Source organism: Monodelphis domestica, chromosome 7, assembly GCF_027887165.1.
Source record: "Monodelphis domestica isolate mMonDom1 chromosome 7, mMonDom1.pri, whole genome shotgun sequence".
Lineage (NCBI taxonomy): Eukaryota > Metazoa > Chordata > Mammalia > Didelphimorphia > Didelphidae > Monodelphis > Monodelphis domestica.
The window spans coordinates 177,769,443-177,841,531 of NC_077233.1; the positions used below are offsets into that span (position 1 = coordinate 177,769,443).

A 72,089-nucleotide genomic window follows, 5' to 3' on the forward strand; every position below is an offset into this window, starting at 1 on the left:
ACCTAATCAAGGCATTTCATCTCTCTTGTCCTAAGGAGTTGAAGCACATAATTACAACAAAACAAAAAACACCTTTTCAAAGTGAATATTCTACAAAGTTCTCTCTTTCTTTCCTGATCTTTTCAATCTTCCTCTGTAAGCATTTTGAGCTTAACTGTATGACTATTTGGTTCCCTCCCGCTGGGGATTATCTAAACCTCTAGACTTAAGTGGAACTAATTGAAATGCTTTCAAAGGATTGGGAGTCATGTTTGATGGGATTTTATGATTAGCTGAGATTTAACCTGAAAACTTTTTGTTGGAAGCCTAGTTTTTGTTTTGCCTTACTTGACTTGATTCCATTTTTCTCCTGAAGAGTGTAATAGGTATAAGTGAATGTTTTAGATTACAAATTCCTTGGGGATAGGGAGCAGAGATCCTATGTCTTCTTTCCTGGAGCCTAGCTGAGAGTTCGGCCCACAGTAAGCAGTCCATTTGTATTTGTTGATTTCTTCGTGATTGAGCTTTTTTCTTTCAGTAATTCTTTATCATCATTCTAAACCTCAGTTCTCATTTTACAGGTCTAAAGATGCAAACAAAGAGAGTATAGAAAATTAACTTGGGAGTTTTTTGTTCATTTGTTTTTTAAGAAAGAGTCCAAGATCTCAGCTTGTTTTATTATGATTTATTTCTCTCAACAAATGATTGAAGAAAAAGAAAAAACATCTTTGCTTCACACAGTTAAGTTCTAGTTAAAATTTTTTGCTTTTTTTTTTTTGAAAATGAGCATTTACTATAGTCAGACTTATCTGTCAACCCTAACCTCATCTTGAGGTTATAGAGGCCAGTCAATTGAGTTTGTATGAATTCCCTCCTATACCAAATCTTTCTGAAGGTCATATATTCATATATGGAGGGCATCAGTGATGAGGATATTAGGGAAAAAGCAAGCTTTTGCAAATAACATTCGACAATGGATTGCATCTTTACCATTTCACAAAGAATACAATGATATCCCATTGCACTGTTTATTGATTACCAAAAAGCATTTGATTTAGTAGAACAAAAGGTCTCCATGCATAGGGCTTCCAATATAAATTATCTCTCATCCATTTTCAAGATCATGTAAGATTCCTTGGAATATGTAAGAATAGAAACAACCTTGTCCAGCAACTTTATAATAAAAATATCAATCAAATAAAAAACAAGGAAGACACAGAGGTAACTCCTGAGTTATTGGACAGCCTATTGGAATGGGATTCTCTCCTTATCAGTGGACATGAATGTCCTGTGCTGCTGGAGGGGTGGGGTACAGTTGGCAAGATATGAAAGAGCTTCAGTTCTCTGCCAGTTCCCTTTTTGGGGACTCTTCAAGCATGAGTCTCTTTTAGGGACTCTAAATGAGAGCCTTCTCAGCTTCCAGCTTTGAGAGAGAAGATGGAAATAGCCTTTCAAGTTGCTGAAGAAAACCACTCTGAAACTATAATCATAATGGAGACAGAGACTGCCTGCTCCTCTGGTGTCTTCCCAGAGTCTTCTCCTTATTTACCCAAAATATTAAATGAAATTCCTTTAGGTGATGGGATTTTACAATCCAATCTAGAAAGCGTTTTCCCCCTTCTATAAATTCCTAGAGTATATAGTCTGTGAACCATACAATCTCTGTCTCTCTTTCTCTAATGCTCTTTGTGCCTATATAATCACAAACACACAACACAGACATATACGTACACATAACACAGATACACATGTATGTAAATTGATGTCAAAGCCCTTTTCTGGTTTGGGCTCTATCTACATGTAAAAGAAATTTAGCTAGGCATGCAGAAGAGACAGTGGTCTTATTCCCTGAATTTAGCTATGTATCTACGATTCTTCTATTTCTTAACCCCTTACTTTCCATGAATGGAAATGATTTAAAAACTGGAGAACCCAAATCTATTCATGCCACTGATCCTATCACTATTTGATCATGACTCTATCATTGCTCATAAATCTTCTGTGACTCCCTAAAAACTAAGAAAAAAAACAAAACCTTATCCTGATATTTAAAGTCCTTCAAAATTTGGCTCTCATATGCCTATCCAGTATTATTTTATACTACTCCTACCATTTGCACAGGGCAACTAGGTGGCATAGAAGATGAAATGCCAGGCCTAGAGTCTGAAAGATCTGAGTTCAAATCTGGCCTCAGATACTTTTTAGCTTTTGCCCCAGCTGACTCATCTGTAAAATGAGCTGGAGAAGGAAATGACAAACCATTCTAGCATTTTTGCTAAGAAAATACCAAATGGGACCATGACAACCCCAAATGGGGCCATGGCAACTGAAATGACTGAACAATAAACCATTTGTGCAATGGTCAGGCTAGTCAAATGATCAGCTTACTGTCCCTATGCACAATATTCCTTCTCCTGCCTCAGTATCTCTACAAAAGCTGTCTGGTATGTCCTTCCCCTTCTCTTTTTCCTCATAGAATTCCTAAATTCCTTCAAAGCTCAGAATAGGTGCTAACTCCTAATAATAGATCTCTACAGATCTCCACAGTTCTCAGATCTTTCTCATATCTCTTTAGAATTTTCTGTATTACTTACCTGTGTGTAACCAATAGAATATAAACTCCCTGTGGGCAGGAAGTATTCATTGTTGTCTTTGTATCCCTGGCATCTAGCAATATTTTATTTTCCCCAGCTAGACATAGAAACAAATTTTAACATTGTTTTCTCACATTTTGAAAGCTAAATTCTCTCCTTCTCTCACTTCCCTTTTGGAACTGGTAAGCAATTTGATATAAGTAATGCCGGTGCTATCATGCAATGCATATTTGCATATTTGTCCCATGGTAGAAGAGGACACATATCACACACACACACACACACACACACACACACACACAAAAGCTCATGAAGAATACAAAATAAAAACTAGTATGCTTTGATCTGCATTCACACTCCTTTAGTCCTTTCTCAGCTGGTGAATAACACTTTTCATTATGGGTCCTTTGGAGTTTGTCTCAGACTATTGTATAGCTGGGAATGGTAAAGTCATTCATAGCCGACCATTGTACAATATTACTATTACTATGTACAATGTTTTCCTGTTCACTTCACTTTGCATGAGTTTGTGTAAATCTTTTCATGTTTCTTTCTTCAATTGTCAGTTTCATCATTTCTTATGGTACAATAGGATTCCATTATAATCATACGCCATAATGTGTTCAATTGAAGGACATCCTCTCAATTTCTAATTCTTTGCCACCACAAAAAAGAGCAGTTATAAGTATTTTTGTATAAACAGGGCCTTTTCCCTTTAAAGATATTTATTTGTGATACAGACCTAGTTAGAGATCTCTTCTTCAATCTCTGCAATGTTCCAGGATTTGATACAACCAACAGAGTCCTCTATAAACGTAGGCTTCTAGAAGACTTCCCCAATCCAGAGGGAGTCACACTTTGATTTGGACTTTGCACTGAAAATCCTCGATGACAGTGGAAAAAGCCTTTGGGGAGCATGCCTTTCTATTTGATGACTTTCCCAGGTGGTACAATGGATAGAGTGCTGGGCCAAGACTGAGGAAGACTCATCTTCCTGAGTTCAAATCTTCCTTCAGAGTTTTACTAGATGTGTGACTCTGGGCAGGTCACAACCTTGTTTGCCTCAGTTTCTCATCTGTAAAATGAGCTTGAGAAGGAAATGGCAAGGCATTTAGTATCTTTGCCAAGAAAATCCAAAATGGGGTCACAAAGTGTTGGACACAATTGAAATGACTAAACAATGAAAATTATTAAATGTTCAGAGAGCCAAAAAAAATTATGTCTATAATTGAGTATTTCAAGGAATCTTAAATAAATTTAATGTAAGTAAAATTCTGAGTGGGTGAAATAGAAGAATAGGGCACATTTTGTTGGAAGAGAGTCTTTAATATGACATTTCGCTCTATTGAATCAAATGCATTTTTATAATCGACAAGCAATTAACGCAGTAGAACTTTGTATTCTTTACATTTTCAGTCAATTGTTTAATGGAAAAAATGAGGTCTACAATGGAATATCATTCATGAAAGCCTAATACCTTCATGGAGGATGCTCTCATTTTATGTGTGGCAATGAATCTCATAAAAATTTTATCTAGCTGGGAAAGCAGACATATAGGTCACAAATTGTTGATATTTTCTTTATTATCTTTTTCTGCATTAATAAAAGTGAGGTTTTTTTTAATCTTTGGAATCTTACCCTTCTTTTGAAACCTTGTGACACTACTTCAGTGCTCTCACTGTCATCTTGCTTCTGGTATTTCTCTCTTGTACATGTAGGAATAACACTAATAATGATGATAATAGCTAGCACTCTTATAGCACTTTCAGGTTTACAAAGTGCTTCACCAAAACATTTCATTTTATCTTCTCAATGACCCTGGCAGATAAGTTAAATTATTATCCCCATTTTTCAGATGAGAGAACTGAGGAAAACAGAGAGGTTAAGTGATTTTTTCCAGGGTCACAAAGCTGAGGCCAGATTTGTACTGACCTCTTCCTGGCCCTAGGTCCAGTGCTCTACCCACTGTGCACCCTAGTTCTTTTTTTTTTTAACCTTTACTTTCCATTTTAGAATCAATGCTATGTATTGGTTCCAAGGCAGAAAAGAGGTTAGGGCTAGGTAATGGGAGTTGAGTGATTTATTCAGGGTCACATAGCCAAGAAGTGTCTGAAGTCAAATTTGAACCCAAGTCTCAGTCTCTATCCACTGAGTCACCTAGCAGCTCTGCTACTTGGTTCTATTGCTGTTCCTTTCTTTCACTTGACTAGTGTCATTTTCTATTTCCTTCCTAATCATGTATGGGATGAGATGTCATAGTCTAAATCATTCCCATTTTCTTTGGTCTGTGATCTTTCTTCCTTTTTTCATTTAAATGCTCTGAGGATGCCTTTCTTAGTATTTCCCTATACAATCTTTTTTTAAAAACTGGTTTTACTTTTCACTATTTCTCTCTATTTTATATGGTAATATTGATCATTATCTTCCATCATTCTTTATAATCATTTCTTCATAGAGAACTAAAAAAAATTTCCTATTTGCCAGGTATGGTGGTCGACACCAGAAAACAAAGACAAAAGTGAAATATTTTTTTATTTCAAGATTCTTATTTTCAATCAAGGAAAACAGCATATATAGGAGACAGCTAGGTGACACAGTAGATAGAATGCATGAATGGAATTAGGAAGATCTGGGTTCAAGTTTTACCTCAGATACTTACTAGCTGTGTGATCCTGGGAAAGTCACTAAATCTCCAATTCTCTCAATTTCTTTAACCATAGAATTAGGATAATAGAACTTAATACCTAGGGTTTTTGTGAGGATCAAATGAGATAATGATTGTAAAACATTTAGCACAGAGCCTGGCACAGAGAAGATTCTTAGCTATTCTTAGCTATTGTCATTATACATAAGTAAATTTAAAATATACACTAAGTAGGGAGCAGGTAGATTAAGGGCTAGGTGTATTGAGAGCCAGTTTAGAAATGGGAGGTCTTAAGTTCCAAATTGGCCTCAGAGACACTTCCTAGCTGTGAGATTCTGGGCAAGTCACTTAACCCCCATTGCCTATCCCTTACTACTCTTCTTCCTTGGAACCAAAACATGATAATGATTCTAAGATGGAAGATAAGGGTTTAAAGTAGACAAAACACAAAGTAAATAAAAAGAAATTTCTAGGGGGACACAACTTGGGGAAAGGAAAAATAATAAAAGGAGATGACTCTTCAGTTTTTAAATATGTTGTGAGTGAGTTGATATACTAAATGGTTATTGCCCTCAGCTACCACTTTAAAAATAAGTCAAGAGTTTCCTGACTAAGGCATTTTGGGGTCTATTTATTATAACAATTGATTTTCTTTCATTTAAACTTCTTCATTAAGTAAATGTAGTGTGCCCTTTCTTCTGTCCAAATGTTACATTTCAAGAACTTGTTTAAACAGCTCAAGATGGAGTTGTTCTGTTTGTGAGCCATACCATTTTCTCATTTTTATTTTCTTCTGGAGTTGTACTAATTGTGATCTTTATTCTAACAAGTTAGTATTCTGATTATACACAAGAAGCTGATTTGAAATGACCCCTACATTAGAAATGAATCATTTTCCAGGGTGTCAAAATAAAGACCTTTTGTTTTTGTGTGTGAGATATTTGCTGCACCTCATGCTTAGTGACTCCCTGTTTTTTAGAGATAAAAGTATTTATTATATGTAGGTGTGGATCTTCAAAGTAATAGACAAGTCTTTGGCCTTTTTTATTACTTATTTCTAGTATTTTCTAATATAGTTTTCATTATCCTCACCTATTCCAACACTGACATCATTGAATATCAAAGTATATGTTGGTTTCAGTCAGAGGTAATTATTGAGTTTTTTGTAGAATTTTTCTTCCTTTTCATTCTCTGCAATAGATAAATATTCAGAAGCTATAATTATCTTCATGGTGGTCTTTTTGCAAGTACTTGTCATGAGCACTTCAATACTAGCTGACCATCTGTCCCTGGAAATGAAGTTTCTTTGCCTAGGGTGGCATGAGAAAATCAAAATCATTAATTCCTCTATTTGCCTCTCCAAAAAGAACCTACCTCTAAGCCAAGGGTTCTTAACTTGGAGTCCACAAACCTCTCAAAATTCCATGGATAGATTTCAGGGGATCCATGATTTCAGGGGATGGGGTAAAAAAACCTTCATCTTTACTTCTGTATAATTTATTACCTTTGTGAGTCTATGTATTCTATCTTATGATTTAAAAAAAAATTATTATGAGAAAAAGTATGTAGGCTTCACCAGCCAGTGTCAATAAGACTTAGCTAACAACGCTTACTATGTGCCAAGCACTGTGCTAAGTGTTGTTGGACAAGCTAATAGAAAGGCCATCTTTGTTCTGAAGAAGCTTACATTCTAATGGGGAAAACAACACATAGAAGACAGTTGAAAAGTAGAGAGGGAATGAGTGGAGAAGATCTGATGGAGAAGGTTGGAGGTATGCAGACTGCTGGGAAATGAAGAGATGGCTGGCTTGTGCACCTCCTTAAGTGGATACATGAGAAAAAGCTGGCTGATCAGAAGGACAGGTCTCATAGGCAGACAGTAAGTCTGAGATGTACCAGACTTAAGTGATTACAGGATGAAGAGATTATTGGGGCATGGTGAAGAATTCTTCTAGCATGTGTCCTAGTGAGAAATTCACCAAACTCCCATAAGGGCCTATCACACAAAAAAGGTTAAGAATCCTTGATCTAAGGTACCTTTCCATTTATCTATAACTTACTTCTTCTGGTTTTAGTTATATTTTTAAAGGATCTGACCCTGGGGAGATTTTCCTCCACCCCATTTCTGGTGACCACATGGAAACTTAGAGACACAGGGTAGACTTTTGATGATGTATGACTCATTGTTGGGATGAGTTCCCAATTGACTGCTAAATCATAACTCTGTGTATATATTGAAAGGACAGTAACTATCCCCTCTGTCAGTCCTTTCTCTGAAACAAAGCTGTCCATGGCCAATCCTACCCTCAACCCCTTCTACTCTTTCAGTGTCCTCTGGAAGGCATGTCTAGCACAGCACTGGGCACTTAAGAAGTATATTTCCTAGAATGCTGAAGAGAACAGGGAGTCCTTCAGTTTGTCAATGCCTTGTTGAAAAGGCCTGGAATGTGTGTGCTGTATCCACACAAGAGACTAGATGAGCTTGGCTGGAAAATAAATTCCCCAAATACTAGACTTCCTTCTAGACTTTTCCTCCAGTGAATTCAGAATTGGTTATCTTGAAAGTTGGGTAAAATGGGCCAATATCCTATGGTTTTAAATGAGACTTTCCAAATAAAGTCCTGAGGGTAGGAGAGAAGAATAGAAAAGAAAAAAAAAACAGAGTCGGAGAAGAGAAGGGGATGAAAGGAAAGACAAGAGAAGTCAGCTAGACTTACCTGTCTTTCCTTAAGTAGCATCCCTCAATTTTCAGAACCATAGCTTATTTTAATACGATACAATGCCAGGTGTATTGAATTCTATAAAACAATCACCTACAGCTGATGGAGTGGAATATGGCACATTTTCAAGAATAAATGAGACAAAATATTCCAATTACAGACTCATCTTACTTCTCTCTGTTCTGAGCCAAATGTTTGTCTCAATCATTCAGCTAAAAATTACCCCAGTGACTGTGAACTACCACAGAGGCTATAGTAGAGTTACTTGTGTTAGGAAGAGTTGTAGATCTTTTTTTCATATGTAGAGCTTGCAAGAGAAGATGAACCTTGGATATCCATTCTCTTGACAGTAGATCTGCATTACCAATTGGTGAATAATAGGGTATCTCTTCAAAGGGTATTTTGTGCTGTTAGCATTGTGCATTACAGACTATGGCTTTATCTGTCACAAAGCAAAGCTAACTTTTATAGCACACTTTCCTTCATATAGCACGGTGATACTCCCTCTCTGGAGGTTACAAAATTAGAATGAATTTTCAGTTCCAGGCACAGGATTTTTGTCATTGTCTTTGTTGTTGAACTATTTAGTTTGTTTGGCTTCATTTCCCTAGTGATGAACAACAGACACTTGTAAAGTGGCTAATTGGGGGACTCAAGGTATAGTCTACCACCCTAGTACACACTGAAAGTATCTAGTGCCTATGGGATTTGAACCTTGACTTTGTTATCATTAATCCCATGCTCTAACTAATTAAATTTGTCATAAGTTCCTTTACTGTAATTTCTTCAAGAACAACATACATATTACTTTTGCATTGTTCCTTATCAGGCATTTTGACTAAGGGCTACATTCAGATTATAAAGATAAAATGATGATAATAATAACAAAAAAAATAATAATATCTATAAAAATAACTAGCATTTTCAAGACACTCAAAAATTTTTCAAGTACTCTACATGTATTATCTTCACAACAATCTAGTGAGGTGAGTGCTATTACTACCTACATTTGGAGATATTACTATGTACAACTTACAGAAAAGGAAATTGATAATAAGAAGTTAGAGGTCATAAAGCTGACAAATATCTGGGGAAAAATTTGAATTCAGGTCTTCCTGAATCCTAACCCATCATTCTATTCATTTCACTTCTTAGGTGACTTGAGGAGATATGGATTTAAAAGTTGGGAGTTGGGAAACATGAGTTCTAGACCAATCTTGATTCTTATCAGATTGATAACCTTAGACAAGTCATTTGTTCCTCAGCTTCCTTGTCTCTAGAAAAGGAAATTCAGTGATATATCCATCAATTTTGTATAATCTATAGTAGTGAGGACCCAGAAGTAGTTATTGGAAACCCTCAAAAAAAAAACAATTGGCAAAGAGGGGTTTGGAAGAGCTTCATCTGTAGGCAGAATATTCTGATATAGGACAATAGGCCTGAGTTATGGTCCATATTTTCTTGTAGAAACAAACAAAACAAAACAAAACAAAACCCATTGTACACAATTAAAAGTTAATACCATATGTAGGCTCCTCTTGAACAAGTATCCCTTCATGACCTTAGAAACTATGTAGTCTATTGCAAAGTAATTTTGAGGTTAAGATATTTTCCTCTTTCCTGTTCTTTGTCCTTTTGTTCATTTTTTTCCTGTGTGGGTTGTTGTTCGTTCTTTCCTTCCTTATTTTCTTTCTTGTTCTTTCTTTCTTCCTTTCTTCTTTTCTCTCTGAACAAATTGTTCTCGTTCATCCATTCTGCTGGAGGAAATCTTTACAAGCTTGGGGTAGACATTCCCCCTATCTCAAAAGGGTTTGAGACCTGTAGGTTACCTTTAACTCCATTTAGCCAGTCTGCTGAAACAGTTTAGCAGGACAATAAATGCTTATTCCTTAATTCAACAAGTAGTTATTTGAAAGTTTCTAGCTTCAAAGGCCAGGCAGGTTAAATGGTTTGCCTAAGGTCACATAGTAAATATCAGAGGGAGGATTTCAATCCAGGGATACTGAGACTTTCAACTATATTTTGCTGTCTCTATTATTCAGATCTGTTCTGGTTACAGTAGAAAGGCAGAGAAAAAGATAAAACATGGTTCCCAACCATTATTGGACTGAAAGTTGGAGAAGAAAGACCAAAAACAAACAAACCAACAAACAAAAAAAAGAATTATGAACCATATAAAGATCTTGGCATACATGAGGCATTCCCTCATGTAGATTACTATCCCTTTTATATCTGATTATCCTATGTACTATTTGTTCGTGTTTTACCATATTAAATTCAGTGGAGGTTTTTTAGTTACACACTTGAATAGTATAACAATGCACAGACATTAGTGATTAAGTAGTCAAATGAATGTTACAGTACCCTGAGTTCAGAGGAGTCCTCTGAATTCTTTGTAGATTTGAAGTTAGAGGTTCAAATCTTTTTTGATTTGGCTATTTGTAACATGTGTGAACTTGGATTAATCATTTAACCTTTTTGGGCCTCAGTTGCCTCATCTTTATATTAGGATAATGGATCCTGAAGTCCCTTCTAGTTCTAAATCTATGATGGTAGTAGTTGTTTTTTGTTCATCATTTTTAAGAGGTCCAATGACATTAAAGAGTGGTATCTTGTGCATGAACTGAATCTTAGTGAGGCAGAGTTGCACAAAGTTGTCAGCTTCATTCTCTCTACCAGAGTCATCAAAGTTCAGCAGCAAACTAAAATCAGGATGCAGTGGATGACCTTGGCATCTGATGTCTGAACAAACATTAAGAATGCCATAGCTTTTTGGAGTCACAGGTGAGGGTACCAAGTGGATGCCAAAGGTGGATGAACAGCCCTGCAACGGGCTCAGCCAACCCTAACACCAGAGGTGCTGATCCTACTTGAACATCCATATACCTTTGGAGCTTTCCACAGTGCTGATAGGAATGATATTGATAAGGAAGATGATGGGTTGCTATGACCAAAGATTACATCACTAAGAGGCCAGTTGACTGATGATGGAGGTTTCCATGCTTTGTCTTCCTAGGTGATTTGTGCCAATGTCTTTCCATAACTTTTTCAGTGTGTTGAATATTTTTTTAAACCCTTACCTTCTGTCTTAGAATCAATACTCTATATTGGTTCTATAGCAGAAGAGTCTTAAGAGCTAGGCAGTGTTAAGTGACTTGCCCAGATTTACACAGCTAAGAAGTGTCTGAGGCCAAATTTTATCCCATTACCTATCATCTTCAGGCCTGACTCTCAATTTGCTAAGCTAACTACCTGCCCTTCATACTCTATATCTTGCTCTGGTTTTTCTAATATTTCCTAGTTACCACTATAATACTTAAGCTGAACTATTATTCCTTACTCTTACTATATTACCAAATCACTTCCTCTTCTAGTTTTCATGTCCTTCATGATTTTTTATTGGTCTTTCTCTTGCATGAATTATTATGAGTGCCATGCTATAATATGATATGATATATCATGCTATGATATATTTGAAACTTTCATATAGTTTTCCATTTGTCACTTGGCTGACTTAAAATTTTAATTCTCTGAGATAGTTATCCCATGACTTTATAGATATTTGCCTCAGTAAATGACTTCAGTGTAGAAAGGGAGAGGAAGAAAAGATGAGGATACAAGAAAATGAATCCATAGGACTGAAATTATTAAAAATAAAGAAGTGGGAGGCAGGTAGGTGGCTCAGTAGATAGAGAGCCAGGCCCAGAGAGAGACAGAAGGTCCTGGGTTCAAATGTGGCCTCAGACACTTCTTATCTTTGTGCCCTGAGCAAGTCACCTAATCCCCATTGCCTAGCCCTTACCACTCTTCTGCCTTGAAACCAATACATGGTATTGATTCTAAGACAGAAGGTAAGGGCTTAATCAAAAGAAATAAAAAGGGGGAGGTGAGATAGATTTCCAAGTGGAATGGAAATTCTGCTTACCAGGACCTGCTTGCCCCTTCTCCTCAATAGGCCAATTTTGGCAGAAATCAGTTGGAACTCCACATTAGAGATAGGACATTGATGGGAAAAACCACAGCTTTCAGGAATTTTAGATCTCTTCTAATCCTGAGTCCCACAGTCAAGGGACATGGATGAGTATTCCTCAGACTTTCATGTAACCACTGACCCTAATCAATGTATAAGTTTGATCATTTGGGAACTGTGTTGTTGGCTTACACTCTCTCTTGCCCGATAACAGGCAGGATGGTGGCAGGGAACTAAACAAACTCAAACTGGGTCTTTCCTAGAAGCATATTAAAAGGTTTTTGTGCTATCTAGAAACTGTTTAGAGAGGCACAACCAAGCAGTTATTCTTTTATTATGCATTATATTAAAAAAAATCAATTCCATGCCAAGTAAAAACACTATTTGAGTTACATGTCATTGTCTCCTTCTTAGGGAAGTTGCTGTTATGTGAAGCACACACACATAATTTAAGCTCATTAAAATGTAACAAAAAATTAGATACTGTACAGCATTAAAGTACTATAGGATCATAGATTTAGAGCTGGATGGGATCTTAAGAGTCTTCTAGTCCATTGATGTTGAACTCAAATAGAAACAAGGGCCACTAAACCATACATAAGGATCCCTGCAGGCCCCATATTGACTTCATTTTAAAATGTAATATGATCAATGTTTTATTGTATTTTTATTTATTTTGTTAAATAATTCCTAATTACATTTTAATCTGATTTGAGTTGCACTTGCGGGCTGCCTGTGGATCTTGTATTTGATACTTCTGATCTAGTCAAAATTCTCATTTCACAATTTAGGAAATATAGCTCCATCAAGTGACTTTCCTGATCAATTCTTTGCCAAGTAAACATTGTCCCAAGATAGTGCCATGTCTCCTAGGCAATATGTCAGTTGCAGGATCTGAACCCAAATATGTTGACTGTCAACCCAGAGTACTTTTCATAATACTTTGTTAGAGGTCTTAAAATATTCTAAGGGCTCTTACAAAGAAGGGCAGCTAGATGGTGCAGTAAATAGAGAACAGGATCTTGACTCAGGTAGACCCAGACCCCTCTTCCTGAGTTCAAATCTGGCCTTAGATACTTATTAGCTAGGGGGCCCTGCACAAATTACTTAACCCTGTTTGCCTCAGTTTCCTTGTCTGTAAATTGAGTTGGAGAAGGAAATGGCAAACCACTGTATTATTTCTGCCAAGAAAATCCCAAATGGGGTCACAAAGAGTCAGATACAACTGAAAAATGACTGTACAACAACATATGGTAGGGGGATTAGACTTGTTCTTCTTGACTCCTGAGGGAAGAACTAAAAGTGAAGGGTTGAAAAGTTGACTGAGACAGATTCTTCCTCCCTTAAGATTCTCAAGTAGATTCTAGAGAATTTGGCTACTTGGGAACCTAGTAGAAGAGATTCTCGTTCAAGAGGAAAAAAAGATCTTAGAGAACAGGGATAGTTTCCTATTTGTTGTTACATGGAAAAGAGCACTGAGGGGGCAGCTGGGTAGCTCAGTTGATTGAGAGCCAGGCCTAGAGACAGGAGGTCCTGGAATAAAATCTGGCCTCAGACCCTTCCCAGCTGTGTGACCCTGGGCAAGTCATTTAACCCCCATTGCCTAGCCCTTACCACTCTTCTGCCTTGGAACTAATATACAGCATTGATTCCAAGATGGAAGGTAAGGGTTTAAAAAGGAGGGGCACTAAATAGGAGTCATAGGTCCTTATTTCAAATCTTGATTCTGCTACTCCTTATGCACACTTGTGGAAGTCCTGGCTCTATGGTTCTCTCTCTCTTTTTAATAAAAACCCTTACCTTCCATCTTAGAATCATTAAGGGCTAGGCAATGAGGGTTAAGTGACTTGCCCAGGGTCACACAACTAGGAAGTGTATGAGGTAAGATTTGAACCTAGGACCTCCCATTTCTAAGCCTGGCTCTCTATCCACTGAGTCACCCATCTCCCCTCTCCCCCCCTTTAAAAGATGTTATCTTCCCCAATGGCCAAGCATGAGACTCAATCCCAAGACAATTTTGTCAAGGAAGCTTTAATCAGCTCCATTTTTTCAACCTGGTATAATTTACTCCTCTATATACAGTCTGATGCCCCTCTGCTTTTAGGGGTCCTCACTAGTTTGGACACCCCATGAATTTTAATGCTGCTGTAGCTCAGAACTCCCAAACTCAAGCCATCCAGCCTCAGCTTCTCAAAACAAGATCTATATATGTATACCACCTTACCTGGAATTCATTTTCCTCACTAATAAGACAATGTATTTGAAGCAAATGACCTATTTGCATGCTTGAGGTATTTCTAGTCATTTCTAGATCTTTTGGGGGTAGTGATTACTTTTCATTGGTTAAACTTCTCTAAAAATCTGAATAATATGGAAATATGTTTTGCTCGGTAATACATGTATAGCCCAGATTGAATTGCTTGTCAAGTCTGAGAAGAGGGAGGGATGAAGGGAGGGAGGCAAAATGGATCATATAACTTTGGGAAACTTATGTGGAAATTTGTTATCAAAATAAAAAATTCAAACAAAAATAAACTTATCTAAAAATAGCATAGAGTAAGTATTCATTTCCCATTATTCAAAGGCAACAAATAATTTAAATAGGTTGGTTAGATTTGTTATAATTACTCACAATGTTTTCTCAACTTTATTCTTCTAATTTGGTGCTAATTATAACTTTTGCTCTAATTGATGATTTGACTAGACCTAGATGATGCTGAAATAATTGCTTTGTCAGGAACCAGTCATTTGCTATCTCTTAAAGTATAGCAAATTTGTATATTTTTAAAATGTTTTTTAATGTTCACCAGGAGGCTTATGAGTAGCTTATTAGCTTTTGGTATCCTTCATTTCTGGATCTTGAATTGTGTTTTCCAATCATTTTCTCCATCCTCTAGTCTGCTCACCTTCGCTTTGAAGTCACTGAGTGTAAAGATATATATGGTAACTTGGCTTGGATGATCTTTTCAGGTTTTTCATCAGATATCTCTATTTCATTTGCAATAAATGTTAGAGCAGAGGATGCAATTTTCTTCATGGTTGGTCCTGTCTAGAAACAAACTATTGTTACTATTGATGTGTAATCTGTATCCAATAAACAATGAATTTAGACTCTTTGGGGGGAACTAAACTATAGGCATTCTCACTGTAAGTGAAATAATGTGTAGTTGAATTGAAAGATGGATCACAGGTTCTTCATGGAGTTAGTGGAGTTGATTTCATGGTGTTCTCCAAGGCAGCAAGAAACATTATTTTCAAGGACCCTTGGTCATTTATCTCACCTTACAGTGATCAAAGAAGCATAGATTTAGATATAGAAAAGAGCTTAGGGGTCATTGAATCCAGCCCCACATTTTAGAGATGAAGAAACTAAGGACTAGAGAGGCTGAATGACTTGCCCAAGGTCATGTGATTTTAAAGCTTTTGAGGTAGATTTTAACTCAGGGTTCTTTGAATCCAAGTTCAGGACTGGATTCCTGCACCACACTACCTCTAATTGAGAAACAGCATAAAGACAACTATAGTTTATGTGCTATCAATTAGCACAGTGAATAGAAGGACATTGCAGAAAACTCACATTAAAATCTTTGAGTGTAGCAGGATCAGGAAACCTCAGTTCTAGTGTCAGCTCTTTTATTAACTATTTCTTTGCCCCTGGAAAAATAATAGGATTTATAGTTCTAGAGCTGGAAGAGATCTCAGAGGACAGCGACTCCAAATCACTTATTTTATAGAACACTTTCACATCCTGGTCCTTTGTTTCCTTGTCTATTAAATGATAAGGATATAGTAGGCGGCATCTTAGATCTTCCTGAACACTAAACATTCTAGTATTCTCTTTTCTACAACTGCTTGCTCATCATCATTTTCTACTTGTCCTTCTAAAGTTATATAAAATCTCCTTCCATCTGAGACAAATCAAATGGAGAAGCAAAATCTCACTTTGTGTAGATATTGGTATATAGTTCTAGGTCCCAACAAATGTATGGTATAGAAGAAGGCATTCTTTTATTGGGCTGTTCTTTAAAATGAGCACTAGGGGGCCAGCTGGGTGGCTCATTGGATTGAGAGCCAGACCTGGAGACTGGAGGTCCTAGGTTCAAATGGTTCAAATCTGGCCTCAGACACTTCCCAGCTGTGTGACTCTGGGCAAGTCACTTGACCCCCATTGCCTAGTCTTTACAACTCTTCTGCCTTGGAGCCAATACACAGTATTGATTCCAAGACTGAAGGTAATGGTAAATAAAAAATAAAATAAAATAAAATGAGCACTAAATCTAAATGGCTAGAGGAAAAAATATTGATTGCTTATAGGGATACTCTAATTCCCCAAGGGCAGAAAGACATCTCTCTAAGGCACATGCCACATATTTTAGGAAAGATCAGAGGAAGATCAGGAGGGAGAGAGACCCCAGTTAATATCTTGATGCAGTTCCATTTACTTTCCAATACTAGTAGATGGTGAATAAGGGATTCCAGGTGGTGGCTGTGTTCTTTTTAAGTGCTCAGAATCAGAAAGAACACTCAAGCTCCCCAAACTGGCTCCAGCAGGAAAAGGGGAGAGAACTGTTATAGCGTACACATGCAGCTTACCCTTTCCTGCCATGCCATGAATCAGTTTATAGTAGACACTACCAAATATTTGTAATGTTCATACTACACATATATTCGGGATGTATGAAGTCAATCAATTGCTTTGCTCTAGTCTAGGCCATATCATCTGAAAAACTGACAGGTACTTGGGTTCTTTCTCTTGGAAATCTTGCTTTCCTTCCACATTTCTTCTTGAAGTAGAATGGACATTATGAAGTTTAACTGCTGAGAGAACAATTTTAAAATGACAGTTGTAGGTAGTAGAGCATAAAACTAAACCCCTACAAGGCCACTGATTTCATTCTCACAAGAATGAAGATCATCTCGCTGTCTAATATCCCAAACATTTGACATTATTACAGTCTGTTTATACTTCCTCAATTAAAGTCCTACACGGATACCTGATGTTGGCCATGCCCATAGGTTCTCAAAGCAATGACACTGAAACCCAAGTTCTGGTAGGTCCTTACAAACTAGAATGTACTCAGTGGCTTCTCTGATCTTCTCCAGATAATATATTTATCTCACAAGGCCTAGACTGGCCAGAAGTTTGGCCAACAGATGATTAATAATTCAAGAAGCCATGCTTTCATTAGTGTGAGTATACCCACCACCAATGTAGATTGCCATCCCTTCATACCTCAGATGATAGTCATCATGAGTTGCTGTGGCTGAAAAAATGAAAGCGTATAGTCTGTGCATATTATGGATCCAATGAATGAATGAAAGGATATTTATTAAGAATTTACTATTGCTAGGCACTGGGCTGAGCTCTGGGAACATAAATACAAAAGGAAAATCCTAATTCTTTAATCATATTGCTGGAATGTGCTCAAGATGATTTCATCAATAAAGATAAAACCTCTCCTTGGGATTGTAATAGCCTCTTAACTAGTCTCCTTGCCTTCAGCCTCCCACTTCTCCAATCCATCTTTCCACACAACTTGCAAAATAAGCATCCTAAGGATAATATGATTATATTGACTCCTTTCCCCCCACCAATACCAAAAAAATCCCAAAACAAAGAAAAAACTTGAGTGGTTCCTCATTCCTTTGAGGATAAAATACAGACGTGTAGGACCTTCTTTCTGATTATCATCTATCCTTCCAGAATTATTTTACATAATGTTCTAGGTAGGACAGTGTATATGTTGCCAATAGTCCTTGGGTTCAAATAATAACTAAGAAGTTTATTAATTGTGTTCTTGGGTAAGTAACTTAATCCTTGGGTACCAAATTCCTCATATACAAAATAGAAGTAAGGTAGCTAGTCTTGATAGCCTTTAAGGACATTGCCAGTTCTAAATCTATGATCTAGCTAAATCAAAGAAGCTGCTAGATGATGATGAAGTTTACAGAAGTACTGATCTCGAAGTCGAGAAGACCTGAGTTTGAATCCTATTTCAGATACTTACTAGTCATGTGACCCTGGACAAGTCACTTAACCTTTGCCTACTACCTTACTCTCATCTATAGAATGGAGTAATAAAAGCACCTACTTCCCAGGGTTGTTGTAAGGACCAAATACATATGGAGAGTACTTTGCAAACCTTAAAGCTCTATAAGTACTAGCTGTCATCAGCATTATTATTACCCTTTTATCCTATTAGCTTTCAAATGTTCTCTGTCCCAGTCAAACTGGATTAGGAATTTACCAAACCATCTCTTACCTTCTAGCATTCATTCATATCTGGAAGATATCCTTCAGAGTCTGCCTTCCAAAAGCTATTTCTTCCTTCCAAGTTCATCTCTAGTGCCATTAGTCACATTGTCTTTGAAGAATACCGTAATCGCCCTAGTAGGAAGCATTTTCTTCATCTTCCAATTTCTCTAGAGATCTTGGTTCAGGCCTCTCTTTTGCTCATATTAGCCCTACATTATACAGATCTGTGTACCTGTGACATTTTTTTGTTTTATATCCCCAGGGTCTGGCACCGCAACTTGAATGTAGAGAGTGTTTAATATTCATTGAATTGCATTGAACACAATAAGTGTACAGACGTACTCCATCTGATTTCTTTTTTTTTTTTTTTGAAATAGATCATTTTTATATAGAGAAGAAACATACTTTAAGCAACACAATTGTAATTTAAGTAACACAAATGTAACTGTACCAAAGAATTGATTCAGAAATTATCTGAAGGTGAGGAAGATACCAAAAGCAAGGGAAAAACTCAGACTATATTAATGCTGAAAAAAGACAACCAAGAAATGATCAACAATGATTGACCTCTTTAGTTAATCCATAAGATTACCTCCTTATGCATTGGGGGCATCCTTGTTGAGGGAATTAGCATAAAACCAGCAAGCTTTCTCAAGTGATGTTCCACATTAGTCTACATCTTTACTATTAGTTGATTGTAGAAAGGAGGCAGAAAATATAAATGATTCAAAAGAGAGAAATGCTATCTTAAAGGTTCTCTTTCAATAAGTTACCTCCATCTATCCATCCACCCAGCCATCAAAAGTATTAAAGATTCCTTGAAGATATGATGATCAATCAACAAGAATTTGTGGATTATTATGTGTGCACGTTCAGGGAAGACTAGCACTTCTGGTATGGGGACTTGCCAAGTCCTTTCTTTTTACGGTTGCTCATCCATTTACCTTCCACTTAACTCATCTGTATCTCTTTTTTTTTTTTTTAAATATATTTTATTTGGTCATTTCCAAGCATTATTCGTTAAAGACATAGATCATTTTCTTTTCCTCCCCCCCCCAACCCCCCATAGCCGACGCGTAAGTCCACTGGGCATTAGATGTTTTCTTGATTTGAACCCATTGCTTTGTTGATAGTATTTGCATTAGAGTGTTCATTTAGAGTCTATCCTCTGTCATGTCCCCTCAATCTTTGTATTCAGGCAGTTGCTTTTTCTCGGTGTTTCCACTCCCATAGTTTATCCTTTGCTTATGAATGGTGTTTTTTTCTCCTGGATCCCTGCAAGTTGTTCAGGGACATTACACCACCACTAATGGAGAAGTCCATTACGTTCGATGATACCACAGTGTGTTTGTCTCTGTGTACAATGTTCTCCTGGTTCTGCTCCTCTCGCTCTGCATCACTTCCTGGAGGTTGTTCCAGTCTCCATGGAACTTCTCCACTTTATTATTCCTTTTAGCGCAATAGTACTCCATCACCAACATATACCACAGTTTGTTCAGCCATTCCCCAATTGATGGGCATCCCCTCATTTTCCAGTTTTGGGCCACCACAAAGAGCGCAGCTATGAATATTTTTGTACAAGTCTTTGTGTCCATTATCTCTTTGGGGTACAGACCCAGCAGTGCTATGGCTGGGTCAAAGGGTAGATATTCTTTTGTCGCCCTTTGGGCATAGTTCCAAATTGCCCTCCAGAATGGTTGGATCAGTTCACAGCTCCACCAGCAATGAATTAATGTCCCTACTTTGCCACATCCCCTCCAGCATTCATTACTTTCCTTTGCTGTTATGTTAGCCAATCTGCTAGGTGTGAGGTGATACCTCAGAGTTGTTTTGATTTGCATCTCTCTGATTATAAGAGATGTAGAACACTTCTTCATGTGCTTGTTAATAGTTTTGATTTCTTTATCTGAGAACTGCCTATCCATTTCCCTTGCCCATTTATCAATTGGAGAATGGCTTGATTTTGTGTACAATTGATTTAGCTCTTTATAAATATGAGTAATTAAACCTTTGTCAGAGGTTTCTATGAAGATTTTTTCCCAATTTGTTGTTTCCCTTCTGATTTTAGTTATATTGGTTTTGTTTGTACAAAAGCTTTTTAGTTTGATGTAGTCAAAATTATTTATTTACATTTTGTGATTCTTTCTATATCTTGCTTGGTTTTAAAGCCTTTCCCCTCCCAAAGGTCTGACATGTATACTATTCTGTGTTTACCCAATTTACTTATGGTTTCCTTCTTTATGTTTAAGTCACTCACCCATTTTGAATTTATCTTGGTGTAGGGTGTGAGGTGTTGATCTATTCCTAGTCTCTCCCACACTGTCTTCCAATTTTCCCAGCAGTTTTTATGAAATAGTGGATTTTTGTCCCAAAAGCTGGGATCTTTGGGTTTATCGTATACTGTCTTGCTGAGGTCGCTTTCCCCCAGTCTATTCCACTGATCTTCCTTTCTATTTCTTAGCCAGTACCAAATTGTTTTGATGACTGCTGCTTTGTAATATAGTTTTAGGTCAGGGACTGCAAGGCCCCCATCATATGTGTTTTTTTTCATTATTTCCCTGGATATCCTTGATCTTTTGTTCTTCCAAATGAACTTTGTTATGGTTTTTTCTAAATCAGTGAAGAAGTATTTTGGTAGTTCAATGGGTATGGCACTAAATAGATAAATAAGTTTGGGTAGGATGGTCATTTTTATTATATTGGCTCGTCCTATCCATGAGCAGTTAATGTTTTTCCATTTGTTCAAGTCTAGTTTTAGTTGTGTGGCGAGTGTTTTGTAGTTGTGTTCATATAGTTCCTGTGTTTGTCTTGGGAGGTAGATTCCTAGGTATTTTATTTTGTCTAAGGTGATTTTGAATGGGATTTCTCTTTCTAGTTCTTGCTGCTGAGCTGTGTTGGAGATATATAGAAAAGCTGATGATTTATGTGGGTTTATTTTGTATCCTGCAACTTTGCTAAAGTTGTTGATTATTTCAATTAGCTTTTTGGTTGAATCTCTAGGATTCTTTAAGTAGACCATCATGTCATCCGCAAAGAGTGATAACTTGGTCTCCTCCTTGCCTATTTTGATGCCTTCAATTCCTTTATCTTCTCTAATTGTTACTGCTAGTGTTTCTAGTACAATGTCAAATAGTAGAGGTGATAATGGGCATCCTTGTTTCACTCCTGATCTTATTGGGAATGCATCTAGTTTATCCCCATTGCAGATGATATTAGCTGTTGGTTTTAGATATATACTGTTTATTATTTTTAGGAATGACCCTTCTATTCCTATGCTTTCTAGTGTTTTTAATAGGAATGGGTGTTGTATTTTATCAAAGGCTTTTTCTGCATCTATTGAAATAATCATGTGATTCTTGCTAGTTTGCTTGTTGATGTGGTCAATTATGTGGATGGTTTTCCTAATGTTGAACCAGCCCTGCATCCCTGGTATGAATCCTACTTGATCATGGTGAATGATCCTTCTGATCACTTGCTGGAGTCTTTTTGCTAGTATCCTATTTAAGATTTTTGCATCTATATTCATTAGGGAGATTGGCCTATAGTTTTCTTTCTCTGTTTTTGACCTGCCTGGTTTTGGAATCAGTACCATGTTTGTGTCGTAAAAGGAGTTTGGTAGAACTCCCTCTTTGCTTATTATGTCAAATAGTTTGTATAGTATTGGGATTAACTGTTCTCTGAATGTTTGATAGAATTCACAGGTGAATCCATCAGGCCCTGGGGACTTTTTCTTTGGAAGTTCTTTGATGGCTTGTTGGATTTCAATTTCTGATATGGGATTATTTAGGAATTCTATTTCCTCTTCTGTTAGTCTAGGCAGTTTGTATTTTTGTATATATTCATCCATTTCTCCTAAATTGGTGTATTTATTGCCATATAATTGGGCAAAGTAATTTCTAATGATTGCCTTAATTTCCTCCTCATTGGAGGTGCTGTCCCCCTTTTCATCTTTAATGCTGTGAATTTGCTTTTCTTCCTTCCTTTTTTTAACTAGATTGACCAGTACCTTGTCTATTTTGTTTGTTTTTTCAAAGTACCAGCTTCTTGTCTCATTTATTAAATCAATAGTTCTATCACTTTCGATTTTATTAATTTCTCCCTTAATTTTTAGGATTTCTAATTTGGTTTTCTGCTGGGGGTTTTTAATTTGATCGCTTTCCAGTTTTTTCATTTGCATTTCCAATTGATTGATCTCTGCTCTCCCTTGTTTGTTAATATAAGCATTCAGGGATATGAATTTACCTCTGATTACCGCTTTGGCTGCATCCCAAAAGGTTTGGAAGGATGTTTCGCCATTGTCATTTTCCTTGATGAAATTATTAATTGTTTCTATGATTTCTTCTTTAACTAAACGGTTTTGGAGTATCATATTGTTTAATTTCCAATTGGTTTTAGATTTGGTTTTCCATGTACCATTACTAATCATTATTTTTATTGCCTTGTGATCTGAGAAGGCTGCATTCATTATTTCTGCTTTTCTGCATTTGTGTGCTATGTTTCTGTGACCTAATGTATGGTCAATTTTTGTGAATGTGCCATGTGGTGCTGAGAAGAAGGTGTATTCCTTTTTATCCCTATTTATTTTTCTCCATATGTCTATTAATTCTAATTTTTCTAAGATTTCATTCACTTCTTTTACCTCTTTCTTATTTATTTTTTGATTTGATTTATCTAAATTTGATAATGGTTGGTTTAAGTCTCCCACTAGTATGGTTTTATTGTCTATTTCTTCCTTCAATTCTCCTAGTTTCTCCATTAGAAATTTGGGTGCTATATTATTTGGTGCATACATATTGATTAATGATATTTCCTCATTGTCTATAGTCCCTTTTAACAAAATATAATTACCTTCCCTATCCCTTTTGATCAGGTCTATTTTTGCATTGGCTTTATCAGATATCATGATTACCACTCCTGCCTTCTTTCTATCAGTTGAAGCCCAGAAGGTCTTACTCCATCCTTTAATTCTGACCTTGTGGGTGTCAACCCGCCTCATGTGTGTTTCTTGAAGACAACATATGGTAGGGTTTTGGATTCTAATCCATTCTGCTATTCGTCTACGTTTTATGGGTGAGTTCATCCCATTCACGTTCAAAGTTATGATTGTCATTTGTGGACTCCCTGGCATTTTGATTGCCTTCCCTAATTCTAACCTTTTCTTCTTCGGCTCTACCTTTTAGTCCAGTGATTTACTTTGAAACAGTCCCCCTTGTCCCCTCCCTTGATGTTTCCCTTTTTAGTCCCTCCCTTTTTGTTCCCTCCCCCTCCCCCCTCTCTTACCCTCCCTTTTTGTTCTCCCTCTCCCCCTCCCCCCCTTGGTTTTCCCTTCTCCTTACCCTTGTTGGGTAAGATAGAATTCAAGATCCCAATGGATCTGGAGGTTTTTCCCTCTCAGAGCTGATTTCCCTGAGATTGAGGTTTAAGTAACCCCCCCCCCCTCTTCCTCTCCTTCTTATAGGAGTTTTCTTCCCCTCCCCTTCCCATGTGAATCTTTGTGTGAGAATGATTATTCTATTTGGTCTTTCTTTACCCCCTATTTATACATTACATTTTCCCCACATGTTAGTATACATAGGTTGATATAAATGTAGTCCTTATAGAAGAGAGTTTGAGTAAAAGAAGAAGATAACATTTTCCCCTTTCCTTAATATTTACCTTTTCAGGTATTCCTTGCTCTTTGATTTTCGGTATCAAACTTTCCACAGAGCTCTGGTCTTTTCTTTGCAAAAAGTTGGAAGTCTTCTATTTTGTTGAATGCCCATACTTTCCCTTGGAAGTATATAGTCAGTTTTGCTGGGTAGCTGATTCTTGGTTGGAGACCCAGCTCTCTTGCCTTTCTGAAGATCATGTTCCATGCCTTACGATCATTCAGAGTAGAACTTGCAAGGTCTTGGGTGACCCTGATTGGCATTCCTTTATATCTAAATTGTCTTTTTCTGGCTTCCTGTAGGATTTTTTCTTTTGTTTGATAGCTTTGGAATTTGGCAATTACATTCCTGGGAGTTGTCTTTTGGGGGTTTAGTGTAGAAGGTGTTCTGTGAGCTCTGTCAGTGGCTGTATTGCCCCCTTGTTCTAGAATCTCTGGGCAATTTTCTTTGATTATATCTTGTATCACCATGTCCAGTTTGGTGTTTATTTCTGGCTTATCTGGGAGTCCAATTATTCTTAAATTATCCCTTCTCCCCCTATTTTCCAGATCTATCACCTTGTCGGTGAGATATTTTATGTTCTCTTCTAATTTCTTGGTATTTTGGCTTTGCTTTATTGATTCTTGCTCTTTTACACGATCGTTGTCTTCCAGCTGCCTGATTCTGGCCTTTAAAGCCTGGTTTTCTTTTACAGTTTGGTCAAACTGGTTTTGTAGATGCGTGAATTTCTTTTGCATTATTTCCAACTTTTCCTCCCAGAAGGCTTCCATCTTTTTGGTCATTTCTGATTCAAATTCTTCATAGGTTTGTGGAGAGTTTCCATTTCCTTTGGAAGGTTTTGGAGCATTTTCTTTTATATTATCTTCTGTCTGCTCTGTATTTTGTATTTTGGCTCCATAGAATGTGTCCAAAGTCGCCCCTTTCTTCTTATTTTTCTTGGTATTTTGGGGCTTCTGTGGTTCTGTGGAGTTTGTCATCTCTGAATGTGGAGGATTAGTTTTTCTTGTCTCTTTCTGGTGTTCGGAGGCAGTCCTGGGCAGATAGTTCTATGGGCTTTCCCTGGGTTAAACTGAATATGCCTCACTGGAACTGGAATGGAAGGGTCGGACCACGAGGCCACACTCTCCCCCCGGCTCGCTTTCCGGAAGTTGCCTTCAGAATCGCTGGCCGTGAGGCTGTTTCGTCGGCCTGCGGGGGGATGGGCTGCCGCTTCCCCAAGCTCTGAGAGCACAGACTTTCACTGAGACTTGGATAGCAGGATCCAGCCCGTGAGGCTGTCTTGCCCGCCCTGAGGGTTGCTGTTGTTTTGACCAGCTCTCTGCAGCGGAAGCCCCAGGCAGTAACTTTCACCGGGACTGTAGAAGGCCCTGAGGGTTGTTGTTTCCGAGGACCCTGCTCTCTGAGCCGGCCGGGCTGCGGCTTCCGGAAGCCTTGGACTCTGCGCTCCTACCCCTGAGGTCCGAGTGATCTCGGGTTCTGGCTTTTAAGGGGAGCCGTACCTTTTGAACCGGGTCCAGGTCCAGGAGGAGGGTTCCCAGGGTCTGTGCTGTTGATCGTTTTGAATTTCGGCGCCTTAGGAGCTTATCGTTTGAGATTGGTCGGGAAGGTTTTTCCGGAGATCTGAGCTTTAGCTTTCTCTAAGCCGCCATCTTAACCGGAAGTTCCATCTGATTTCTTTAATTGATTCTGTGAAAAGACAGTATTAGGTAAAACAACAAAACAAGAAGCAATTAATTCTGTAGAACAATATAATAAATAGGAGATAAATTCCCAGCCTTTCAAAATTTAAATTTCTATAAAAACTTAATTTCGGACTTAGCTAAGATCTGAGACCACAAATGATGCTTATACTACCAACACTCCTTTCCCTATAATTAGACCCTTCCCCTAACTTAGAGATCCAAGGGGGTTAACATCTGGTAGTTGACTTGGAGACAAGCTCTCCAAGGATAGTGCCCATGCGTCTGTAGCAGGCCACATGGTGAGGTCTATCTTGGCTCTCCCACATTTTTCTTACATGCACATCATTTTGCTTTTTCCTTGTTGCATATTCATAAACCCATCCTAGGTGTGATTTTTCACATAGATTACAAAGTCCTGTCACTATAGCTACTCTCTACTTAGGAAATCAAGGCAAGGACCAACTACCCACTTACCAGTTTCCACAAATACATCAATATAGAAAATATCCTAGGAACTTCCGGGTAAGCATGGCGGCCAGCTAAACATGGCTTACTTACTCTCCCCGACATACACCGACATATACCGATAAGGATCACCCCAAAAGACCATAAGAATCTTTATCAGAGGAGCGGAGGAGCTGTAGAGTGGGGAGCAGCAGTGAAGGTGTGTGGGATCGGGGTTATACCAGCCTATAAGAGAGGGAAAGGGCTTCCATCCAAAGGTGGAAGGCAGCTAGGTAGAAAAACTCAAGATGTGAAAGAGTGCAGACTTCAGGTGCCCAGAGTGAGCTCATCAGCCGCAACCAGGAAGTGAGACATGAGTGCCTGGGGAATGAACAGGGAGCCATTTTGGGGGTCCTTGGGAATTGCCTAGGCCTTCAGGGGACCCACCCCCAAAAGTAGCTAAACAGGAAAACCAGGCGGGAGAGAGAGCGCAGACACTGAGAGCCCCCTGGAGGAAGGTACAGAGAAAAGCCACAAAGGACTGATGAAAATCTAGAACCTGCTCATTAACACCATACACAAAAAACCTGCTCAGCAGACTCTGATTCTGACTAAAGAGGGAACTGAAAACATCCAGAAAAAAATGGCTAACTGTGTATAGGATCCTCGAAATCCCACCAGGAGATTAAAAAAAAAAAAATCTGTCATCCTTGAAAATTTTTATGGAGGAAAACCCCAGACTACAGAGAAAATACTGGATGAAACTCAAACAAAGGCAAAACTGAAAAAAAAAAAAAACACAACTGAAAATTGCTCACAAGCCCTGGAAGAGCCTCAAATGGAGATTATCACCAGAAAGATGGAAGCCCTCTGGAAAAAGAAGTGAGAAATGGTTCAAAAAGAAAACCAACAAATTATATTAGAGAACCAAAAAATTACAGCTGAATGCCAAAAGATTAAAGCAGAAAACCAGGCCTTAAGGACCAGAATTGAGCAACTGGAAACCAATGATCTTGCAAATCAGTAAGAATTAATAAATCAAAGTCAAAAAATAAGAATTAGAAGAAAACATAAAATATCTCACTGACAAGGTGGCAGAGCAGGAAAACAGAGGAAGGAGAGACAATTTGAGAATCATTTGGTCTACCTGAAAAACCAGAGATTAACAAAAATCTCAATGCCATACTACAAGAAATCATCGAAGAGAATTGCCCTGATGTTCTCAAGCACACATGACCTAGCGCCAGCCATGCCTGGACCACAAAGCCTGGAACATAATATTCAGAAAGGCAAGAGAACTGGGTCTTCAACCAAGAATCAGCTACCCATCAAAACTGACTATATACTTCCTGGGGAAAGTAAGGACATTGGACAAAATAGAAGATTTCCAAGTATTTGGAAAGAAAAGAACCAAACACAGTAGAAAGCTTGACATCCAAACACAAAGAGCAAGAGAAACATGAAAAGGGAAATATGAAAGAAAAAGAAAAAGAGAAAAGTGTTTTTTTTTCTTTTATTCAAACTTTCTTCTATAAGGGCTACAATTAGATCAAATTATATAGACTAACATATGGGGGAAAGGTTATGTGTAACTTTCAAAAATTTTATGCAATAATAGAGTAATCAGAAGAATCACTCATAGGGAAAAATCAGGGCATTAACATGATATGGAAGGGGAAAAAAACAAAAAGAAAGAAAAAGGGAGGGGGGAATCAATGATGGTACTAAGATATACTTGAAGAAATAGAAATAAATTAAATAGAATAATCTTTGTCACACAAAGATACACACGGGAAGGGGAGGAGAAGAATTCTCTTATAAGAAGGAGAGGAAAAGAGTGCTAATTGGTATTACTTAAACCTTACTCTCAGTGAAATCAACTCTGAGAGGGGAGAGCATCTAGATACATTGGGATCTTGAATTATATCTTATCCAACAGGGTAAGGGAGAGGGAAAAATAAGGGGGGTGGAGGGGAAGGAATACAAAAAGGGAAGGAAGGAGAGGGGGGAGGGGAAGGAAACAAAAAGGGAGGGGTCAGAAAGGGAAGAATAACAAGGGAGGGGGCTAGGGAGATTGATTTAAAGTAAATCACTGGTTTAAAAAGTTATAGCAAAAGAAGAAAGGTCAGAATTAGGGGAAGATATCAAAATGCTAGGGAATTCACAAATGACAATTGTAACATTGAGCATGAATGGGATGAACTCACCCATAAAATGTAGACAAATAGCAGAATGGATTAGAATCCAAAACCCTACAATATGTTGTCTTCAAGAAACACACATGAGAGGGGCAGCTGGGTAGCTCAGTGGATTGAGAGCCAGGCCTAGAGATTGGAGGTCCTAGGTTCAAATCTGGCCTCAGACACTTCTCAGCTGTGTGATCCTGGGCAAGTCACTTGACCCCCATTGCCTAGCCCTTACCACTCTTCTGCCTTGGAGCCAATACACAGTATTAACTCCAAGATGGAAGGTAAGGGTTTAAAAAAAGAAAGAAAGAAAGATAGAAACACACATGAGGAGGGTAGATACTCACAAGGTTAGAATTAAAGATTGGAGTAAGACCTATTAGGCCTCAACTGACAGAAAGAAGGCAGGACTAGCAATCATGATATCTGACAAAGCCAAATCAAAAATAGACCTGATTAAAAGGGATAGGGAAGGTAAATACATCCTTATAAAAGAGAGTATAGACAATGGGGAAATTTCACTAATCAACATGTCTGCACCAAATGGTATAGCACCCAAATTTCTAATGGAGAAATTAGGAGAATTGAAGGAGGAAATAGATAATAAAACTATACTAGTGGGAGATCTGAGAGATCTGGGAGGTCTGAGAGAGTGGGAGAACCAACCTAACCACTATCAAACTTAGATAAATCAGATAAAAAAATAAATAAAAAAGAGGTAAAAGAGGTGAATGAAATCTTAGAAAAAATAGAGTTAATAGATACACGGAGAAAAATAAATAGGGATAAAAAGAGAATACACCTTCTTTTCAGCAGCACATGGCACATTCACAAAGATTCACCATACACTAGGTCATAAAAAAAATGGCATACAAATGCAGAAAAGCAGAATTAATTAATGCAAACTTTTCAGATCATAAGGCAATAAAAATAATGATCAGTAAGGGTACATGGAGAGCAAAAACAAAAATCAATTGGAAATTAAATAATATGATGCTCCAAAATTGGTTAGTTAGAGAACAAATCATAGAAACAATTAATAATTTCATTGAAGAAAATGACAATGGTGAGATAACCTTTCAAACCTTATGGGATGCAGCCAAAGCAGTACTCAGAGAAAAATTCATATCCTTGAGTGCATATATTAACAAATTAGGGAAAGCAGAGATCAATGAATTAGACATACAAATCAAAAAACTTGAAAGCAAACAAATTAAAAACCCCCATAAGAAAACCAAATTAGAAATTCTAAAAATTAAGGGAGAAATTAATAAAATCGAAAGTGATAGAACTATTGAACTAATAAATAAGACAAGAAGCTGGTACTTTGAAAAAACAAACAAAATAGACAAAGTACTGGTCAATCTAATTTAAAAAAATGGAGAGAAGTAAAGCAAATTAACAGTATCATAGATGAAAAGGGAGACCTCACCTCCAATGAAGAGGAAATTAAGGCAATTATTAAAAACTTCTTTGCCCAATTATATGGCAGTAAATATGCCAATCTAGGTGATATGGACCAATATTTACAAAAATATAAATTGCCTAGACTAACAGAAGAAGAAATAGAATTCTTAAATAATTCCATATCAGAAAAAGAAATCCAATAGGCCATCAAAGAACTCCCTAAGAAAAAATCATCAGGGCCTGATGGATTCACAAGTGAATTCTATCAAACATTCAAAGAACAGCTAATCCCTATACTATACAAACTATTTGACATAATAAGCAAAGAGGGAGTTCTACCAAATTCCTTTTATGACACAAACATCATACTGATTCAAAAGTCAGGCAGGTCAAAAATGGAGAAAGAAAACTACAGACTAATCTCCCTAATGAACATAGATGCAAAAATCAAGTGATCAGGAGGGTCATTCACTATGATCAAGTAGGATTTATACCAGGAATGCAGGGCTGGTTCAATATTAGGAAAACCATCCACATAATTGACCACATTAACAAGCAAACCAACAAAAATTACAGTTATCTCAATAGATGGAGAAAAAGCCTTTGATAAAATACAACACCCATTCCTATTAAAAAAAAAACACTAGAAAGCATAGGAATAGAAGGGTCGTTCCTAAAAATAATAAACAGTATATATCTAAAACCATCAGCAAACATCATCTGCAATGGGGATAAACTAAATCCATTCCCATTAAGATCAGGAGTGAAACAAGGATGCCCATTATTACCTCTATTATTTGACATTGTATTAGAAACACTAGCAGGAGCAATTAGAGAAGAAAAAGAAATTGAAGGCATTAAAATAGGCAATGAGGAGACCAAATCATCACTCTTTGCAGATGACATGATGGTCTACTTAAAGAATCCTAGAGATTCAACCAAAAAGCTAATCGAAATAATCAACAACTTTAGCAAAGTTGTAGGATACAAAATAAACCCACATAAGTCATCAGCATTTCTGTATAATTCCAACACAGCTCATCAGCAAGAACTAGAAAGAGAAATCCCATTCAAAAGTACCTTAGACAAAATAAAATACTTAGGAATCTATCTCCTGAGACAAAGACAGGAACTATATGAACACAACTACAGAACACTTTCCACACAACTAAAACTAGACTTGAACAATTGGAAGAACATTAACTGCTCATGGGAAGGACGAGCCAATATAATAAAAATGACCATCCTACCCAAACTCATCTATCTATTTAGTGCCATACCCATGGAACCTCCAAAATTTTTTTTTACTGATTTAGAAAAAACCATAACAAAGGTCATTTGGAAGAATAAAAGATCAAGGATATCCAGGGAAATAATGAAAAAAAAAATACAAAGGAAGGGGGCCTTGCAGTCCCAGATCTCAGACTGTATTATAAAGCAGTGGTCATCAAAACAATTTGGTACTGGCTAAGAGACAGAAAGGAGGATCAGTGGAATAGACTGGGGGCAAGTGACCTCAGCAAGACAGTATATGACAAACCCAAAGATCCCAGCTTTTGGGACAAAAATCCACTATTTCATAAAAACTGCTGGGGAAAATTGGAGGACAGTGTGGGAAAGATTAGGTTTAGATCAACACCTCACACCCTACACCAAGATAAATTCAAAATGGGTGAATGACTTGAACATAAAGAAGGAAACTATAAGAAAATTAGGCGAACACAGAATAGCATACATGTCAGACCTTTAGGAAGGGAAAGACTTCAAAACCAAGCAAGACTTAGAAAGAGTTACAAAATGCAAAATAAATAATCTGGAATACATCAAATTAAAAAGGTTTTGTACAAACAAAACCAATGTAACCAAAATCAGAAGGGTAGCAACAAATTGGGAAACAATCTTCATAAAAACCTCTGACAAAGTTTAATTACTCAAATTTACAAAGAACTAAATCAATTGTACAAAAAAATCAAGCCATTCTCCAATTGATAAATGGGCAAGGGACATGAACAGGCAGTTCTCAGCCAAAGAAATCAAAACTATTAATAAGCACATGAAAAAGTGCTCTACATCTCTTATAATCAGAGAGATGCAAAGCAAAACAACTCTGAGGTATCACCTCATACCTAGCAGATTGGCTAACATGACAGCTATGGAAAGTAATGAATGCTGGAGGGGATGTGGCAAAGTGGGGACACTGATTCATTGCTGGTGGAGTTGTGAATTGATCCAGCCATTCTGGAGGGCAATTTGGAACTATGCCCAAAGGGTGATAAAAGACTGTCTGCCCTTTGATACAGCTATAGCACTGCTGGGTTTGTACCCCAAAGAGATAATAAGGAAAAAGACTTGTACAAGAATATTCATAGCTGCACTCTTTGTGGTGGTCAAAAATTGGAAAACGAGGGGATGCCCATCAATTGGGGAATGGCTGAACAAATTGTGGTATATGTTGGTGATGGAATACTATTGTGCTCAAAGGAATAATAAAGTAGAGGAATTCCATGGAGACTGGAACAACCTCCAGGAAGTGATACAGAGTGAAAGGAACAGAACCAGGAAAACATTGTAAACAGAGACTGATACATTGTGGTACAATTGAAGGTGATGGACTTCTCCATTAGTGGCAATGCAATGTCCCTGAACAATCTGCAGGGATCTAAAAAATACTATCCACAAGCAGAGGATAAACTGTGGGAGTAAAAACACTGATGAAAAGCAACTGCTTGACTACAGGGGTGGAGGGGATATGACTGAGGAGAGACTCTAAATGAACACTCTAATGCAAATACCAACAACAGGGAAATGGGTTCGAGGCAAGATCACATGTGATAACCAGTGGAATCGTGCGTCGGCTATGGGAGAGGGAAAGGTGGTGGGAGGGGGGACAGGGAGGAAAAGAAAATGATCTTTATTTCCAGTGAATAATGTTTGGAAATGACCAAATAAAATAATGTTTAAAATTTAAAAAAACACTAGAAAGCATAGAAATAGAAGGGTCTTTCCTAAAATTAATAAACAGTATATATCTAAAACCATCAGCAAACATCATCTGCAATGGGGATAAACTAGATGCATTCCCAATAAGATCAGGAGTGAAACAAAGATACCCATTATCACCTCTATTATTTAACATTGTACTAGAAACACTAGCAGTAGCAATTAGAGAAGAAAAAGAAATTGAAGGCATTAAAATAGGCAATGAGGAGACCAAGTTATTACTCTTTGTGGATGATATGATGGTCTACTTGAAGAGTCCTAGAGAATCAACCAAAAAGCTAGTTGAAATAATCAACAACTTTAGCAAAGTTGCAGAATATAAAATAAACCCGCATAAGTCGTCAGCATTTCTATATATTTCCAACACATCTCAGCAGCAAGAATTAGACAGAGAAATCCCATTCAAAATCACCTTAGACAAAATAAAATACTTAGGAATCTACCTCCTGAGACAAACACAGGAACTATATGAACACAACTACAAAATACTCTCCATACAACTAAAACTAGACCTGAGCAATTGGAAAAACATTAACTGCTCATGGGTAGGATGAGCCAATATAATAAAAATGACCATCCTACCCAAACTTATTTATCTATTTAGTGCCATACCCATTGAACTTCCAAAAACTATTTTACTGAATTAGAAAAAACCGTAACAAAGTTCATTTGGAAGAACAAATGATCAAGTTTATCCAGGGAAGTAATGAAAAAAAAATACAAAGGAGGCCTTGAAGTCCCAGATCTCAAACTATATTATAAAGCAGTGATCATCAAAACAATTTGATACTGTAATGATTAAAATAGTTGAGGCCAGAAAATGTAGTGATTAAAATAGTGGAAGACTTAAATTGTAGTAGATAAAAGAGTGGATGAGTAAATTTGACCACAGGAAATGTGTTTTCACTACAGTGTCTTGTCTTTAAATCAAATATAAGGTGGTCGCCAGGGAAATCTTCCCAATTATTCAATATACCCAAGTCAACTGGGTTTTATAGAGATTTAATTAATGCAAATGAGGAATTAAGAAAAGAGAGAGAGAGAGAGAGATAAAGGAAATAATGAGAAAAGGGCTATACCAGCCTAGGCCGGCATGAGCCAGTCTAGGAAGAGAGTCAGTCTTTTATCACTCACCACAAGATCTGTCCAAGCAAGGATTCAGAGGGACAGAGTCTCCTCAGAGGGAGTTCCAGCCAGAGTCAGCCTCCGTCAGACTGTCTTCAAGAGACTGTCCCAAGAGACTGTCCCAAGAGACTGTTCTTTATAGGTACTTAGCACCCTTTTGTATTAGTCCTAAAAATAGGCACAGCTTAAGAACTTTTTGCCTTATTATAAGTATGGGTTTAAGTACTTTTCATTGTTCAGCAAAGAGTTTACAACTTTATCTTCCCCTAAGGCATGCTTAAGTATGGTGAAGTAGAGTTCTCACATTTCTGATCAAGTACCTTCACTGCCCAAATGGGAAATGGTCCCAATGGGGAATGGTCTTAATCCAACCTTATGAAGTAGGGTCTGAGAATTTTTAAGGTTCACAATACTGTCTTAGAGACAGAAAGGAGGATCAGTGGAATAGATTTGGGGAAAGTGACCTCAGCAAGACAGTCTATGACAAACCCAAAGATCCTAGCTTTGGGGACAAATATCCACTATTTGACAAAAAATGCTGGGAAAACTGGAAGACAGTGTGGAAGAGATTAGGTTTGGATCAACATCTCACACCCTACACCAAGATAAACTCAGAATGGGTGAATAACTTGAACATAAAGAAAGAAACTATAAGCAAATTAGGTGAACACAGAATAGTATACATGTCAGACCTTTGGGAAGGGAAAGACTTTAAAACCAAGCAAGACATAGAAAGAGTCACAAAATGCAAAATAAATAATTTTGATTATATCAAATTAAAAAGTTTTTGTACAAACAAAACCAATGTAACCAAAATTAGAAGGGAAGCAACAAATTGGGAAACAATCTTCATAACATAAACCTCTGACAAAGGTCTAATTACTCAAATTTATAAGGAACTAAATCAATTGTACAAAAAAATCAAGCCATTCTCCAATTGATAAATGGGCAAGGGACATGAATAGGCAGTTTTCAGCCAAAGAAATCAAAACTATTAATAAGCACATGAAAAAGTGTTCTAAATCTCTCATAATCAGAGAGATGCAAATCAAAACAACTCTGAGGTATCACCTCACACCTAGCAGATTGGCTAACATGACAGCAAAGGAAAGTAATGAATGCTGGAGGGGATGTGGCAAAGTAGGGACATTAATTCATTGCTGGTGGAGTTGTGAACTGATCCAACCATTCTGGAGGGCAATTTGGAACTATGCCCAAAGGGTGATAAAAGTCTATCTGCCCTTTGATCCAGCCATAGCACTGCTGGGTTTGTACCCCAAAGAGATAATAAGGAAAAAAGACATGTACAAGAATATTCATAGCTGCACCCTTTGTGGTGGCAAAAAACTGGAAAATGAAGGGATGCCCTTCAATTGGGGAATGGCTGAACAAACTATGGTATATGTTGGTGATACAAAAACCAATAACATGGAAATGAGTTCGAATTGAGGACACATGTTATACCCAGAGGAATCATGCATCGCCAAGGGGAATGGTGGTTCGGGGTGGGGGAAGAAAATTAGCTTTGTTTCTATTGAATAATGTTTGAAAATGACCAAATAAAATAATGTTAAAAAAAAAGAAAAAGAAAATATCCTAGAATAGGCCCAAAAAGGTGGTGCTGAGTGACAAGGAACTGTTTTCTCATTGATCAGAACCCATGTTCTCGACCAATGGGGCAGGGGAGGATAGGTTACCATGGAAATAGGCAGGAAAGAAATCATTGGAAAGGCAACTTGGTATGCTAGAAAAAGCACTGGATCTGAAGGAGAGCCTTGGTTTCAAAACTTCCCTTGACACTTGTGAACTAAGTAATTGCCAAGTTCCTTAGCTCTTTCAGGTCCCAGTTTCCTTATCTTTAAAATGGAGGTAGTAGTACTTTTTTTTTTAAACCCTTACCTTCTGTCTTGGAGTCAATACTGTGTATTGGCTCCAAGGCAGAAGAGTGGTAAGGGCTAGGCAATGGGGGTCAAGTGACTTGCCCAGGGTCACACAGCTGGGAAGTGGTAGTAGTACTTTTAAGTAATAAAAGGCACTTAATAAATATTTATTGTCTGACTACTACCTTTACAGGTTTTATCTGAGAATGAAATGAGAAAAATATGTAAAGGAAAGCATCGTGTAGATGTCAGCTGCTATCATTGTGCCTGATTGTTACAAAACAATTTAAGGTACCATTTGTGATATTTAGCCTTTTTTGACCATAGCAACTCCAAGAGAATGAGAAACTATTCAGAATGATAGATCCTCAAATTTGGTGAAGTATGGCTGGTTTATAGCAATGAAATTATTGAGAAACAATGCAAAAGTCTGATGTTTCTCTCCTACTGAAAAAGCTTCAGTGAATCCCTATTGCCTCTAGGATAAAAAGTAAATGGTTCCATTTAATATTTAAGACCCTTTGCAAATCTGTTTCGAACTCATTTTTCTGGACTGATTTCACATTAATGCTCTCATATAATCTTTGCTTTGGCTAAAAGCCTACTTGATGTTCACTACCCAAAACCTTCCATGCGTTAGTATCAGCTGTTTTTGCCTATGCTCAGACTGTTCTCCCTCTTTACCTTCTTTTAGAAACTTTAGCCCTGGGGGCAACGGGGTAGTTAGTGGATAGAGAGCCATGCTTGGAGTAAGGAAGTTCTGGGTTCAAAAAATCTGTATGATCCTGGGCAAGTCACTGAATTGCAATTGCCTAGCCCATATCTACCATTTTTCTGCCTAGGAACTAATACTTAGTATTGATTCCAAGACAGAAGATAAAAGTTAAAAAAAAACAACAAAGAAACCTTATTCCCCATCAAGCCTTGGTTCAGTTGGTACTTCTTACACAAGGCCTTTCCTGATTTCTCCAGTTGTTAATACTTCCTTCTGCCTGAATTAAATCACAGCAAGAAATAATATAATGCTTTAAGGTTTGCAAAACACTTTGCTCATATGATCACATTTGAGCCTCACAAATAACCTGTAAAGAAAGCATCTTTTACTATCCCTATTTTAGAGATGAAGAAACTGAGCCTGGGGAGATAAATTGGCTTGCCCAGGGTGACAGTCTAAAACAGGATTCAGGTTCAGGTCTTCTTGAGTTTTTAACTTGTGGTTTTTTTGCGTGTTTATTGTGAATTTACTAATTGGTATAAGTATTGTTTTCCCCTAGGACAACAAATTGCTTTGGAAGAAGCAATGCTTAATTTGACCTAGTATCTCCAAAACAATGAAAATCTAGGACATAATAGATAATGAATAAGTTCTTATTAAATTGAATTGGATTGGGGCATGATAAGGTGACAAAAGGCACAATGGTAGGCAGTATTGCTTTTAGACTGGAAGGCAAGTAGGACCTCTTTTCTCTACATCTTTTGGAGGGTCCTAGCTCTTTGGAGGATAGCATTAGCAGCAGAATCCCAATGATCCTTGATTATAGTCAGTCTGAGACCTACTCATCCTGAGACAAAGAAATCACCAATCCCTGATTTTAGAATTGGCTGAGCCTTTAAACTTAGCCTGGAACATGATGTCCCTGGTGATTATGGAATGGCTGAGAAAAGGAAGAACCTAGATATTTGGCTAGGTCCCTGGCTTATGGCCTTAGGGCTGTCTCTAAGTCCTGGGGTGACTTCTATTTCTTTTCTAGGGCACTAGCTTGCCAGCTGCACCAGCAAGATTCCAGTGGTGGTGGGAAGGGATGCTTAGGTCCATCCCTACACTGGACCTCAACCCTTCCTAGACCTACCTAATGGTTGACATCATTCCTGGGGTTTGGACCCTGCAGCTGGGAGCTCTGAATACCCAGTAAGCCCAAAAGACTAACCCGGAACCCCTTTGAAGCAGCTTGAAGCTCCATCCCTCCTTGTTGGATACTAAAAATGATGCAATGATTGGAAAATAAGCAAATACAGAAATAATACCTTTTCTTTACTCATTATTTGAAATGCAGATAAATTAATATATCTCACATGAGCCCATGGATTTTGTAACACATTTTAATCAAATTATTTATAAACACCCCCTGCCCAATTCTCTTCCCTCACACACATGCCCAAAGGGTGGCTCTGGTTATATGAATGTGAGAGCTGATCGAGTCTCTTTTCCCTAAGCTTTGCAGTAATCAGGACTATATCTATATCTGTATCTGGAGAAGGAAATGGCAAACCACTCTACTGTCTTTGTCAAGAAAATTCCAAATAGTCATGAAGAATCAGACACAACGGAAATGACTAAAAAAAAATCTATCTTTATCTCTATCTAGCTCTCTGTCATCTACTTAACTATCAGTGTATTTTTTTTGCATTCAAACTTACTTTCAGAGAGATGAGAAAATGTTGAGGGCCAGAAAGTGTTTTTCTTTTCTTTTTTTTTCCAGGTCAGAAGCAGACAGTAATCCCTAGCTTGATACAGAAAAGAAGGGACAGTCTCCGAAATTCAGTTAAAAGGAAGGCAATTAAAAAACCATTCCCTGAACTTCCCCACATCCTGACTACAATGGAAAAGTAAGTTCTACATACAGATCATTTCAGTGACAGTAGTAAGATTGTTACTTCATCTGTCAAGGGAAACTTGTACTTCTTTAAAAATGAGGGCTCATAAGCCCATGTTATAAAGAATCTAGCAAAATGCCATTCTTAGTATCCAAGGATGGCTTTTTGTTTTTTGTTTGTTCCAGAAAAAGATCACTCACCTCAGTTAGGCTAGTTGATTCTTTCACAAGAGATCCTGTATACGCTCAACAAAGTTGTGGCTTAAAACCCTTGCATTAATGAAAGTTTTAAGAAGCACTGCTTAAAAATACATGCTGCCTTTATGTAATGTGGAAGGCAACATGATCCAGTGGCAAGATTACTGGAACTGGAGCCAGAGAGCCAGGGTTAAAATTCCACCTGTGCCACTTACTAACTGTGGGAATTTCAGGGGGATTATTTAACCTCTGTGGGGCTCAGTTTCCTGATCTGTAAAATAAGGGGATTGGATTTTAGGGACACAGAGGTATGTGAACTTCCTAATATTTAGATAACTATTTCAATATAATTAGTCTCTTTTGTAAGCCTGTGTATTAATTTTTTTTTGCATTTAGAAACATTATTCCAAGTAGTTTGTGGGCCACAGGTCAATCTGACACATGGAAATTGCTAAGAATCCTTGGACTAGATGGCTTTTTTAGGTTCCTTCCAGCTGGAAATCTTTGATCCTATGATTTACCAATGAAGGTCTCATATGGATAAATAAGCTTGTTCTGTATTTTAGTACCTTTCCCTCTACCAAAATACAAGGGACTTTTATTTGAGCCTGGTCAGAGAGTGCCCGTTACTGCTGTTATCCACATTCCCTCCCAAATCTCTGGGCAGAATACACCCTCATTTTCTAAACTAAGCTCTGGCAACCGTTATGTGCCCTTCCATCAGCTAGACCACCTCTGCCTCTGGAAGTCTGAGGGAAAAATTGCTTCAGCCAGCAAGATGAATTGCTACACAGGTGTGAGCAATGGTATCAACAAGGCAATTAGGAACAGCTGATGAGCTGAATGGCTGGGGCTCTCAAGAGGGGAAACTCTGTGTTTGAAGTACTGCAGGGGAGAAAAAAATCCTTGCTTTAAGAATCCAGTGGCCATTTCGATTTGGGGGAAACAGAACCTTCAGCTCTGTCCTGAACAAGAAAAGGTGGAAGGGAACCTATTTACACATCCCAGAGGTCTAGGGTTCAAGGCCCTCCTTTCCTCTTTTGGGAGCGAAAGGGGAAGAACTGCTATAGTTTGAACTAACCTACTCTCCCAAAGATGGTGGCTTGTCTTTTTCCCCCCTTTATAACTTGCCTAACATGCATTATTTAGCAGCAGAGTTTCAAAAACATTGAAATGACCCTTGTAAACACTGTTAAAATGTTTTCCTTTCAAAGGAACTGTTCTCTTCTCTGTAGCTCTGGGATGCCAACATTCAGAAGCAGTTTTCTTTTTTCCTTTGGTGCCAAATAAATCTTAATTTTGTTTGGCACATAGTAAATATTTAGTTTTACTCTCCTGGTGATAAAAGGCTTCTAGGCCAGCTTTTGGGTTACTTGGAAATTGTATTTGCCTTGATAATTGCCTATGTTATCTTCAGATCCAAAGCAGTTAGCATTTTCTCTTCAATTGAGTTTAGGCTTTCAGTTAATTTAAAAAACAAAAAACAAAAAGAAAACCACTCAGAGGAGAATGATAAATTTTTTAACCTGAATATTTTGGATGCTTAAAGCAAAGCAAAAATTTCATTTGGAAAAAGAGAACAAGGGATTTTAGACTGAGAATCTCTGATCTAGGATTGCTAGACTCTTGTCCCTTTGTTCAGAAAAATATGTAATCATATTAACCTGCTTTATGCATAAAACATTGATTAAATAGTACAAATACTATAAATGAGTGATATGAACTTAAAACAACATGTTACTTCAATTTCAGGCCACTGTTTTGGATTGTAATTTTTTAAAAGTCATATATTCCCAGCTTTTAGCACAGTGACTGGCACTTAATAGGTAATTATAAATGTTAATTTCTCCCTGAACCTGCCCTCATAAGAAAGCAAAAGAACCATCAGAGTGACCTTATTTGACAATGTATAACAACACCACTTTCCTGTAATAGTTTCCCACTTCTCTCTATCTGGAGAAGAGGAGAGAGTTATCTGTTGTCAAGAGCCATTATTGTAGGAAGACCTTAAATTTTAAAAAAGGTTATAGTGGTCCTTTCTTACATTCTAATTATAGTCAAAAAAGGAAAGAAAGGATCTGTCTCAAAAATGAATGCAGCAGTGGAATGAGAAGCCCATCTTTTCTTCTACAAACCATCATTCACAGGGCAAATATTCTTCCTAAGAATAGATATGATTGCCATCACTGTGTTCAAAACTGCACAAACTCTCCATCTCTTCCCAAGGAAATATTGACTCATTTGTCAGTATTTTAGACACGCACTACAATAGAATAGCCTTACCTTTCTAGTCTTCTCTCATTCTCAACCATATTCCCTATGTTCCAAACAAGACTCCTTTTCATCTTCTGCTCATAATGTATAGTTTCTGGACAATTTGTGCCTTTGCTTATGGCTTCTGCCTTCATTCTCCACCTGGTGAATTTCTACCCATTCTTTAAAACCCAAATCAAAGACTACCAGCCCAGGAGCCTTCCTTCATCTTTCCGTTAGAAAATAACCATTGTTCCCTGCCCCAAATCTGATACAGTATATTGTTTACATCTTTCTCCTGTATGTACCCTATCCATGAGAACAGGAACCACACTTTAACTAAATTTTTATGTGCCTCATACATCATCACTTTATATACAGTAGGTCCCTAATGTATGTTTAGTGAATTAATTCTTCAGAGGTTTTCAGTGTGTATTAATACTGAGATCTGTTTTCTATCAAGCTCAGAAACCAGTACAAAGTGAAAATTAGGAAAATAAACAAACAAACAAAAAAGACTTTAATTAAGGGGGAACATTATAGGAGGAAAACAAGAACCTAGTTCTTAGATGGATACTACAGGAAAAGGCAATTCTGAGTATACCTTAAAGACTGGGCCCTCCTTCTCTCATTCACTACCATCCTTCATCTCCTATTAGAGAAGGAAAAAAAAAAGATAGAATTGAATGAAAATGCTTTAGGAAAGAAAGCTCTTAATAGTGAATATAGTTATTTTTCAAAATCTTTAAGTGTGACTCAGTCATCAACCTTGCTTTTTTTTTAATCAATTGCAGTGTACGTAGGAATTTAGAAAAGGGATTATGAGAAAAACACGAGTGAAATTGGGAGTGGGAAAAGTTACAGATATTTTACATTCATTTAAAGAAGTTACTGAAATAGGCAGTTTAGAAATTGTGCTTCTATGTTAGAATATGATATTTTAGAGTTCAAAGAAAGGAGAGAAGGAAACAAGAACTTAAGTATCCAATATGTGCCAGACACATTCCCCAGTTGATAAATAGCCAAAGGATATGAACAGGCAAACTTCAGAAAAAATTAAAGCTAGCAATTAACCATATGAAAAAATGCTCTAAATCTTTATTGATTGGGAAAAAAAATGAAAATTAAAACAACTGAGGTACCATCTCACATCTAACAGATTACTTAATATGATAGAAACGGATTTGTCTTCCTTCATTCATCCTCTCTATCATGGTATTCCTTAATAAATAAAGGCCACACATTGGCAAAAAAGATGATTGTGTTGTGGGGTTGAAGAAGTGCACCCCTTGGGTTCTAAGGATACCTTTCTGTAAGAATGCAAGACTCCAAAATTTAGCTTAAAAATAAAAAGAGAAATTAATTAATTTAGAAAGTAATGTTGAAAATGGCCTGGAGGATAGTACAAGTGAAACAGTAAGATAGAAGGTTGCTCCTTGTGAAGGCAGCATGGATGAAAAAGCTGTTCCCCTGGGAGGACAGGATGGATGGAAAAGCTGTCCCCCAGGTGACATCAATTCTAATTTTATACTCTACAACAGATGCTGTGTCATAGTGAGGATGTGACTCTAGAGTGGTAAACCCTCAGGGGGTTGGTCATCTGACTGGGGTCTGCCTGGAGATATAGGGAATGACCCTCATAAAAGATTATTTAGTTTTAGGGAACAGGTGGATGTCTAAGATGCAAATGCAGTTCAATAGTATTGAGGTGTAGCCTAGAGGTGCATCTCTCTGTCCATCTTAAATCTAAAGGAGGATCACCCTCTCACGGTTTTATAGGGGTTATTGGACTTTTGGGGGGTTAGAAGTCATGAGGATGTAAGGGAGCAAAGGAATTTCCATGATAATAGTTTGCCTGAGTTTCTAGGGTTACAATGCCCATGTTAACTGGAGTTTCTGAAAATGTTTATGATCATGGATCAGGGCCAAGACACTTGTCCCATAGAATGTTTGAATCCCAATTCTGTCCTCAGTTGTATAGTCTTCTAATTAATGTTGACACTATCTGTGCAATTTTCCCATTCAAAGTTAAAGGAACCATGCTTTGATTTATTCATGACCTTCTAATAGCTGACAGAGAAGAAAAAAATTATATGGTCAAAGGATAAGGTGTCTATCATAACCAATCCATACATACCTGAACAAGAATTCTTTTCTCAACATGTCCAACAAGTCCTATAGGCTTTGCTTGAAGGCTTGTTATGAAGAAAACCCATTGGCATGGCTTACACTTCTATTTGTGGAGAATCCCCATTAGGAAGGATTTCCTTCTGCCAAACTGGCGACCCTTATCAATAATGGCCACATCACCTCTTTCTTTTAGATAAATATTGTTAACATCTTTTTTTTTTGAACCTTACTTTCCATCTTAGAATCAATATTGTTTATTGCTTCCAAGGCAGAAGAGTGGTAAAGGCTAGGCAATTGGGATTAAGTGACTTGCCTAGGGTTACATAGCTGGGAAGTGCCTGAGGCCATTGTTAACATCTTCTAACTCTATTTTGTCCAACCCTGTAGTCAGATAGAACCTTAAAATGCTTTGGTTGAATTTCTAGAGAAGGAATTCTAAATTCCCAATTCTATAGAATTACACTGATTTTTAGTCCAATGGTCTGTGTGTGTGTATGTGTGTGTAAGTATGAAGAAACATTATTATTCCAAACCCTTATTTACTACAGAAGAATGGATGATTGCTTGGGCCTCCATCTTATGCATCTCTGTGCCAGAGCATGACAAATCCTATGACAATGTTACCATTTTGCTAATGGTTCATGCCCTAGTGGATACCCTCCATTGCCCTAAAATATGCAATCATTTAATTGCCATCGCAATCCTATTATATTGCCATTACAGAACGTCTGGTGGGGAAAGCTCTGAACATGTTATTAGTGCTGAAAGGGACAATTTACTGAATTTCACTAAATGCCATCGCTTCCCTAAAATGAATCAAAATTACTTGATTATGCATGTCTTGCTTTAATATCCTACTCAGAGAATGATGGGAAGCCGTTGCTCATCCTGTGAGTTTCTTTATGCAATATTGGGTTTGTGGCAACAGTGGGAATGCTAAAGCTTGTCTATTAGTGCTTAACTGACATACAATATCCTACCTACATCCCCAATGGCGAATTTGGGAGATGTAGAAGAGTTTTCCTGAAAGCTGGATGTGGGGTGTTGAACACACTCTGCTCAAAGAAGATTACTCAAGTTAATCAACCTGTGTTGGACAGGGTTTTAATCACTGTGCTCGAAAGAGAAGTATAGTCTTAGCTGTACTTTGCTGTATAGATGATTTGCATACCAATCAGGCCTTGAATGAAAAGTTAGAGCCAGGAAAATAATTCAAGTTCTAAAGAAAAACTCTGCTATCTAGCCATAGTTTATTTCACATTACTGTCTGTTTAGCCTTCTCACTTTATCTGGGTTATAATTATGGAGAATTGAATGTAAATTTTTTTATTGAATCCTGCTAGTTCCATTTTTTGGATATTCAAGGATGTGTTCTGACGATTATTTATTCTTTCAAAATTTGTTGACATCAGAACTTGTGAAATCTTTGCCCTCACCTTGGGTACTGATACTACATAACAAGCAGCCCTCTGGGACAAGCACGCAGCTTAGTGAGTTGTGCCCACCTTCATAGTGCCATCATCACTTGGCTTTTATCGTTGACATAAACTTCTCACATAGCTAATAGTACTCTTCTGAGCCTTGTCTATATTATATAACTTTTCATCTCACAACATGGACTTGGAATGGGTTCTACTCATAGCTAGATATTGTCAACAGAAGAATGGGCTAGATATAGGACCTCATTTTGCTGAGGTTTTCTAGCATATTGGCATTGAGTTGAAAATTTATTCACAGAATGATTGCCTGATATGACTAAAGGATCTGATGTATACTCTTCTAACTGCCATTCTCTTGAAAGAAGTAGGTAACTTATCTCTCTTCCTCTTATAATATTATTTCTGTGTGCTTTATCCAGGGCACTCGGATTTTGGATGCTGGTTCAGAACAGTTATCCCACCTCTCTCTCCTGGAGAATGGGGCACCAATTATCATATATGCCATCCAGAACCACTTGAATGCTGTTAGACTTGGCATGGGGCATGGCTCACAGACTTGTCTGAGGCACAACAATGTGAAAGTCTACCTTTACTTGCAAGAGTATCAGGTAAGGATCAACTAACTGGCACATTTGGCCATTCTCAAAAGAGGTACATGTATATTGGCAGGGATGCCATTCAATATATTATGGGGCTGTCCTCATAATCTTCTCTGTAAAATTGTTAGCTCCCCAAGAGCAGGGTAGTATATAGCATAACACTAGGAATCTCTTATCATCTGCAATAGTATTTTACATAGATTCCACTGCTGATCTTCAGGTTAGTTATAGAAATAATGGATTTGTACTTGTATCCCCAGGACTTAGAACAGTAGCTGCCACAAAGTAGGTGCTTAATAAATTTTTACTGACTGATCAGAGACTAGGTACTTGATCCGTGAGGCAGGAAGGAAGTAGCTGTGGCCAATGACCCTAATAAGGACACTAGTTTCTCCCTTAATCTCTGAGATTATCTAGATATATTTAAAAAAATAGAGAAACTCTAACTCCTTGGGCTAGTGGTTAGAGTAGCCTTTTAACCTGCATTTGCATAGCTTTGCATGTTAGGAGGAAAGTGAGCCATGGTCCATCAGTTTGGCTCTTGTAGTTTTCTGTTTCCAGTTTTACTTCCTCTATACCCATGGATTCCCTTGTGGTATATGTGTTCCTAGAGAAGTCTTGTGCCATATATGGTGTTCCTAATTTCCTGAGGATTTGGGCACAGATAATATTTAACTGATTGTGTGATGATGACTTTGTGCCTCAAGCAAGATCAATAATAGCTTAGTCCATGGGAACCCTTGGTTATTCTTTCAGTCATTCCTATGTTTTAATAGAAGGCAGGACCTTTTTGGTCTAGACCTTTCAAATTATTCCATTTTCATCCTTACTTAGATTATGTTTCACTAAATTTGCCATGAGAAGCAACATGCCATGATGCATAAAGTATTGGATTCATAATCCAGAAGATTTAGATTTGAATCCTGACTTTGGCACATCAGGAACTTAATAAATGTTTGTTGATTGATCAATTGATTATAAACTATAACTGCTAATCTGATTTGGGGGAAAAGGAACTTCTATACTGGGAGTTTCCCCACCTTGTTGAAAACTTTCAAGTCTAAATAACAAAGCTAGCTACCTTGCAATTACATGTGCTTAGTTACAAAATATGATTTTCCAGGTAACATCACAAAATTCATTGTATTGGTGGGCCAGGAGCATTGACTTTCTATGAAAGATGGCATATTCTTTTTTTGCATACGATTGCGTTTTCAATAAATGACTGTCAGTATTGCCACTTATCACCCCCATCTGTTTCCCCATACCTTTCTCAACTCAGACCATGGGAAATAGTCATAAGAAAGAAGTACTTCTGAAGGATTTCAGCACAAAAAAAATACACTCTCACCCAAGACACACATACACTGCTGTGCTCAGTGTATCATTTCTGTTTTGGTGGGCTGCTCCGTCTTTCAGAGCCCTGAAACATCGCTAAAAGCTATTCAGGCAAATTGCAATTAACAACTTGTGCTCACAATCGTGTAAGAAATTTCAGATAAATGAGAATTGTGTAAAGCCTCAGAGTGCTGATGTCCTTTCACTGAAGTTTCCAAACAGAGTGAGGGGGGGGAAATGTGTTCAGGGCTTTGATTTTCTCTGATTTTTTTGAAAGCACCGGGCGTCTTCATATTTAATTTATGGCGTTATGTAAGCTGCTGTGTGAACTTTACCATGGTAGTTTGGATCTGGAATTGTGAAGGAGACAAATGGACCTGATTCAGAGGGCTCAATCTACACAGCTTCGTGCAGGAGAGTGAGAGAGCAGGAGCAACAATTTTTGCAATGCTCGTGGCATTTCCCTTTTATATAAAACCAATTTTAACTGCATAAAAATCTACCACATTGCATTGGGAAACTGCAGTGGGTGTGCATTAAACTGTTATGAAGAACTGCAGTTAAGATAGAATAAAGCTGAAACAAATCTGCATTTTATTCGCTCTTTTTCTGCAACATAATACCATTCAAACTGCAGTTACATTTTATTCAGAACAGCCTAACTGCTAGGGGTTTGTTTTGCTGTGAAGTATTAGCATACCTTTATTTTAGCAGGGCAGTCATTTGAAACTACAGCTGTTCTTTAATGGAAACTCTGGTCAGTGAGCATTCTGATATAGATGGGTTGTTCCTGTGGCAAAAATATAATCCAAGTCAAGTCTAATTTGACTCAGAAACATATTAAACTACCACCTTCTAATTCAGAGGCAATGAACCTAAGGAGAGGGCTGACAGGTCTGCATGGGGGGGGGGGGGACTGTGAGGATTTACTTGACTGAGATGGCAGAAGATAGGGGTCAGCTGATTGACACAGTACAGAGATAGCCTTATCCAGCAAGACTCCTAAATTGGACATAGGTGCTTCCATCCTATATATCGTCAACATGGAATCTAGGAACCCCAAACCTGTGGCCTAGTAAGAGCTCATAAACCCCAGGTTTCAGGACTAGCTTGTAAGTTGGAAACCCCAAAGTTTGTGATTGTTCCCTGTTCCCGTGAGAATCCACTCTGAAGGGAATCCCAGGCTGGCAGTTTCAGACTGAGTGGGGGACCCTCAGGAGAAGGACAATCTTAGTAGGATGGGGCTCTTGTTTCAGGGAGTCTCCCCTATAGTATCTGACCCTTTCCCAAGAACCACACAGGGGCAGGAACCATCCTTTAGTATCCATTGTTAGCAGCCCCTTCCCTTACACCCTAGCCTCTGGCTATGATTCCTTTCCCAAGCTTGATTGTATCCTGTCAGTGTATTGAACACTCCCATTTTCTTTGTAGCTATAGTGATGTCAATCATCTTTCCCTGCCCCTGGGTTCCCTAAATGGTATAGAGGTTCCCCAAATTCTTTTGTTCCCTGGAGTCATCATTTAGTGCTGTGGCACTCCCAGGGATAACATCCCCAGAGTCCAGGGTTTATACCCTGTAAAAGTTATGGCACCAGACTGAGTAAAGAATCATACTGGACTTATCCCTATCCTTATTAAAGACTTGGTTTTTCTGACTATTTGATAGTTCTGTATTATTTCCAAGTTAACAATATGATGCTGCTGGAAAAGGTGTGATTCAATTCAAAGTACATGAAGTGAATACCTACTATGTGCCAGCACTTACTAGGAGCTGAGGATTGAAAGAAGAAGGATGATATAAGGATGACCAGATGTAAGGGGAAACAGTATGTATGTAGATAAATATATAAAATATGAAGAAGTAAGCACAAAATAGTGTTTTTGGTCAGGGGCATAAGAAACTAGGGAGTATATGGAAAGGTCCTCCATGGGAGGTGGCAACTGGGCTATGCTTTAAAGGAAGCTAGGGGTTCTATGAAAGGTGAGAGCTTAGAACTTTTTTTTTTTAAATCTTCCTTCTTTCTTAGAATTGTTTACTTGGGAAAAATACAGAACTACTAAAGTAGTCAGAAAAACCAGGTCTTTAATCAGGAAAGAGATAGTGTTCAATATTCACCTGCTACATATAGTCAAGCACCTAAAACCACACAGAGCTGAAGGCTCTGGCACTCTGGCAACAGTATCTCTGAGAGGATAACCCTGCTAGATCATGCTCCAAAGAACAATAGAACTTGGGGGATTTATATACCTTTTGTGGAACTAGGGACAGGGAAGTATGATTGATTAACATTCCCATGGTTACAAGGAAAGGAGACCCAAACTGAGAGGCTGATGCTTTACAATGGATACAAAAGAGAAGGGTCCAGCCAAGGGCTGGGCTTCCAGGGAGAGAAAGACCTTCCAGGTCTTTGATACTATGGGAGAAACTACTAAGACAAAAGGGTACTCAACATGTGATCTACTAGTCCACCCAACTAGGATCATTAAGTACCTTAAGGTCTATTACTCAATCTGAAATAGCTAAATCTGAAATTTCCATCAGGGTGAATTCTCATGGGACAAGGGCAAACTTAGGGTTTCCAGATTTCAAGCTGACAAAATTAATACTATGCTTTTACAACGTGATGAACATAGAAATATATATTATATGTTAATATATGTGCAACCTATATCATACTATCTGCCTTCTTGGGGAGAGGGAGAAGGTGGGAAGAAAGAACATGGATTGTGAAATATAAGAAAGTAAATATTTTAAAATTTTATTGATGTAATCTGGGGGGGGGGGTGGAATTACTATTAAAACAAAGATTTGAAGGGAAACCACATTAACAACAAAGAATCAATGCTATATATTGGTTACCAGGTAGAAGAACATTAAGGGCTAGACAATGGGTGCTCAATGACTTGCCCAGTTACATAGAGAGGAAGTGTCAGAGGCTGAATTTGAACCTAGGACTCCTTGTCCTGGCTCTCAAGCCACCGAACCATCTAGCTGCCCCCCAAATTCTCTTCTTTAAGGAGACTCTGGTACTCCTTTGTTGGCACAACTTATTTTGACTCATCATCCATCTGAGGCAAAATGGGGACATATTCTCTCTATGTTTTAGATGCTTCTCCTTTGTCACGGACCTGCCCTTCTTAACTCAACCTTCTCATCCTCATCTTCATTATTAACAAATACTGAATGAAATGGGAAAAGCATGGGACTAGGCAGTAGAAAACTCAGAATCGTCACAAGTTCCCCATTTGACAGCTGTATGACCTTGGGCCTTAGTTCCTTCATGTGTTTCCAGCTGGTAGAGGTTTGGCAACAGTCCTTATTTCTCTCTAGGTTCTCTCTCTTCCTGGGCTGAGAATGATTTGCTCACCAGACTTGTACTCATTCTAGTTGGTTAGGATAGAAGCCTAGAGGTTAGGGGCAATCACATCACTGATACTCCCTCTCATTCTCCTTGAGATAACTGTGATATGGGCAAAATATACATTTATACATGCAACAATAGCTTCTGAACCTCCACTGGATTAAATGGGATGATTTCCATCTCCATAATTCTAAATAAACCTTGGCAACTAAATGAGATGAGCCAAATAGAATATAAACTATTTTAGGACAAAGATTCGTTTTCCATCTTTGTAGCCTCAATGCCTAGCACAGAGTTGGTGCCCAATGAATACTTATTGATTAATTAGAAGACTTAGAGGTCATCAGTTTCTAAAAACTAAAACAATGTCTACATAGTCAAGTAATTAAAATCAGTCAAAAAGTCAATTAGTTCATTGGGAAAAAAATCCAACTACCAGTTTACTATCATTTTAACTAGTCACTCAGTTGATTAATTGAATTTTTCACCTCTCATCCTTCTGTTTGGGTACCATTAAGAGATAGCCTAAAAGTCCCATCCAGAGCATTCACAAGGTCCATTGAGAATCAAGCAATTAAAATGGAAAGGACAGAAGGGCCTTGAAGAGCAGTAAATTTTGACAACTGTTTGGGCTGCCATTTCACCAGAATAGTAAATTATATATAATGCACATTAAACAAAGTTTTAAAAAATATTTTAAAATGCTGGATTTCTGAATTCTTAGTAATAATGCTGAAATGAAAATAAATCAGAGAATTGTCAGCTGCATTTAAAAAACATCATCCTAAAAAATGTTTTCTATCCTATATTAGACCTGGCATCTAATATATTTTTCTTTATAGAATAAGAACTCTTAAATTTATTAGATTGTAACATCCTTGAAAGTTGGGATTGTATTTTTTTTTATCTTTTCACAAAGTAGGTGCTCATTGGTTGGATTAAACTGAATTTATTGGCTCTTGGTGTATTGCCAGTGAGAAAAGAAAATTAGTTTCCCCTGTTCACCTACTGACCTTTAATATGGAGATCACCCATCAGGTCATTGATTCAGAGTTTTAAGTTGGAAGAGATTTTAGAGAATATATAGTTAGAAGTCCTTCATTTTACAAGAGAGAAAACAATCCAGAAAGATAGAACAACTTGCCCAAAGTTACAATGGTAGTAATAAGCAGAGGCAAGATTTGAATCTAGGTCCATTGATGATAATTCCCATTTTGTTTTGTTTTTATTTCACTCTCCTGCCTCATGTTATCGATCTATCTTATAATCTGTTTTATTATAAACATGAAAAACCATGTGTAGTAAAAAAAAAAAACCAACTGGTTCTTTTATGGGTCTATCAAGACAAAGTAAAGCAATAATTACAATTCTTTGGATGATTTCATATTGTATAAAAATAGGACCAACTTGCAATAGTTAGCACATATATAGTACTTTCAAATAAAAAAAAAGATGCCTCACATATATACATATATATATGTATATATATTATATATAATCTTACTTGATTCCAACAATAAGCCTATAAGAGGATAGTACAAGTATTTCATCCATTTTACAAATAAGGAAACTGAGGCCAAAGGAGGCAAATGACTTGTCTAGAGAGCTGAGATGCTAACCTAGGTCTTTTATTTGAAGACTCTACATGGTGCCAACTCTTTAGAAATAGTTTTCTGGTTATATATATGCCCAATTGTGTTTCTTAGTTTTTCTCCTGACCTATCACTCAGTCATTCTTCTCACTATACCGAACCACCTTCCATAGTTGCAATACCTTGAATGTACTTGGGTTGTTGCTCCTGTTCCAAAAGATCTGCCTGGCCTCTTCCTCTGCCATTGCTGTCTGCTCAGTTTGCTGGTATTTGTATGGATCACATGAGACTTTGATCTCAGTTGGGTGACACACTTTAATAATCTCAGATTTCTTTTCCTGAGAGCTCTGAAGAAATTTTGGCTATGATTTGACTCTAGAACCTCACATCATTGGAACAGCTTTGAGGACATGAAGATAGATGATTTTGTTTGCCCTTTGTAACTTCTAGAATGTAGACTGTAGGCAAAGTACAAGTTCTCATAGGAGATCACTAACTTTAGATGAATTGAGAATCTACTCCAGAGAAATTCTGCCTGAATGATGCATGAACTCTCATGGATATGTTTCCTTGGGATTTTTCTTGATAATGCGACTTGATTATACATATTTACCTGGAGAAGTTATTAACTTGGACTTTAATAAAAGGGAAATAGTTTTAACCAAAGCAAAAAATAACATTCTATTAAGAAAGAATGAATATGAAGAATAGAGAGAAGCTTAGGAAGAGTTATATAAATTGATGCAAAGTAAAGTAAACAGAACATGAAAAAACAATATACATAATATAACAGTATAAATGGAAAGAACAAGGCAAGGAAGCTGAATGCTATATAATTATTGGAATCAAACTTAGCTCTCAAGAAGAGAGAAAAAGATTGTACCAACCTCCTTTTACTAAAGTGGGGAACTATGGGTTTAGAAAATTGTATATACTTTCTCACTCAATTGATGTGGTACTCAGTTTTACTCAACAACTTTTTCATTTTCTTTTTAAATGTTCTTTGTTTAAAAAGATGATTCCTCTGGGGAAGAAGGTAGATTAATATATTTGGAAATGAGGTGATATAAAAACAATTAAAAATAAATTATCTTTCTATCATTTGTTCAAATTAGGCATCCTGGCCTTCACAGTAAACCTAGATTTTTCTACATAATTTTCTTTTGGATTTATAGTTTCTTTAAAGAAGACAAAATTGTTGGCAATGGTTTAGGGGAACTCAAATCATATACTACCCCAAAGTTTCTTCTAGTTTGCTTCTTTTGCATTAGTTCCTCAAATTACTTTTGGGTAGCTTGACACATCTTTCATTTAAGCCCTAATTATTGTGCATAATGTAGCTTACACCTGTGGTGATAATGCTTTTATTAGCATTAAAACTGAGGACATCAAAGCATCATATCAGAATAAAATGTCTATTTCTAATTTAATAGAATTGCAATTAAAGCAAATTTGATCTGAATGAAATCACATCATAACTGGAATTTTTCTGCATGGTAAATGAAAATTATTCTATCCTAAATTGAAGATTAATAACATGCTTTTAATGTTAAATGTAGCAACTCAAGCATTAGGTTGCAATTCAAGTTCAACATCACTGAACATTTTATAAACTTAACATTTTAACACCTCCCGGTAGTGCTCCAAGGTAAATGCATTAACATTAAATGCATTAACATTATTTTTACTTTATAAATGAGCTTATAACAGTGTTGGTTCCTTAATTTGAATATTTTTAATGAAGGGATAATATAAGGGAAAATGTTCCACTTTTTCTAGGTAATTGTGTGTGTATGTATTCTGAGTGGATAAACTTGGCCTCAAAGTGAATTTATTGTGCTGAAATTCTATTTTAACTCTATTCCTATTGTTTGTTGTCAAGCATCTCTCATTACCTCGTAACTGGGCCTTTTGGTAATGCTATTCTCTCTGGGAGAGTTCAGTCTTCTGCCATCCTACAGTGAAACCCTATCTTTTGGCAATTCACAGCAGCATTTCATAGGTACCTTGTTCCAGGAATATGCTAGTTCAGCTCTTGTAAAGGCAGCCAGATGGAATATTTCAGTTTAGACTCATTTAAGTGCCTGGTGAATGTGTTGCTGCTATATGCACCAAAAAGACTGTAGGACCCAGAAAGAGCTTTCCAAATCTCAGGCCTCTCTCTTCTGACTAAAGTAGGAGAATGCCCCACCCATCCGTTCACCTTCTGTTTCCAAGGCAGTGGCTAGTTGTCTGTGCCTCTGGGGCTAGTAATCTTTTGGGGATTAGTTATTAACGTTTTAAATATCCAGATTTCACATATCAATTACAGATAAAGGGGCATGCTTGTGATCAAGTCAGAGGCCGAATTAGTGTGGCATGGTGGACAGATTGTTGTGTTGTGGGGTGCAGGTGTACCCCAGGGGTTCGAGAATGCAAGACTCCGAAACAACTTAAAAGTAAAGAGAGAGATTTATTAGTAATGTTGAATTTTTGGTCAGCAAGACAGCATGAATGGAGCAACCTGAGAGGCTGCACCCTGAATGCCTCCATTCTGGGGTTTTTATATAATTCCATAGCAGTGGGGAAGTAACTCTGGAGCTAGGGGTTGAGTGGAGGAGGTTAGCTTGAGGGCATGGGGGTGGTTCTCCTGATTTGGAGGATGAATAAATGAGGTGGGTCTCTTAGTCCTTCTCAATTCAGTGGGGCAATCATAGGAGGGTAAACTTTAAAGTCTGGTGTTTTCCGTTGGGAGTCACGAGGGCCTAATGGAGCAGAGGAATTTCCCTGATAATAGTTTGCCTGAGTTTCTGGGGATACAATGCCCATGTCTGTTGCACTTGATAAGCCAGGAAGACCTTCATTTAGTTCTCATTTCTGAACCTTACTAGCTGGGTGACCCAGGGAAAGTCACTTCACCTCTTTCTGTTTCCTTATCTACAAAATAAGGGAGTTGGACTGATTGATCCCTGAGATCCCTTAAGCCTATAAAGGAAAGGGTACTCTCTGAATATACACTGAAATAATTCATAATCCCTAAAGAACAGATTGTCTTACAACCAGGCATAAAAACTGGATTGGTTCAGTCCTCTTGAGATAGCAGTAAATAGATATACTATATTTATTTGTGTCATGACTTTAACTGATGTAAAGCACCTTAAGAATTATGATTTTATTGGTGTAAGGATCCCAGACAACTACAAATTAATTCATGCTAATTGATGCCTCAATTCAACAACAAATAAATCCACTATATTATGTATTGTATGTCCACTATATTATAGTTGCCTGGTATTGTTTCTCCCTTTAGTTTTGAAAAAGATCAATGATATTACATTGAAAAGAATCAATGACATCAAGGTTACTAGCCCCAGAGGCACTGACAATTAGCCAAAGATTTAGAAACGGAAGGTGAATGGAAGGGTGGAGCATTTCTCCTATTTTAGTCAGAAGAGAGAGATCTGAGAGTTAGAAGGTACTTTCAGTGTCCCAGAGTCTGTTTGGTGCATTTAACAGCAATATATTCACCTGTGATGTCTTGGCTCTTGTTTGAACTGGATTTAAGTGAGGCTGAGTTGCCCAGAGTCATCAGCCTCATTCGATTTCAGAGTTATTCAAGTCCCAAGTCAAGATGAGGAGACATTGCTGTCTTCAATGTCTGCTCAAGCTCTGAGTTTTTCAGTGTCTGCTTCAGTCACCTTCATGAACATTGGAACAAGTTCTCATTGTAGGTTCCACTGTGGGAAGTCTTCTGCTTGGGGTAGACACCCTTCTAGATCACCAATGACTTTGAGGCTGGTGGTTACCCTCAGCCTGGTTACCTCATTTGTCCAGTTTTACCTAGTTGTGTTCTCTGATCCTCTGGGCATGCTACAACTTATTGAAAGCCATAGGTGAGAGTTGGTGCACAACTGAGAAAGCCATAAGTGAGAGTTGGTGGGGAGCACAAGGAGGATTAGCACCTCTGGGGTGAGGCTGTTTATCACTTTTTGGCATTTGTCTGGCACCCAAATCCCAACCCTCTCACCCCCTTTGTACTCTGTTGCCACAGGTGGCCAACACCTTTACAACATTTCCCAAATACATCCTCTTTTCCCTGATACTACTGAGAACTTGGAATCTAGAAACCCCAAGTTTATAGCAACATGAGATCTGAGGATCCTCAAGTGTCATGGGCACTCTCACTCATGACTCCAGGGGTCAAACAATCAGTCAAAAAAAAAATAACAAACAGAAAACAGCTTAATCAGTATGGCCATGGGACTGCTTTGCATCTGATAGCTGCTCCACCATCCTCAGGCTTGGTGTTTATTTTTATACTCATTTTCTTGGCACACAGATACATTACCTAACACACATGTCTAAATAGAAATAATTGGAAAAGCGATACATTAACTTTTAACAAATCACTTGATTAACATTCTATTTTCCTGTATTATGATTACTGATTCTTGACAGAACAAAGGTTTCACACAAGATAAATGATTTCGTCACAGGTGGCTTAATTTTCTCATTACCCTGTGAGAAGTTTTGAGCTTACAAACAATCAAGGAAAATTACTTATTGCTTTTAATAAAATGGAATAATTAATCAGAAGTTCATAAAAGACAATTAAACAATCATATCATTGAGGTTGAGAGGTACTGGGAACACAATTCAAATTTAATATTAGACTGGTTATTTCTCAGATTTCCTAGGGAGTTTCTGAGTTACTGGTTTGTGAATTCGAGTCACTGAGGCATATTGAAGCTTGATGTACTTGTACATTTTGTATGGGCCTTTATGATTGATATGTGTGTTGGCTTATTGAGAATAAGTTTCTATGAGTGGGAAAGTTCTGGGCTTGGCTTGTAGCTACTGTTTTGCTGGGATTTATGTATCTAAGTAAAAGTTAACCCATGGTAGTCTTTTGGGATTGGGTTTGAGGGTCTGATCTTTTGGTGATATTTTGGGGAATTAGGGTATAGGTATTTTGCTCTTGCATTATTCATTCTGAGAGTAGGGGGAATAATAATCATGTCAATTCTGTAAGTAAGGGACATTGATGAGAGAGGTTACGCAAGGGGGATTGAGTGGACAATCACATCTTGCCAAGGGCTACTCTGTGGCCTCCTTAGCTACCACTCATGACTCTGTCAAGGTGTTATGGCCTAATGGCTCCCAGCACCAATGTTCAATCACCTTGAAAGCTGGAGACCCCAAGTTTGTCGCTGTTCCCAGGAGAGTTTGCCAGAGGGAGGTTTCAGATTTAGCTATTTCAGATTGAATAACAGACTTTAAAATATTCTCCTATTATATCAGAGTCCTTTTCCCAGGTGGCCCAGCCCTTGTCTGTATTTTACCCTTCAGTATCCATGGTAAGGTAGGTGCCCTCACCTCTGGCTATGGTTCCTTTCCCAAGCCTGTCAGTGTGGTTTTAACACTCCCATTTCTTTGTAGCCATGGTAATGTCAGTCAATCATATTTTCCTGTCCCTCAGTTCCCCCGAAGGGTATATAAGTTCCCCAAATTCTTTTGTTCCTCAGAGCTATCATCTAGCATGGTGGCACTCCCAGGGATCAGTAGCCAGAGTAGCCAGAGCCTTGGACTCTCTGTGGTTTTTGAGCATGTCACTCTGTGTGGAGTCCTAAGGACTGTACCGCATCTATCTCCTGATGAAAGACTTGGTTTTTCTGACTATTTAATAGTTCCGTGTTTTTTCCAGTTTAATACTACCTACCACCACTCTTTGTGCAAACTCTCATTACTTCATGCCTGGATCATTGCAAAAGCTTGTTGATATGTCTGCCAGCCTTAGGTCTCTCCCTCCTCTAATCCATCCTCCATTCAGCCAGTTTGGTGACTTTTTTAAAAAGCTGATCCTATCATGTCACCCTGCTCAAACGTCATTGACTCCCTATTGCTTCTAGTACTAAATACAAAATACGCTGTTAGGCATTCATAAGTTCTTCATAACATAGCCCTCTCCTACCTTTCCAGTCTTCACACACTTCACATATTCTTTAATACAGTGACACTGGCCAGCAGAATATTCCATAAACAAAACATTCCATCCCCCATCTCTTGGCTCCAGGCTCTTCTCTAACTGGGCATTTTCTCTGACTGACCCTCCTGCCTGGAACACCCTCCCTCCTACTCTGATTATTGACATTATTGGCTTCCTTTAAGTCCTAACTAAAATTCCACCTTCTATAGGAAGCCTTCCCTAATCCTACTTAATTTTAATGCTTTCACTCTTAATAATTTTCTATCATCTTGTATATATATATATTGCTTTGTATATTCTGTTTGCCTATTATCTCCCCCCCTTAGACGGTAAGCTCTTTGAGGGCAGAGCCTGTAAGAGTTAAAATTTAGGGAAACTGAGGCAGGGTAGAAATTAGTTTTTCTCTATAAGGAATATTATATTTTTAGAAGTTTATTAAAGGTTAAGGATTAAAGAAAATACAGAATAAGAAAACATGTGTCTAGCCCTCTGCCCTAGACAACCTCACCTACATTTTGAAAAGAGCCGAGTCTGCTTGCAAGCGGAAACAGGAAAGAAAAGAGAGGCCCAGAAGCCTTTCCAATCAGGTTAAATACCCTATCTTGATCTCGGCCCAGGTGAGAATTCAGTGATATTACAAAGCATTCTGGGGAAGTGGAGCAAGGACTTCTGGGGATTGAAGTCCTGGATTCAAGTCTCCATTTTTACAAGCCTCTTTTTGTATCCAAAATGCTTAGCACAGTAGGTGCTTAATTAATGTTTATTGAATTAAAAACTGTTGTTGTTTGGTCCTGTCAGTTATCTCCAACTCTTAATGATCCCATTTAGTTGTTTTGTTTTGTTTTTTTGCAAAAGTACTAGAGTGATCTGCCATTTCCTTCTCCAGTTCCTTTTATAGATAAGGAAACTGAGGCAAATGGAATTAAGTGGTTTTCCCAAGGTCACACAGCTAGTGTAAAACCAGATTTAAACCCAGAAAGATGAGTCTTCCTGACTCCAAGCCTGGCACCCTATCAACTGCTCTTTCCTAGTTGCCCAAAATAATGGCACATAATTTTTTAAATTCCTAATTTTAACTTTGAATCAAAATAATTTATCTGTTAGAATGAGAATCAAGTTATTATAGCACTTAAGTATAAGTCCCAGCAGACTGGTGCAAAGTAAGAAAAGTTAATGAATAATAATAGGTATAATAATAGTTTTTTTTAAAAAGGCTGATATTTGCATAGAATTTTCCAGTCTGCATTACATGTTTTTTTTTCTTATTTCTTATTTGCTCCTCACAATAAGGCTTAGAAATAAATACTCCATGGATTCCCACTTTACGGATGAGAAAGCTGAGGCTCATGATTACATAACAAGTCAAAGATGGGATTAAAACCCTAATCTCTCTTTGACTGCCTAGTCTAATTGTCTTTCACCAAACCAAAATGCCAAAAGGTGAGTAGAAAAATAATTTAAGGAATTTATCTAAAATCATATTATTTCTCTTAAAATAATGGAATTGAAAGGGAAAAAAAAGATACTGAATTGAATTTAAAACCCAGCTTTACTATAGGTGAGTTGTGACATCAGACAAAATCCAATTGCTGGCAAACTAGATCTATTACTGCTGAGTTTGTTGCTGTGTCAATTGTGGTATTTGGACCATAACAGTAATTCTCTCAATCGTCCTGAGACCCTTTCAAGCCATCTTTGAGGTCTAAATTATTTTCACATATAACATTAATATGTTTCAATTTCGAATGCAGTAAATATTAACAGATATAATCCATGCAAAACAAAAGCCCTTTGATAGTTTTAAAGAATGTTAGTGGGTTCTGAGACCAAAGCTTAAGAACTGTGGACTAAATAACCTTTAAAATTTCTTTTAACTCCACAGTTTTAAGACCTGATCTGTCTTTGCTACTTAGCATAATCTAGAATAATAGCCAAACACGACTGCTATCTAATAGTATTTATCTAAATCACGATATCACTTATAGATACTCCAAGACCTACGTGCAACTTTTAGCTGCTTAGATTTTTTCCAGGTTGGTTATCATAGTTTGAACATAGCTCTTATTAAGTGCTGGGGAAAGAGGACCAAGCATAAGTTATATTTCTTTGCAACCCCAGCACTCAGCACAATGCCTAGTATTAGTAGATAATAAATGCTTATTGACCATTGAGGATTGAATAGATAATTATTAAAAACCCTTACCTTCTGTCTTAGAATCAATACTATGTAAGGGCTAGTCAATGGGGGTTTAGTGACTTTTCCAGGACCACACAGCTCATTAGTATCTGAAGCCAGATTTGAAATTAGGTCTTTCTTCTGACCCCAGCCTCCATGCTTTTTTCATTAATCACCTAACTTCCTCTTAGTGCAATATAAATGACAGTATGAATGAATATTTATTAAGGATTTACTCTGTGCCAATTACTAGAGATACAAATATAAAATAGAGATGGTCCCTTACCATAAGGAGATTACATGCTAAACATACATGTATGTGTGCTCGTGTGTATAGGGTGGGAGACATAGGAGCTTGGTGGTAGTCTTGGTAGGGAGTCCTGGTCTGGTTAATAAATTGACGCTGGGAATGGAGCCATGGGAGAGTAGACTTCTAGTAGCAATGGCCTTACTGATTTGATTACGGTAGTAAACTGGAAGGTATTGGTGGGGAGGGATAAATGGCACAGGGGTCTGAAGTAGAATGGGAAGAGATAAGCTGGCAACAGGAATAAGGCAAGTGATGAGAATTGGGAGTAGGGAAAAAAATTCAACATGGCCAGGACCTGCCTGAAATAGTAGGCATGGTGAGACACTCACCAATTAGGACCATTTCAGTAGCATGAAGGGAAGCCAGATTGCTAGCTATTGAAGGGAAAGTGAGTGGGTGGTAAGGCTAGGAAGGCAGAGAATGTAGCCTACTCCTTCTGGAAGCTAATTATCCTATTAACACCTTCACTCTGAGCATCTCCTCTTCTAATGGTCTCTCCTGTCACACGAAGGGAAATTTATACATGAAGACATTTCTTTTTTTTCCCCCAGCAACACAGCTGTCTCCTTCGTGCTTCACCCCCCAAATTCTTAAAATGATGATACATCCTTCCATCTGCAGCATGACTTCCCTAAGATAGCCTGGCTGCGGTCTGGAATTATGTTTCTGTTTTATAGTCTCCCCCCCAGAAATCCTCTCCAGTTCCTAAAAGGGGTCAAACATTTCTTTTTCATTAGAGTATTTTAGCACCTGCCTGAAAACAACAGAAAGATTTTAAACCAAATTAAGTGGCTTCTTCACAATGTTCTTCATGTAGAAAAACTAATGGGTTTTTGTTAGTGGGAATTGTGCAGTGTCCCCTTGCTTGACACTGATTTCTGAAAGTTATTGCTTCAGGAAGGAGCTGTCAACATGGAATCTAGGAACCCCAAACTTGTGGCCTAGTTGGATCTGGTGAACCCCAGGCTTCAGGACTAGCTTCTGGGTTGGAGACCCCCAAGTTTGTCCTTGTTCCCTGTTCCCCTGGGAATCCACCCAGGCTAACAGTTTTAGACTGAGTGGGGGACCCTCTGGGGAATGACAATCCTAATTGGGTGGGACTAAGCATATGCCTTTAAGGACCCCCTTTGTCTTAGGGAGTCTCCCCTATTGTATCAGAGACCCTGTCCCAAGAAGATGGGGGGGGGAACATTTTGCATGTTTCTTCATGCAAAATGAAGAAACCAAGAAGATAAAAGCTTGGTCAAAAAGTGATCACTTGTGTATATATACATGTGTGTCTACACACACACACACACACACACACACACACACACACACACATATATATATATTCCTAGTTTTTGAGAGAACTTCCCTTGAATACCAAGAAGATACTCTCTGCATCCTGCCCCCAGATACATAGATATGAACACTGACACACTCAGCCCAGTGGATAACTTCCAAAATTTGTACTTCTTTTGCCATAAGCTTTAACTTTACTCTTACAAACTTGAAGCCTGCCCCCATTTCCCTCCTTGTCCCAACCCCAAAGTAATTGGATTGGATATCAGTCTTTCAGGCAATCTGGACTTGAATTATGGTCCCAAAGAGCCATAGTTCCTTCAATATTGGGAATCTTTTCCAATTAAGAATTTTACAGTTTTCATTCCATTTCCTCTAGGTCACGGTAGGCTCTTGAAAAGTTTGTAAACAACACATGCTCCATGTGAAAATGTCCACCCTCACTCTAAATGTTCCTTGTTTAAAGTATAAAAGAAAGATTCTTCATTGGGTTTAATAGCGATTTTATGTTTTTAGTAGTTTATGGAGAAGGAGAGTTTGAAAGCTATTATATCCTGTTGTCTTTCATAGACCATGTCCTACCTGAATCAACATGATTGTTTATGAAAAAAAACAACTTTAATAAAGCTGAGTACAGTTTGAAAAAATATGTATGTGTGATGTGTTTAGTTTCCTTGAAAAGAGGGTCGGGAAGCACTAGACAGGATTAAAATTAATTAAATTAATTAATTAAAGAGCAGTGGCATAATTAAAAATAAAATTGATTAAATCTCAACAAATTGGAAATTACTGATTACTTTTGGATGATTCATTTCCATATGAACTGTCTGAGTTCAATTTGACCACTGACTTACTAGAATAAATTCAACATTAATTTCTAACTAGAAGAAAGAATAAAATGAAAAGAGATAGTGTACATAAGATAACTAAGACATATACTATTTAAGGAAGCTATAGGGTCTGAAAAAAGAGAGAAATAAGTAAAACAATGGTCATTAAAACAGCAACCCTGGGGCAGCTGGGTAGCTCAGTGGATTGAGAGCCAGGCCTAGAGATGGGAGGTCCTAGGTTCAAATGTGGCCTCAGACACTTCCCAGCTGTGTGACCCTGGGCAAGTCACTTAACCCCCATTGCCTAAAAAACCACAAACAACAAAACAGCAACACTATTGCTATTCCGGAGGATGTTTAAATAGCAGAAATCAGTCAACACTGGGAGACTAAAAGAAGCTATGAACTACCCCAATTAGCAAACACTTGATTGCCTCACCAAGTAAAGGGAGCAACTAACTTGAGGCTAATAACAACTTGAGAGTTGAAGTTTGTTGGAAAGAGGAGGATGTTAAATTATAAATAACACAGAACTATCAAATAGTCAGAAAAACCAAGTCTTTAATCAGGATAGGGATAAGTCCAGTATTTGATTCTTTACTCAGTCTGGTGCCATAACTTTTACAGGGTATAAACCCTGGACTCTGGGGATGTTATCCCTGGGAGTGCCACAGCACTAAATGATGACTCCAGGGAACAAAAGAATTTGGAGAACCTCTATACCATTTAGGGAACCCAGGGGCAGGGAAAGATGATTGACATCACTATAGCTACAAAGAAAATGGGAGTGTTCAGTACACTGACAGGATACAATCAAGCTTGGGAAAGGAATCATAGCCAGAGGCTAAGGTGTAAGAGAAGGGGCTGCTTCCAATGGATACTAAAGGATGGTTCCTGCCCATGTGTGGTTCTTGGGAAAGGGTCAGATACTATAGGGAAGACTCCCTGAAACAAGAGGGTCTTTAGCATATGCTTAGTCCCATCCAATTAAGATTATCATTCACCTGAGGGTCCATTATTCAGTCTGAAACTGCTAGTTTGAGATCCCCTTGGGGTGGATTCCTACAGGAACGGGGAACAAGTACAAACTTTCTGGTTTCCAATTTACAAGCTGGTTCTGAAACCTGGAGTTCATGAGATCTTACTAGGCTACAAGTTTGGGGTTTTTAGATTCCATGTTGACAAGGGAAATTATGAAGAAGGAAGAAGAAGGTGGAAGATTATGAGCAATAATGATGATTCATAAAACAACAAAAGGCAATGGAGAGAAAAGAAATTTCTGCAAAGCTTGGCAAAAGACTTAATTGGTATGGTGGAAATAGCACTGGCTTTGGAGTTAGAAGGTAAAGATTCAGGCCATGCTTTTGACATTTTGTGTATGACTTTAGGAATATTATTTAACTGCTCCAATCCTTAGTTTGCTCCTTTCTAAAAGAAGGGATTTAGATTCCTTTGGTTACTATGCAAAAATATCTCACAATGATAGTGAGTTTCTATTTACAAAGATATTTAGGAAAGAGTTTCCATTTTTATTGAGGTGTCAGAGTGAAACTGGTGTACACATTATCAGATGTGGTCCATGTTTTGGTTGCTTTGGCTTACTTGATGTTTTCTTACAGGGCTTGGGGATAGAGAATCCACCTTGGTCATAATACCTTGTCATCCAGCCAGTCAACCTCCCAACCTCCAGAACTTGCCATGTTTGCCAATATTGAATCCTTTATTGGGCCATGCTGGAATCATCTCATTTAGGCATAGATTGTTGTGGTTGTTCGGTCATTCAGATATGTCTGAGTCTACATGGCTCCATAGACTTCAGGCTATGGAGTTTTCATGGCAAAGTTAGTGGAGTGGTTTGCCATTTCTTTTTTGAACTTATTTTTCAGGTGAGAAAACTGAGGCAGTGGGGGTTAAGTGAATCTACCAGGGTTCCATAGCTAGTAAGTATCTGAGACTGAATTTGAACTTAGATCTTCTTGACTATAAACCTGGTGCTCTATCCCATTGTACCTAGTAAGCTGCATAGGCAGGGAGCAGATTGTTAAATTTTTAACATGAACATTTATACATTGGAAATAAGCAACTGCTACAAATCAGTGCTTGGTTTACTGTCTTATTGATTGTTTAAATTTAAGAAATTTAGTTGTTTAAATTTAAATTTAAGAAATGATGTAGAAAATGTTAGTAATGCAGATTAAACTTAAGTGTTTTATACACACTTCCCTTCCCTTCCAGATCTAGCTGTTAAACCTTTTATCACCACACCCTTGCTGCTAAGGGGGTTCTAGCCATGCTTTACATTATTTCTCAGTCACCTTTTTGGTCTCTACATACTCCCAGAGATTTCCAGCTCTGAAGTGGCAATCAAATCAATACCTCTGCTTTTACAAATGATAGAACAATAAGTTTTCTATAATTCTATTTATCATTCCTGAGACTTCCCAAATTAAATTCCAGTCCTTTACCACCAGTCCCTCCCTCAAATTTATTCCCTATTACAATATAAACTTCTGGAAGGCAGGGACTACCTCACTTTTGTATTTTTATCCCAAAGCTTAGTATGATGATTAACACTTAATAAGGGGTTATTTTTTTTCTCTCCTATTCATTTATTCATGCCATTAATTGGTTAATGGACAAAGAAATTATAGTTATTAAAGTAATGGAATATTACTGAAATGTAAGAAATGATTATAATAAAGGATTCAAAGAATTCTGGGTAGATTTCTGTTAATTGATGCGTAGGGATATAAGGAGAACCAGCAATATGCATAATGACTTTAGTCATGTCCTGAGTCTTCATGTCCCCATTAGGGGTTTTCATGGATGCTGAAATGGTTTGCTATTTCCTTCTCCAACTCATTTTGCAAATGAGGAAACTGAGGCAAAGAGGGTTAAGAGATTTGCTTAGCTAGTAAATAGACTAGCTTTTAATTCAGGTCTTTCTGACTGTAAGCCCAGTGCTCTATCCACTGTGCTACCTAGCTGCCCGCAAAGTAGATAAAAAAACGACAACCACGGATCATTGAGTAATTATAAAGGCCAAGCTTACCCCTGGGGAAGAGAAAAGAAAATACTCCTTTTTCTCTTTGTCACAAGCATGATGGACTATTTGTATACAATATTTCATATAATGTCACAATTGGTTGATGAGCAAATTAGTTTTATTGAATTGTTGTTCTCCCTTTTAAAAATTCTTTGTTACAAGGGATGAATCACTGGGTAGGAAAGAGGTAACAATAACAATAAAATGATGATGATAGCTAGGAACTAGTGACTGGAACTGTGAAACCTTTTCATATATCACCTTATTTTATCTTTATAGTAGCTTTGTGCAGAAGGTACTATTTTTACCATTTTACAAGTGTAGAAACTGAGCCTCAGAGAGGGGTTAAGTGACTTGGCTAGGGTCACATAGCTAGTCTGGTAGAATTCAAACTCAATTCTTTCCTGACTCCATGTGCAACACTTTATTTTATTTTTTTTGAAATCCTTACTTCCTGTCTGAGTAACAACTCTAAGACAGAAAGGCAAAAACTAAACAAATGGAGTTCAGTGATTTGTCCAGGGTCACACATTTAAGAAATATCTCTTTTCTTTTTTTTTTTTAATTTGGTCAATTTCAAACATTATTCCCTGGTTACAAAAATCATTTTCTATTCCTCCCTCTCCTTCCCTCCCCCTCCCCCTCCATAGCCAATGCACAATTCCACTGGGTATTACATGTGTCTTTGATCAGAATTCATTTCCATATTGTTGGTATTTGCACTAGGATGTTCATGCAGAGTCTATATCCCCAATTGTATCCCCTTCGCCCCATGCAATCAAGCAGTTGTTTTTTCTTTGGTGTTTTTACTCCCACAGTTTTTCCTCTGAATGTAGATAGTGTTCCCTCTTTGATTATTATGTCAAAGAGTTTGTATAGTATTGAGATTAGCTGTTCTTTGAATGTTTGATAGAATTCACTTGTGAATCCATTAGGCCCTGGGGATTTTATAAAATCCTAATGAAAAACCCAAGTCAGCTGGAAATTTTATGTTGATTTTAATTGATAGTGGAGGAGACTAAAAAGGAGGAAGAAGAAAGGAGTAGGTTTCCTTCCTTCCCCCCATCCCCCAGCTAGTTCGAGGGGGAAGATTAGGAGATAAGGGTTTGGAGTATGAAGGAGGAAGGAGTCAGGCTTGAACTCCAAAAAGGAAAAAGGCTAGTTGCCGGAAACTGAAATTAGCTCCAGGGAAAAACTCACCACCAACCCAGAAAATAGCTGCCACCATGCCAAGATGTCGGAACACTTAGTACGCTGCCAGCCAGAGTCCTCTCCGGGGAAAGAGGAAGAGACAGGAAGTGACATGCCTTATATAGACGTTTTTACATCACTTTTCTGCATCTCATCTGTACCAATGATATCTTAGCTTGACTTAGGTCAGCCCTCGAGTCTGTCAACTGTTTTCTGCACATGTCTGTTTCCTTTTTTCCCAGATACTTAATATTGAGTATGGTGCAGGCATACTGACCTTGTTAAACTGAGTAGGGTAGAGAAATGTGGACTTCCCAAGACCTGATTCTGTTATTCCAAGTATCTCTATTGTTACTGATCAGGAAATAGCTAAATCAAGTCTTCTAAAGAATAGTCTGATTAGGGTGGAATAGTTTTAAAATTCACAGGGAGTTCTTTGATGGCCTGTTCAATTTCTTTTTCAGATATGGGATTATTTAAGAATTATATTTCTTCTTCTGTTAATCTAGGCAATTTATATTTTTGTAAATATTCATCCATATCACCTAGATTGGCATGTTTATTGCCATATAATTGGGTAAAATATTTTTTAATGATTGCCTTAATTTCCTCTTCATTGGAGGTGAGGTCTCTCTTTTTATCCATGATACTGTTAATTTGCTTTTCTTCTCTCCTTTTTTTAAATTAGATTGACCAGTACTTTGTTTATTTTGTTTGTTTTTTCAAAGTACCAGCTTCTTGTCTTATTTATTAGTTCAATAGTTCTATCACTTTCAATTTTATTAATTTCTCCCTTAATTTTTAGGATTTCTAATTTGGTTTTCTTCTGGGGATTTTTAATGTGTTCACTTTCAAGTTTTTTGATTTTCATGTCAAAATCATTGACCTCTGCCCTCCCTAATTTGTTAATATATGAACTCAAGAATATAAATTTTCCCCTGAGTACTGCTTTGGATGCATCCCATAGATTTTGAAAGGATGTCTCATCATCATGTTCTTCGATGAAATTATTAATTGTTTCTATGATTTGTTCTCTAACTGATTTTGGAGAATCATATTGTTTCATTTCCAATTAATTTTTGATTTGGCTCTCCATGTACCCTTACTGACCATTATTTTTATTGCCTTATGATCTGAAAAGGTTGCTTTTTTTATTTCTGCTTTTCTGCATTTGTATGCCATGTTTTTATGACCTAGTATATGGTCAATCTTTGTGAATGTACCATGTGCTGCTGAAAAGAAGGTGTATTCCTTTTTTGTTCCTATTTATTTTTCTCCATATATCTATTAACTCTAATTTTTCTAAGATTTCATTCACCTCTTTTACTTCTTTCTTATTTATTTTTTTTATTTGATTTATCTAAATTTGAGAGTGGTAGGTTCAGGTCTCCCATATAGTTTTACTATTTCTTCCTTCAATTCTACTAGTTTTGTTCATTAGAAATTTGGGTGCTATACCATTTGGTGCATACATGTTGATTAGTGACATTTCCTCATTGTCTCTACTCCTTTTTATCAGGATGTATTTACCTTCCCTATCCCCTTTAATCAGGTCTATTTTTATTTTGGCTTTGTCAGATATCATGATTGCAACTCCTGCCTTCTTTCTATCAGTTGAGGCCCAATAGGTTTTACTCCAACCTTTAATTCTGACCTTGTGAGTATCTACCCACCTCAGGTATGTTTCTCGTAGACAACATATTGGATTCTAATCTACTTTCCTATTCATCTACATTTTATGGTTGAGTTCATCCCATTCACGTTTAAAGTTATGATTGTCACTTGTGAATTAGCATTTTGATATCCTCTTCTAGTTTTGAGTTTTCTTCTTTTGCTATATCCATTTAAACCAGTGGTTTATTTTTAATCAACCCCCCTAATCCCCTCCCTTGATATGCTTCCCTTTCTGGTCCTTCCCTTTTTGTTCCCTTCTTGTTTTTTCTAGGGTCTGTTAAGTTCCCTCCCCCCTCTCATTACTTCCCTTTTTGTATTCCCTCCCCCCCCTTAGTTTTACCTTCTCCCTTACCCTGTAGGATAAGATAGAATTCAAGATCCCAATGGATCTAGATGTTCTTCCCTCTCAGAGTTGATTTCACTGAGAGTAAGGTCTAAATATTATTATTAGCATTCTCTTCCTCTCCTTCTTATAAGAGTATTCTTCCCCTCCCCCTTCCCATGTGTATCTTTGTATGAAAAGGATTATTCTATTTATTTTATTTCTTCAAGTATCTCTTGGTACCCTCTTCAATTCCCCCATGACCCTTTTTCTTTTTTTGCATATCATCTTATAGCCCTTAATGCCCCAATCTTTTCCATTGAGTGAGTCTTCTAATTACTATTATAATGAATACAGTTTTTGAGAGTTACAAATAACCCTTTCCCCATATATTAATATATATATATACATAATTTGATCTAATTATAGCCCTTAAAGAAGAGAGTTTGAATTAAAAAAAATTTTTTTTCTCCTTTTCCCTCTTTTTCTTATTTACATTTTCATGTTTCTCTAGATCTTTGTGTTTGGATATCAAATTTTCCAGTTAGTTCTGGTTTTTCCTTTACAAATACTTGGAAAGCTTCTATTTTGTTGAATATCCATACTTTCCCCTGTAAGTATATAGTCAGTTTTGATGGATAGGTGATTCTTGTTTGAAGACCCAGTTCTCTTGCCTTTCTGAATATCATGTTCCACGCCTTGCAGTCCTTTAGAGTGAAATCTGTCAGGTCTTCTGTGATCCTGATTGATGCTCCTTGGTATCTGAATTGTTTCTTTTTGGCTTCTTGTAGAATTTTCTCCTTAGCTTGAAAGCTCTGGAATTTGGCAATTACATTCCTGGGAGTTGTCTTTTGGGGATTTAGTATAGTGGGTGTTCTATGAACTCTTTCAATTTCTATTTTGCTCCTTTGTTCAAGAACATCAGGGCAGTCTTCTTGGATGATTTCTTGTAGTATGATGTCAAGATTTCTGTTTATTTCTGGCTTTTCAGGTAGACCAATGATTCTCAAATTGTCTCTCCTTCCTCTGTTTTCTTGATCTGTCACCTTGTCAGTGAGATATTTTATGTTTTCTTCTATTTTGTCAGTTTTTTTACTTTGCTTTATTAATTCTTGTTGTTGTGCAAGATCATTGGTTTCAAGTTGCTCAATTCTGGTCCTTAAGGCTTGGTTTTCTGCTTTAACCTTTTGATTTTCAGCCATAATTTTTTGGTTTTCTGCTATGATTTCTTGGTTTTCTGCTATAAGTTTTTGATTTTCTTTTTGAACCATTTCCCACTTATCTTGCCAGAAGGTTTCCATCTTTTTGATAAGCTCCAATTTAAATTCTTCAAGAGCTTGTGGACAATTTCCATTTTTTAAGAAGGTTTTGTTTTTGTTTTAATTTCCTCCTGTATATCCTCTGTAGCCTGGGTTTTTCCTCTGTAAAAATTTTCGAGGGTCACTGCCTTTTTTTTTTTTTGCTTTTTTTGGAAGGAGTTTGGGGCTCCTGTGCGCAACTATCACTGTGGAAGATTTACCTTCCCTTTTTAGTCAGAAATCTGAGTGAGCTGGGTAGGTTCTCTGTGTATGTAGTTAAGAAGCAAGGATTTTGCTTGAGGCAAGCTCTCAAATCTCTGCAGCTGCGCTTCCTTCCCGGGGTCGCTCATGGTTTTTGTTCCCCCACCTGCAGGGGTTTCAGGTGTAACTGCTCTCAGGGTTAGGTCTTTGGTGGTCTTAGTCAGCTCCGAAGACCTAGAGGTGCCCCTTGCTCACTCCAGAGGTGCCCCATGCTCAGTTGCTGATTCTGGTGCACACTGTCTCTGAGCGCCCATGGTCTACGCTCCCCCACCCACTGGGTTTTCAGGTGTAACTGCTCCCAGGGGTAGGTCCTTGGTGGTCTTAGTCAGCTCCCAAGACCTAGAGGTGCCCCTTGCTCATTCCAGAGGTTCCCCTCACTCACTTGCTGATTCTGGAGCGTGCTGGCTCTGACTCTGGCTCCATAGGTGGGGTATGGTAGGGTAGATCAGCTCATGTTTGGGTGGGAGATTTTTCACTCCCTTATAGTGTGGAAATGCCCAACTCCCATGTACCTTCAATGCTGCACCCTTCTGTAAAGTCCTTTCGTTCTTATGAAATTGTTTTTTTTTTTTTTTGGTCTTTTGAGGTAGTCTATATCGGTGGGTCTGAGGAGAGGAAGCATCCCAAGTCTAGACTGCTGCCATGTTTACCCAGAAGTTAGGAAATTTCTAAGGCCAGTTTTGAACCAAGATCCTCCTAACTCCAGGTCTGGTGTTCTATCCACTGAGCTATCTGGTTTTCCCATTTGATCCACTTTATTATCTTGCTCTTGTATGCACACATAGTTACATGTTATTCAGAATATTATTACCTTGTGTTTAGGAATAGTGTCCTTGCATTTTTTTTTGCATCTCCATGTCTCAATATAGTGCCTGTTACATGGTAAGCCCTTGATAAATGCTTGTTCACTGACTGAACCCAAAACAAAAGTCACAAATTAAAAAAATAGGATTAAAAAATAAACTTCAACTTGTAATTATGTCTGCTATTTTAATATGAAGTCCTATGGTAGAAACATGCACATTGTGAAATAGCAAAAATGGCAGAAAGCAATCTCCCTGCCCTGGGGGAAATGTTGATCTAGTAAACAACATTTAGAGGTTGATGAATTCATATGTATCTTACATTACTAAGGAGAAGACTTTTGGTTTATCTTATAAGTACTTCCTATTGGAAGACTATTCCATTCAGTGTGGTAGTGTTTTGAATTTAGTTTTGTCTGTGGTCCACTTCTAGTCATAGAAGCAGATGTATCTCCAATAAGTTTTAGTGTTTTCCTCTAGTGGTGGTCTTCATGAGCAGGGTCAATGACAAATTTTAATTTCCCAATGGCATATAGGTAGGATAATACTTTGGGGAAGGTAGGTGGTACAATGAAAAGGGTTTAGAGTCATGAAGACTGTGTTGAAATATAGCTGTGTGACTCTGATCAAGCCACTCACCCTATTCCTCAACTGTAAAATGGGATGATGGAAGAAATGGTGAAACACTCCAGTTTCTCTGCCAAGAAAACTCTAAATGGGGTCATGAAGAGTCAGACAAGACCGAGACAGCTAAAATAACAGCAAAATTTTCTGATTTGATATTACAAGGCTTATTTAATTATGAGTTAACAGATAAACAAACCATTTAATTTTGGCACTGGGGTTGTTATCATTCCATCCTAGAAATAGAGATTGGAGAAAAAATTTCAAAGTTTTTGTCTAATCCTCTAGTCTCAGAGGCAAGAGAATCTTTAAATAAGGCTTAAGAGTTCAGCAGCATCAATTTCTACATAGGTATTTGGATTCCCTTTCTTAGCAAGTCAAACTCAGATTCAGTATCTTTTTTAAAAACCCACTTCTCATTCATTTGGAGATCAAGGATATCTAGTCATAAGATTATAGATTTAGAGCTTGAAGGGACCTTGGAGACTGAATCTAGCTCACTCCTTTTACAGGTGAAGAAAATGAGGCAGAGAGAGGTTACATGACTTGTTATGTGACTTGACAGAGTAATACAACTAGTATTAGAGGCAAAATTTGAACCTAGGTCTGACAGAATCCTAGTCATTATCCTTTACTTATGAGTTCACTATCCTTATGTTCATGCCTAGGTGCCACATATTAGGAGGCAAAGCAACAAACCAGAGCAATTCAAGAGAAAGATGACTAGAATTTCAAAGGGATGAGAGGGCAGAACTAGAGACTATAGGGAAAGGGGTGATTTAGGTTTGATGTAACACAAAAATTCCTAATGAGTACAGAAAAGAAGGAAGGAACAAAGTAAAAAAAGGAAAGAAGGTGAGGAAGGGAGCAAGTGGAAGAAAGGAGAGAGGAAATGGAGCAGAGGAAGTGAGGAAATGGAGGAAGGTAGGGAAGAAGGGAGGAAGGAAAGAAAGAAAGAAAGAAAGAAAGAAAGAAAGAAAGAAAGAAAGAAAGAAAGAAAGAAAGAAAGAAAGAAAGAAAGAAAGAAGAAAAACTCCTACATTAGTGCTCTTTCTAGTAGAACAAATTGCCTTTTGATTCTCCTGTGTGCCACTCCCATGTTGCCAGTGCCTTGGTACAGAACAGAGAAAGCACTTAATAAATGTTTATTTAATTAAAAAAGGAAGGAAACTCTAAACACTTTGGATTGGAAAAATGCAAATTAAAATATATTTGAGGTGCACCTAACACCTATTAGATTGGCAAATGGGACAGAAAAGGAAAAG

At 37.6% G+C, this 72,089-nt stretch overlaps 1 long non-coding RNA gene across 1 annotated transcript; it reads left to right on the forward strand.

Annotated features, from left to right (window-relative positions):
• The first annotated feature begins 2,138 nt into the window (after positions 1 to 2,138).
• Positions 2,139 to 58,444, forward strand: LOC103096294 (uncharacterized). The gene is made up of 3 exons (XR_008913616.1): positions 2,139 to 2,423; positions 44,569 to 44,757; positions 58,296 to 58,444. It is a non-coding gene; the product is annotated as an uncharacterized LOC103096294 (long non-coding RNA).
• Positions 58,445 to 72,089: the final 13,645 nt, after the last annotated feature.